This window comes from Caloenas nicobarica, unplaced genomic scaffold (assembly GCF_036013445.1).
Source record: "Caloenas nicobarica isolate bCalNic1 unplaced genomic scaffold, bCalNic1.hap1 Scaffold_83, whole genome shotgun sequence".
Taxonomy (NCBI): Eukaryota; Metazoa; Chordata; class Aves; order Columbiformes; family Columbidae; genus Caloenas; species Caloenas nicobarica.
In genome coordinates this window covers 1,064,543-1,136,011 of record NW_027017717.1, presented here as the reverse complement: position 1 = coordinate 1,136,011, position 71,469 = coordinate 1,064,543, and the positions used below count along the sequence as shown (strand labels likewise).

Sequence of the window (71,469 nt, the reverse complement as noted above, 5' to 3'; positions counted from 1 at the left end):
AGCAGATGTATTGGGGGACGTTGGATGCATCCCACCACAGCTTCTCTTACAGTGTTGCTGATGCTTGAATTGGAAGAGGAGACAAAGAGTATCCAAAGCCAAACGGCTGGTCTCTTCTTCCTTGGATGACAGGAGAAGCAAGAGATGTCCTAGCAGCATCCCGATGATTGGCATCTGCAACTCTCCATAAGAGGCATGTCTGTCCTCATTTAGAGCAGCCTGGGCAAGGGAGGAGGAAGAGCAGAAGGGTTGAAGGCACCTGGGGCCAAAGCTGTGAACGCAAGCATGTGCTCAGGGCTGGACCCAGGTGGGTCTGAGCACTGCAGCGCCCTGCCAGCCCTGTCTCCCAAAACAGCCTTGTGTGGGGAGAGCTGCCAGACTTGGGCTCCCCGTGGGCTCCTTGGGTGTTCCCAGCCAACACAGGACTGGGAGCTAGGAGCCAACACAGGGGTTGGCTCCCGGCAGAGCGGCTGTGCCTGGTCTTTACCTTCAGTGAGGAGTAGTTGGCCAGCAAGAAGCTCAGCACCCTCATCCTGCCCACTGCCCTCTCCTGCACAGATGCCCTCTTAGAGGTGATGAAAGTCAAGAGCATCTGGGAAGAGAGAAGCTACTGGTGAGTCCAGAGAGCAGCCACCGCTCCAGCAGAAGCAGCACTGCTCAAGTTCTGGGCTGTAATCACCCAGTCCATTAAGGCTTCCCCTGGTCTTGAGCAAAGCCTGTAGTGGGATTTCTGTCCTGGGGTCCCTGGCAGGCTTGGGACAAGTGCCCTGGGCCAACCCTGTGGCCAGGCAGGAGGGCCGATGCCACCCTCTGCAACCATTGTGCTCCGGAAGAGCCTGGTGGGTGGCCTCTGGTTACCCAACGGAGGTGGGCACCCTCCTGGCAGTGCGCTCTCTCTGCATGGCACGGGGTGGGATGTCCACTCAAGAGTGGACACCCCATCCCCCCAGGGTGAGGAACAGCCCTTGTGAAGCCCACTCTTTGCACACGTCAGACCTGGAAGATATCCTGCAGCAACATGCTGACTCTGGAGGCAGGAGAGTTGAGCACCAACGCCACTAGCATGGTGTCCATGGCTTTCATGGTCTGCAAGGAAGACAGTGAGTTATGGCAGTGTTTCCTGCCATCCCTCTCACCCCAGGAGACTGATCTGAAACGCCTCCGCAGCAAGGGACGACTCCTGCGCTGCTTCACCATGCTGGTGAGAGACCCAGCGGCAAACAATTTACTGCAGGCAGAGCGGTCTGCAGCACCAGACGTGGCCAGGCCCATGGGAACGGAGTGAAGGGAAGAGCATTGGAAAATAAAGCCTGTCTTGGATCTCTGGTCATATGACACGACAGGGTGGCCAGGGAGCAGCCCAGAGGGACCGGGGGCTCCTGTAGCTCACTTCAGCACTTACCTCATTGTAGAGGTCACGTTCCAGGTCCTGCATTTCTTCTTCTTGAGAAAGGCAGAAGACACTGGAGAAACAGGCTTGAAGGAGGCTTAGCTCTTTGTGCTCAAGCACTGTCTCCACTGAGCTGCAAAGAGAAAGAGGAGGCAGTCTGACACTGGTGCTGGGAGCAGTGCCTGGAAGCCTTGTGCAGGTGGACATGGAGTTCTGAGGCAGAGGTCTCCAGGAGAGATGGACAGGTACCTCATTTCGACGATGGCAAGCATGGAGAACTGCCTCACTGCCGTGCGCAGCTGGTTGCTGGGCTCGTCTTCCAGCAACACCTGCAGAACACAGGCGGGATGGGACCTGGCAGCTGCCAACACCCAGTGCCACCAGGCCCTCACCTGCCCAAGCATTGTCCTCACAGGGTGCTGGGGCCTTGGCCCCTTCCCCAGAGCTGCCGGGTGTCCTCTCACCTTGATATTCTCCACCAGCTCATATCTGTGGCAGAAGGCATCTAGGCCCTGTGACAAGTTGTTGTGTGTCGCGGCTCTGAAGAGCATGGTGATGCTTTTAAGGAACTGCATCTTCTCTTCCTCATCCTGGCAGTCACGGGACAGAGAGACAAACAGGGAGCGTGAGACGGGGGACACCGGCCAGCGGCACTGTAGCACTGGGGGCGCAGTGCTGTGTGGGACAGCTGGGAGAAGCAGCTCTGCCCAGCCAGCACCCCCTAGCAGCCCCGCAGAAGAGCTGCTGTCAGCAGACACTGGCACAGCTGCCTTTGAAATGGCCACGGTTACCTTTTCAGGGCTGCAGCCAAAGGCCCGGATGAAGTCCACGTGTTCTGGCTCCAACTCATACACTGGTAACCAGCTAGCGTCTAATAAAGGAGAAGAGCAGGGAGGGCTGTAGAGAGGGTCCGGTGGCAGGAGAGAGCAGAGGAAGGAGCTCTACCCTGTGTCCAGCCCCGTGCCCGCTGCCCCGGCACAGTCTTCCCATGCGTGTCAGGGCTGGAGGGTGCCCAGCGGACCCCAGCAGGACGGGGAAAGCCTCCAGTGCAGCGGGTGAGGAACTCGCTTCGGATGAGCAGGAAAGGTCCCTGTCCCACAGCATGGCTGCCTCCTGCCCGCCCAGCTGCGTCTCACTGCCCGTGCCCTGGAGCAGGAGCTGGGTCCCCTCTGCCCACAGAGGCTGTGCTGGGACCACATCCACCTCTGAGCAGCCCTGGCATTCAGGCAGCATCATGCCCACCACCCGTGAGATCCCCCCTGCCAGCATGCAGGGAAACGTGATCTTGGCATCGAGCAGGGAGCACTTGCTGGCCCCTGCCCTGCCCAGACAATCAGGGCCCCTCACTCACTGGTCTGCATTGGCTGGGCCATGGAGACCTCAGAGAATTCCACTGGAGACTTGCTCTGCTGGGGAGCCGTGTCGTCCTCCAGGGCCACCCTGGGGGGACTGGGGGATCTCTCTGCCATCCTGCAAGACAGAGGAAAGAGGTAGGTGTGGGGAAGGGGGAAGCTTCATCACCTCCCACAATGCCAGGGCAGTGCTACAAGCCAGAGCACTCTGTCATCAGGGGAGTCTCGGCCACAGCATGGCTGTGGTCAGTGCTGCAGGACGGTTGGGATGGCCTGGGCAGCAGGAGAGGGCTGAACTGGTGCTCCCCGTGGGGCTGGCAGGAGCGTGGTGGTGGGGCTCTGGGCTGCCTTACTCAGCGTTGGCTGCTACAGGACGGACTGAACCCCAGAGCTGGAAAGCGTGGTGTGGTGGACTGTCCTGTTCCTCAGGAGTGTCCTGCAGGATTCCTTGGCTCTGGCAGCCAGACAGTCTCTGGGTCCCTCTCCTCACAGGGAACAAGCCCTCATGGTTTTTGGGCCAGTACCTGTCTCCTGGTGAAGTGATGTTCAGAAGTGTCATGACGACCTCCAAAGGCCACTTTTTAGTCATTAGGAGAAGTAGGGCCTCCACACTCTGCCAGGCTGGTGCTGTGTTGATGTATCCCAGCGTCTTCTGGATGTAGCTCATGATCTTTGGCACCTGGAGGTGACACAGGTGAGGATGGTGCTGCCACTGGAGCGCAGCCATTTCCTCACCTGCCATTTCCATCCTTCTCTGATGCCTTCAGGTGTCTTCAGGTGCCTGAGACACCAGGGTTTGGGAGGAAGAGAGGGATGTAGGCAGGAACAAGGCCTGACAGGGTATCCAGCAACAGGCCACTTACATCCTTCAGCCAGAAATCGGGGTTTCCCATAACAACGTCCAGCATGTTTCTGGCCGCCTCCTTGTCAGAGGTGCTGGAGTCTGTCATTGCTGCGATGAACACCAAGACCACGTCTGTCCTCTCAGAAGACTGGAGGTATTCTTCAAAGAACTATGGGAAAAAGGGAGGCAGCGAAGCCATGTCACACTGAGTGCCCTGATGCTGCTGCATAGCTGGGCAGTGCTGGCAGCCCTGCAGAGATGCCTGGCAGTGCTGGCGGCAGTGCCCGCAGCAAAGCTGGCAGCAGGGGTGGCAGTGACTGCACGAGGTGGATGAGAAGAGAGGCCCCGGGGTGAGGGAGGCAGGTTGGGCTCATAGGCACAGGGTGCTGGCCCTGCCACAAACCAGGGCTTGCTGGTGGTCAGGAGCACTGTGGCTGTTGCTGGAGTGCAGCCTTCACACTGAGGAGTGCAGCTGCACACTGGAGCGCAGCCCTCGCATCGTCCCTGCTCGCGGACAGCAGGAACCCTCTCAGCAGGGACATGGAGGCCACGCCAGCCCCCTAATTGTGGAGGCTTTTGCTCACACAAGTCCCCCACTGATGCCACGGCCAAGAGTGCCGGCAGCGGGGGAGCTCGTTACCTTGGTAACGTGAGTGACACTGGGCGAAGAGCGCAAGGAGGTGGTCTTGGCTTCACAATCAACTTGGAACTGTGTATTCTCCTCTGGCAGTGTCATGCCTAAAGAGCGGGGGAAACACAGAAGAGCTTGTAAGACACAGCAGTTTCCCCAATACCAGAAAGAGCTTTGAACTTAGAATGGCCAAGGAGGGAGGTATTGACCCAGCGTCAGAGAGGAGGCGGTGGAGAGTGGTGCCAAGGAAAGGCTGACCCTCCTCCAGTCTATGTGTGCAAACGCTGCTGGCCTGGGAAACTCCAAAGCCCTAGAGCTCTGCATGCAGCGCCACAGTTCAGTCCCCCATGTTTGGAATAATGGCGACGTGGGGGAACGGCTCGCAGGGCTGGAGTGCTGCGGGAGAGGGATACAGGCTATTCGGGAGAAATGGGAAGATGCAGCATGGGGCTGCCTCCAGCGCTCCTGAGGAGCAGCTCAGCTACATGGGACCATCAACAGTCTGGGACAGACCGTGGGGGTCCGAAGCAGAGGAGGGGCAGTGCTAGTGACATGGCGGTGCCTCCAGCAAGCAGGAGAACAGTCTGTCACAATGCCCAGGAAGAAGAGCAGATGTATTGGGGGACGTTGGATGCATCCCACCACAGCTTCTCTTACAGTGTTGCTGATGCTTGAATTGGAAGAGGAGACAAAGAGTATCCAAAGCCAAACGGCTGGTCTCTTCTTCCTTGGATGACAGGAGAAGCAAGAGATGTCCTAGCAGCATCCCGACGATTGGCATCTGCAACTCTCCATAAGAGGCATGTCTGTCCTCATTTAGAGCAGCCTGGGCAAGGGAGGAGGAAGAGCAGAAGGGTTGAAGGCACCTGGGGCCAAAGCTGTGAACGCAAGCGTGTGCTCAGGGCTGGACCCAGGTGGGTCAGAGCATTGCAGGGCCCTGCCGGCCCTGTCTCCCAAAACAGCCTTGTGTGGGGAGAGCTGCCAGACTTGGGCTCCCCGTGGGCTCCTTGGGTATTCCCAGCCAACACAGGACTGGGAGCTAGGAGCCAACACAGGGGTTGGCTGCCGGCAGAGCGGCTGTGCCTGGTCTTTACCTTCAGTGAGGAGTAGTTGGCCAGCAAGAAGCTCAGCACTCTCATCCTGCCCACTGCCCTCTCCTGCACAGATGCCCTCTTAGAGGTGATGAAAGTCAAGAGCATCTGGGAAGAGAGAAGCTACTGGTGAGTCCGGAGAGCAGCCACCGCTCCAGCAGAAGCAGCACTGCTCAAGTTCTGGGCTGTAATCACCCAGTCCATTAAGGCTTCCCCTGGTCTTGAGCAAAGCCTGTAGTGGGATTTCTGTCCTGGGGTCCCTTGCAGGCTTGGGACAAATGCCCTGGGCCAACCCTGTGGCCAGGCAGGAGGGCCGATGCCACCCTCTGCAACCATTGTGCTCCAGAAGAGCCTGGTGGGTGGCCTCTGGTTACCCAACGGAGGTGGGCACCCTCCTGGCAGTGCGCTCTCTCTGCATGGCACGGGGTGGGATGTCCACTCAAGAGTGGACACCCCATCCCCCCAGGGTGAGGAACAGCCCTTGTGAAGCCCACTCTTTGCACACGTCAGACCTGGAAGATATCCTGCAGCAACATGCTGACTCTGGAGGCAGGAGAGTTGAGCACCAACGCCACTAGCATGGTGTCCATGGCTTTCATGGTCTGTAAGGAAGACAGCGAGTTATGGCAGTTTTCCTGCCATCCCTCTCACCCCAGGAGACTGATCTGAAACCCCTCCACAGCAAGGGACGACTCCTTTGCTGCTTTTCTGTGCATGGGAGAGATCCAGGCGCAAACAATCTGTTGCGGGCAGAACAGACTGCAATACTGGATGTGGCCAGGCCCACAGACAGTTGAGGAAGGCATGAGGCTCAGAAAGAAAACATGAGGCTTGGCCCTGCCCTGGATCTCTGGTCATGCCGCAGCACGGAGTGACCAGGGAGCAGCCTAGATGGACCGGCGGCTGCTATAACTCACCCACCACTTACCATGAAGTAGAGGTAAGGTTTCAGGTCCAACATTGCCTCTTTTGGAGGAAGCAAGAAGACGCTGGAGAAGCAGGTTTGAAGGAGGTTTATCTCTTTGCCCTCCAGCACCGCCTGCACTGAGCTGCAAAGAGAGAGAGGAGCCAATTTAGCCACTGGTGCTGGGAGAAGTGCCTGGAGCCCTCGTGCGGGTAGAAACTGGCCTCTTAGGCAGGGGCCCCCAGGAGGGACGGACAGGTACCTCATTTCGGCAATGGCAAGCATGGCAAAACGCCGCACCACCATGCGCAGTTGGTTGCTGGGCTCCTCTTCCAGCAACACCTGCAGAACACAGGTGGGATGGGACCTGGCAGCTGCCAACACCCAGTGCCACCAGGCCCTCACCTGCCCAAGCGTTGTCCTCACAGGGTGCTGGGGCCTTGGCCCCTTCCCCAGAGCTGCCGGGTGTCCTCTCACCTTGATATTCTCCACCAGCTCACATCTGTGGCAGAAGGCATCTAGGCCCTGTGACAAGTTGTTGTGTGTCGCGGCTCTGAAGAGCGTGGTGATGCTTTTAAGGAACTGCATCTTCTCTTCCTCATCCTGGCAGTCACGGGACAGAGAGACAAACAGGGAGCGTGAGATGGGGGACACACGGCCAGCGGCACTGTAGCACTGGGGGCGCAGTGCCGTGTGGGACAGCTGGGAGAAGCAGCTCTGCCCAGCCAGCACCCCCTAGCAGCCCTGCAGAAGAGCTGCTGTCAGCAGACACTGGCACGGCTGCCTTTGAAATGGCCACGGTTACCTTTTCTGGGCTGCAGCCAAAGGCCCGGATGAAGTCCACGTGTTCTGGCTCCAACTCATACACTGGTAACCAGCTAGCGTCTAATAAAGGAGAAGAGCAGGGAGGGCTGTAGAGAGGGTCCGGTGGCAGGAGAGAGCAGAGGAAGGAGCTCTACCCTGTGTCCAGCCCCGTGCCCGCTGCCCCGGCACAGTCTTCCCATGCGTGTCAGGGCTGGAGGGTGCCCAGCGGACCCCAGCAGGACGGGGAAAGCCTCCAGTGCAGCGGGTGAGGAACTCGCTTCGGATGAGCAGGAAAGGTCCCTGTCCCACAGCATGGCTGCCTCCTGCCCGCCCAGCTGCGTCTCACTGCCCGTGCCCTGGAGCAGGAGCTGGGTCCTCTCTGCCCACAGAGGCTGTGCTGGGACCACATCCACCTCTGAGCAGCCCTGGCATTCAGGCAGCATCATGCCCACCACCCGTGAGATCCCCCCTGCCAGCATGCAGGGAAACGTGACCTTGGCATGGAGCAGGGAGCACTTGCTGGCCCCTGCCCTGCCCAGACAATCAGGGCCCCTCACTCACTGATCTCCAGGGCCATGCTCAGCTCCTGGGGCTCTGCTGGAGAGCTACTCTCCTGGGGGGCCCTGTTCTTCTCCAGGGCCACCCTGGGGGTGCTGAAGTGTTTCTCCGCCATCTTGTGCGTCCAAGGAAAGAAGTAGTGGTGGGGAAGGGGGAAGCTTTGGTGAAACACCGCGAGCCTGCCAGAGGCAGCCAAGAAAGATGTGGGCTGCACTCGGGGACTCTTCACCGCAAGTCTGCCAGGGGCAGCAAGAGTCTGCCAGAGGCAGCTAGAGTTAGGTTATGGTTGGACTTGACGATCTCAAGTGTCGCTTCCAACCAAAATGATTCTATGATTGTATGAAAGATGTGGGCTGCGCTCGGGGGCTACTGGCCGTCTCCGTGCTCCTGCCCTGTCTCGTTACCGTCCTGCCGGACAGTGTGGGCTGGGGCCATCAGCTGTGCTGATCATACACAGTGTAGTGGGGTGTCACAAAGTGAGGTCACAAAGGGCCGCACTGTGACCCACCACCCGGGCAGGGAAGGGCAGGGTGTACCGTTGGGAGGTACAGGGCTAGCTCAGCCCCAGGCATCTAGGTGCTCTCCAGGCCCCCCTTTGCCCTCATGTCCCCTTGGGACCTCCCTGTTGTCCTCTGGTGTGTTCCAGAGCCCTGTGTTCACCTGGTTGGCTGATCTGAACAGCAGCAAAACTGCTCCTTTTGTGGGTTTCTAGAGATTTCTAAGGATTTCAAAGGGCAGGCTGCAGAGACAATAGACTTTTTTAAGGTGTCTACTGTCTCACTGCTTACAGAAGCTCCAGTGGCTTTAGGATAAACTAACCATGTAACCAAGTGACAAGGTGTTGGAGTTGGCAGAGCACGAAAGGAGAAATCCAGCTGGTGTGGGATGAAACTACTAAGACAATGAGGAGGAAAACTACCAGACAAAGGCTATGAAAGCTTTTGGTTTTTAGTTTCAATTTTGTGAATAGGCAGCACCTGGCAGCCCTTGAGAGAGCAGCTGAAGTGGCGTGGGCGTTACCAGTGACGGCGGGAGATTTAAAAACGTTTGAAACCCAGAACTAATATTCAGTCCCCCAGGTCAGTTGATCGGAGCGAGCACAGCCAGAGCCGTCGGCAGATCCTGGAGCACAGGCGTTACCACAGTGGTGGCGATCACAGCCCCACCCCTCGCCTTGAAAAAGCCTCAGGGACGGCAGCGATGCGTCGCTGCCCACCAGGCGCTGGGAGGTGCGACCAGCATTGAGAAGCGAGTGAATACCACCTACACTGTGCTGCAGCCGTGGGTGTCATAGCTTGTGCAGCAGGGTGCAGAGGTTGTCACTCCTTGCTTGTTGGACCATCTCACCTATTGCCAGTGTCCCAGACTGCAGCTGACCATGGTCTCCTCCAGACTGAGAGCTTGTCACAAAAAGACTGTGGCGACCCAGATGGAGGGCCTGCCGCGAACCGTGGCTGTTCAGGTCTCTGGCTGCAGGGAGTGCCAGACCCTGCTGCTGCCAGGGGAGGGAGGCAGCATTCCACCTGCGTGAGGTGTGTGCAGGTGGAGGATCTGCTCAGCACGGTGGTGAAACTTATGGAGGAGGTCGAGAGACTGAGGACCATCAGGGAGTGTGAGAAGGAGACTGACTGGTGGAGTAACTCCCTGGAGTGCCAGTCAGAAGGGCCCCAGGGAGATACACCCCAAAAGGTGATGGGCCCCCACCCTGTTGGGCAGAGGGGGAGACCCAAAACAGTCCCTGCGCTGTCACTGTCAGGCAGAGGCAGGGGGCTAAACACATGAGGAGGGTTGGAAGCGAGTTCCAGTTTGGCGTCACGGCCAACCCCCCTCCCTACCTACTTTGCTTCCCCAGGTACCCTTCTGTAATAGGTTTGAGGCCCTGGATCTTGAAGAAGAGGTAGGTGAGGATAGTGGTGCAAGGCCCACCTACAAGGTCACATACGAAGAGGCAGTTGACTCCACGTCTCAAGACTGCCTCCGATAAGAAAGAAAGAAGGGTAATTGTAGTAGGCGATTCCCTTCTGGGAGGGACAGCCGGCCCAATATGCAGAGTTGACTCTCCTCATAGGGAAGTACGTAGTCTACCTGGAGCCCGAATCAGGGATATCATGAAGGCACTTCCCAACCTGGTGTACCCAACAGACTGCTGCCCGCTGCTGATCTTCCAGACAGGTGGGGAGAAAGCTGCATCCCGTAGTCTGAGGGGAATGAAGAAAGATTTAAAGGCTTTGGGACGGTTGATGAAAGAGTCTGGGGCACAAATTATTCTCTCTTCCCTCCTTCCATTTTTGGGTGACGACATGGGATGGAATAGAAGAATTCAGTCCGTAAATGTTTGGCTACAAGACTGGTGTTACAGGCAGGGCTTTGGATTCTTTGATAATGGCTGGTTTTATAAGACACCAGTCCAGACAGTGATACGTGGGTATCAAAGTTTGATTGCAGGGCAACAATAAACCATGGCAGATGCTTTGCTAACCCCCTCTCCCCCTGCAACCCCTTTAGCCCCCCCCTCCCCACTAAATACAGATGATTGGAAGGCAAAGAAGGACAGAGAGAGTTGGAAAAAAAATAAAAATGTTTTACTAATGTTACTAATAAAATAGAGAAAATAATACAAAATATACAAAACCAATCTTGAAAATCCCGGCAACTGCTCCAGCAGCTGTAGGGCTGGCACCCGGACATCCTGGACTGGACTCCGCAGCAAACTGGAGCTGGATTCAGTCTGTCACTAGGTCTCGGTTCGCAGGGACGACTCACAAGGTCCTCTCCCAATGTCGGCCATGGTCCAAGAGGGCCAGGACCCTCGTGATTCCCACTTTTATATGATGTATCACATGAATGGGATGGAATACTAAGTTGGTCAGTTTTAGTCACCTGTTCAGTTCACTCCTCCTTGCCCCTCTCATGGGACGTGCATCCTTATCAGAGACCTTGCATTCCATTGCTATGTCTACCAAAACATGTATCTAGCTTTCAGAAAAGTGCAGTTAGTAACAAGACTTTAGCTGAAAGGAAAATTCACTAAAACAGAAACTTGTTTTTAACAAAACCAGGACATTCCACCCCTTATTACATACCATTCATGGCATGCTTAGGCCTTATCAATGCAATCTAGTTAATTACAACTACTATATATATGTATACACATACGTACACATATATGTAGGTGTAATTCATCATTCTCTTAGTCCATGGACCATCCTTTGAAAAATTCATTAAGTTCATTTATCACAACAGTCTCCCAGGGCAGGAAAAATAGTACATCTAGTGCATCTCATGTCCACTGTTTGTGGGTTAAAGACATCAACTTTGAAGTTGTCAGGCGCCACTCGAAGAAGTTAGCTCTGGTTTCATCACCACTGTCTTGATGTGAAAGACACTTATGAAACACTGTTAGTATGGCGTATAACATCATGTAGTTCAGTATTGAATATTTTCCCCCAAAAAACAAATCGCCTTGAGGTACACACCAAACTTCTCCAGGTGCTGCCAGGTCCTTGGGCAAAAACAATCCCACAAATGGGCTTGCCTTTGCCTGAGGCAGGAGTAACCCAGACTGCCTTTCCTAACATATTTTTCATGTATACTACAGGGACTTTATCTCCTTCTACAGTACGTAGAATTTCTGATTGGGCAGGCCCGGCTCAATTGGTTCATCCTCTAGTGTTGACCAACCAAGTGGCTTTTGCTAAATGTGAATCCCAGTTTTTAAAGGTTCCACCACCCATTGCCTTTAGTGTAGTTTTTAATAAACCATTGTACCTTTCGATTCTTCCAGAGGCTGGTGCATGATATGGAATGTGATATACCCACTCAGTACCATGTTCTTTGGCCCAATTGTCTATAAGACTGTTTTTGAAAAGAGTACCACTGTCTGATTCAATTCTTTCTGGTGTGCTGTGTCGCCAAAGGACTTGCTTTCCAAGGCCCAAGGTACTATTCTGGGCTGAGGCATGGGATACGGCATATGTTTCCAACCATCCGGTGGTTGCTTCCACCATTGTAAGTACATAGCGCTTACCTTGATAGGTTCGTGGAAGTATGATATAATCAATCTGCAAGCTTCTCCATACTTATATTTTAACCATTGCTCCCCATACCATACAGGCTTTAATCATTTGGCTTGTTTGATTTCGGTGCATGTTTCACATTCATGAATAACCTGTGAAATAGTGTCCATAGTTAAGTCCAGCCCTCAGTCATAAGCCCGTTTATATGTTGCATCTCTGCCTTGATGCCCTGAAGCATCATGGGCGCACCGAGTTAGGAAATGTTCACCTTTATGTTGCCAGTCCAACTCATCTACTTTAATCTTAGCAGCCTGATCCACTTGCTGGTTGTTTTGATGTTCCTCAGTGTCTCAACTTTTAGGCACATGAGCATTTACATGATTAACTTTTACAGGCAGGCTCTCTAGCTGGGCACCAATGTCTTCCAACAGTGTGGCAGCCCAAATGGGTTTACCTCTATGTTGCCCGTTGCTTTTCTTTCATTGGTATAACCACCCGCACAAGGCATTTGCCACCATCCATGAGTCAGTATAGAGATAAAGTACTGGCCACTTCTCTCATTCAGTGATGTCCAAAGCTAGCTGGATGGCTTTCACTTCTGCAAACTGACTTGATTCACCTTGCCCTTCAGTGGCTTCTGTAACTTGTCGTGTGGGGCTCCACGCAGCAGCTTTCCACCTTCAATGTTTACCTACAAGTCGGCAGGATCCATCTGTGAACAGCACATACTGCTTTTCAGTCTCTGAAAGTTTATTATATGGTGGTGCTTCTTCAGCACGTGTTACTTCCTCCTCATCTGGAGACATCCCAAAGTCTTTACTTTCTGGCCAGTCTGTAATCACTTCTAAGATCCCTCAGTGATTGGGACTTCCAATTTGAGCTTGTTGTGTGATAATGCAATCCACTTACTCCACGTAGCATTGGTTGCATGATGCGTAGAGGGAACCTTCCCTTTGAACATCCAGCTCAGCACCGGCAGTCGAGGTGCCAGGAGGAGCTGTGCTTCAGTACCAACCACTTCTGAAGCAGCTCGGACCCCTTCATATGCAGCTAGTATCTCTTTTTCAGTTGGAGTATAGTTGGTCTCTGATCCTTTGTATCCTCGACTCCAAAACCCCGAGGGTTGACCTTGGGTTTCTCCTGATGCTTTCTGCCAGAGACTCCAGGTAGGACCATTTTCTCCGGCTGCAGTGTAGAGCACATTTTTAACATCTAGTCCATTCTGAACTGGTCCAAGGGCCACCACAGGAGTTATCTCATGCTTAATTTGTTCAAAGGCCTGTCGTTGTTCAGGGCCCCACTCAAAATGGTTCTTCTTCCGAGTCACTCGATAGAGAGGGCTCACAATCTGGCTGTAGTCAGGAATATGCATTCTCCAAAAACCTACAATGCCCAAGAAATTCGGTGTCTCCTTCTTATTGGTAGGTGGAGACATAGCTACAATTTTGCTGATCACATCTATTGGGATCTAACGAAGCCCATCTTGCCATTTTATTCCTAAAAACTGGATCTCTCGTGCAGGTCCCTTGACCTTGCTTCATTTTATGTCATCAATATATTGCAAGTGTTCTGGAGCTTTACCTTGTTCCAGTGTGGTTTGGATCTGTCCATGACAGATGGTAGGACTGTGTTTCCACTCCTGGGGCAAGCGATTCGATGTGTACTGGATACCCCTCCAGGTGAAAGCACACTGCGGCCTGCATTCTGCTGCTAAAGGAACAGAGAAAACGCATTAGCAATGTCAATGGTGGCATACCACTTGGCTGCCTTTGACTCCAGTTCAAATTGCAGTTCTAGCATATCAGACACAGCAGCACTCAGTGGTGGCGCAACTTCATTCAGGCCATGACAGTCTACTGTTAGTCTCCACTCGTCACTAGACTTACGCTCTGGCCAAATTGGGCTGTTAAAAGGTGAGTGAGTCTTATTGATCACACCTGGGCTTTCCAGTTGACGAATCAACTTCTGGTTAGGAATCAGAGAGTCTTGTCTGGTGCGACATTGTCGGGGATGCATCGTCGTGGTAGCAATTGGCACCTGCTGATCATCAACCATCAGCAGTCCTACAACAGAAGGGTCGTCTGAGAGACCAGGCAAATCAGACAGCTGTTCAATATTCTCAGTGGCCACAGCTGCTATGCCAAATGCCCATCAATACCCTTTTGGGTCCTTAAAATACTCTCTCCTAAGGTAGTCTATGCCAAGGATGCACGGAGCATCTGGGTTAGCCACAGTGGGATGCTTTTGCCAGTTTTTCCCAGTTAGCCTCATTTCAGTCTCTACTACAGTCAGTTCCAGGCATCCCCCAGTCACTCCAAAGGTATTGGATTGTGTTCCTTTAGAGTTTGAGGGGATTATCATGCACTGAGCACCACTGTCCACCAAAGCTTTGTACTCCTCGGCGTGTGTTGTACCAGGCCATCGTATCTGCACGGTCCAGTAAACTCTGTTGTCCCTTTCCTCTACCTGGCTGGAGGCAGGGCCCCTCTAATTTGTGCCTTGCACAGTCTCTCGGTACATATTAGAGGTTCCTTCAAGAGGATCAGAATCTCTTCTACCCCTTCTGGAAACAGGAGCAGCCATTTTCCTAGGAGTTCTTCCTTTTAACTCATGTACTCGTTCCTAAAGTTCTGAGGTAGGTCTTCCATCCCATCTCCTCATGTTTTCTCCCTGGTCATGTAGGAAGAACCACTGTGTGCCTCTTTTTGTGTACTTCTTCTGTCCTCTCTCTTGAAATTGGAAGCACCTCTTCCTAATAGCTGAAACATAGGTTTGTACAGGTCGTGAATGGAACCTGTCTTCTCTGAGTGCTTTGATTTCTTGCAATGGCTTTTCAAACCGGTTGTCAGATTTTTCACACAGTTTCTCCACAGTCGAGATACAAGCTCATAGAGAGCCAGCAAGGCTGTCCTCAAGGTCCTAAAGCTGCTTAATCACTTCAGCAATGTTTTGCTGAGCTGCAGCTGTCCAGATCATTGATGCCAATCACTTAGCATATGCAGGTGGTGCACTTTGTGCAAACCTGCACCCCATAGGTCGTGTACAAAGGATTCTATCTGGATCTGTCTTGGCTGTTTGGCTCAAAATAGATGATCTCCCTCACAGCTGATTCTCTCAGGAACTGGCTACTTCTTGAAACGGAGAAATAAACTTAACAGCAGAGTCAGTTATACTGTTAAGCAGCATTCTTTATTTTATCAGCGCTGGGGAACACAGGGGATCATGCTCCGTAAGTGCTCCAGCAACTGGATGCTCTTGCATTGCTTACAGTCACGTAGTTATTACATATGCGTTACAATTTTTGAAAATTTTGACATACAATACATCTATACTAAGAAATAATTAATGATGTTAGTTATAACTGTTTAGTTTCTTACTTACAATACATCTATTAATTATTAGTTTAATATAAACTAAGCACTCTGCTTCTAAACAATGTATCACTTAATCTTCTGCCTCCCTCTTGTCGTGCAGAAGGATATAAAACTTGAAAAATATCCCCTCATTTTGCCGGTGGTCAGAAAGCATTTATCATGTCAATTGGTTAAAGATGGGTACGTCTTTTATAACTTAATCACAGTATACATGAATTTGGCAGCTTCTCTTTAATTCCCCCCTTTTCAAAACACTTGGAAATTCTTTTACAATACAGATCTACAAAATATCATCATCTCGTGTTGCAGTGTGGCATAGTCCTCTGTTACCTGATAGCAGTACCAAATAGAACATTGTAGCATAATGCAAGTAAAAATTATTCTCATTAAAATTAGAGTCACAAGATGTATCATTTTTGTGACTTCATGTAATACTTCAGTTTATTCCAAAAGGATTTTCAATTGCTCGTATTTCAGTACTGTGTAAGAGTCTGTAGTTTGTAACAAAACCAAATTCACTATTGTCAAGACCATAATTATCACCAATAATGCCAACAAGGGATATTTTGCAGTTTCAGATTCAACCTGTGCAGACATTTCTTTTAGTTCATTTTGGGCTATAATAGTTTTCACTAAAGATTTGTGTAAAAGCTAACCAGGAGTAAAAGCATTTGTGACTGCAGTTATACTTTTAGAGTCACTAAGATCAATGCTGAGAAAACTGTGAAGCGATAGGTCTGGTTCTGACGTCTGGTTCTTATCTGGTGCTTTCTTCACTCTTGAACAGTGAATCCAGGCAGGTTGCTCTTTAATCTTGATGGCAGTAAAGGCGCCAGCAACACCTGGAATGGTCCATTCCACTTCTCTTCTAAAGGCGGGCCTGAAAAAGCTTTAGCATATACTTGATCTCTTGGCTTGTAAGAAAAGATTTAAGTTTTCCTTGGCTTGAGGCTTCCCTCTAATTCTGAACAGCACTAAAGGTAGTGCTTGATTCCACTTCAAATGAGCTTCTTGACAAAGTTTGTTTAACTGCTGCTTGATTAAATGATTCCTTTTCTTTTCTACCTGTCCACTTGCTTAAGGCTTGTAGAGAGTTTGCAACTGCCAATCAGCCTCTAATGCTTTACTGACTCGCTGCACTACCTGTGCAACAAAATGTGGCCTCTATCAGAGGACATCACAGCGGGTACCTCAAATCAGGGTATGATCTCATTTAACAAAGTTACTTTTCTGACTTTACTAGTTGGGCAGGGGGATGCTTCTGGCCAACCTGAGAAGGGATCTGTTAGTATCAGCAAATATTGATACCCTCCTTTTCTAGAGAGTTCAGAAAAATGTATTTGCCAATATTGTCCTAGTACATTTCCCTTTTCCAATTGTTCTTATTTTTACCCTATTTACAGTATTAAGATTGTTTTCCAGACATATTTCATGTTGCTGGGTCACTTGTTTCTAGATAGTATATAAATTCACTCTTACCTTTTAATCAAATCTTGGTATAGAGCATCAGCTCCCCAATTAGTTTTGTTATTTTCTAATACAATTTCCCATAACATACTGCAAGGAATAGTTTACTGATGTTGGTTCGAGGAGACAGCCATCCGGGATAAGAGACATTACCTTCATATCTGTCTCTGTCTTTTTAGAAGCTTGTCTAGCAGTATAATCCGTAATCTGCCAATTTATTTCCAGTTTCCTGATCAGTGTTTCCCTTTTGATGCTCCTTGAAATGCATGATGGCAACTTTCTAGTAACAGCACAGCTTCCAACAATTGGATTATCATGTTTAATCTGCTTCCCTTGTGCTGTTAATAAACTTTGTTCTTTTCAAATGGCTCCATGGGCATGCACCACTCTAAAAACATCCTTTGAATCAGTCCAAATATTAATCTTCTTCTCTTTGGATAATTTTAAAGCTCATGTGAGCGTGGCTTTCTGGGCAGAAGTCCCAGGAGGCAAAGGGTTAGCTTTTATTACCTTGTGGGCAATTGTCACTGCAAACCCGGCTTTACGTACTCCTGGCTTTACAAAGCTGCTTCCGTTGGCGAACCAGGAGTCTTCAGCGTCCTCCAGTGGCTGGTCCTTTAAATCCCGTCTGCTGGAGTAAAACACTCCCGTTGTTTCTAAGCAATCCTGGACCACAGGCTCTGAAACAGACCCACTGAGGAAAGCAGCTGGACTGACAATGTTAGTAGTGACAATATCCACCTGATCTTGTTCCAACAACACCGCCTGGTACTTCAGGAATCTCAAGGGGGAAAACCGATGGCTACCTTTTTGTTCCAGTACGGTTGTGACTGTATGGGACACTAACACAGTCATTTTCTGTCCCATAGTGAACTTGGAGCTTCCTGTATATTGAGTACAACCGCTGCCACAGCTTGAAGACACCCAGGCCAGCCTTTGCTCACTTCATCTGGTTGCTTAGGGAAGCAGCCACTGCTCGCTTATAGGCTCCTAATTGCTGTGCTAGGACGGCCAGAGCAAGGCCTTGCCTTTCATGTGAGAACAGCCAAAATGGTTTGGTGACATCTGGGGGTCCCAGAGCTGGAGCCTTCATCAGTTCCTTTTCAGTTGTGAGAAAGCCCTCCTGGCTTCTCCCGTCCTATTCAACTTGGAGGTGTTTCAATTGCAAATCCAAAGTCTGCACCAACCTGTCATTCCAAGAAAAGTCCAGAGCCCTTTTACCATTGCAGGGTCTGGTGTCCGGCAAACAGCTTCTTTTTGCTCTGTCCCCAGCTCTCGCTGTCCTCCAGAGATCTCGAATCCCAGATAAGTCACTTGGTGCTGTATCAGCTGGGCCTTCTGTTGGGAAACCTGATACTCGCTTCATCTCAGAAAATTAGTAAACTTACAGTCCACTGCACACAATCTTCTCTGGTTTTCATGGCTATAAGGAGATCACAAAGTCCCATTTCCTGGAAGAGCCTCCCAGGCTTCGAGTTCTTCTCCCTGGGGTAACACTGTCCAGGTTAATTGGGCTTTTCTCCCCGTATTGGGACTCTGTCTAATGCAAAACAGAAAAAGCGTCTTTCAAATCCAACACAGTAAACTATTTCTGATTGTCTCATAATTTGGTTAACAATGTGTAAGGGTTAGCTACTATTGGGTGTAATTTTATTTATTACTCTCAAATCCTGCACCAATTTTATAGCTTTCACCATCTTGTTTCTTTACTCGCATTCCATCAGCAGTCCAAACTGCAGGAAGTTAGTGATTTTTTTTTCCTATCCTATAATTTCAGAGGGTATTGTTTGATTTTGACTGGTCCAGCTCCAGGTTTCAAATTAATTTTCACTGTTTCTGCATTCTTTGATTTACCAGGAACTCCTGAAGCCCATACCCCTGGAAATACTTGATCCAATATTTCCTGAGGTATTTGGCTTTGCTTGTCAGCTTGAATCATTGCCAAATTTTAAATCTCATTTTTTTAACCTTAAATTTCACTTCATTTGAATATTATTATTGCTTTCAATTGTTTTAATAGGTCTCGTCTTGGTAACAGTTTCAGAGACTCAGGCATATAGAAGAACTTATGAATTCCAATTTGTTTTCTCAATTTATATTTGATTGGCTGTAAAAAGAAAAAAAAAAGCTTTCTCTTGTTGGCCAGTAGCTTCCACTACAGCTACAAAATCTTTTACTAAAAGTATCAATTCTTGATTCAAAACTGAATAAGATGCTCCAGAATCAATGAAAAATTCAATTTGTTTTCCCTGTTTTCCTCTTCTCTCTCCGAAGCTTCATCATCTGCCACCTCGGAAGGTGAAGGCACATAATCTTCAATTCTACCCCCACATGGGGGCACATAATCTTCTATCCTATCCTCCCCTCTCATCAGGGGAGTTTTCTGTCTTATTCTACACGCTGAACAACATCGTTTCAGCTGACCCTGCACTTTGTTTGGCGCCTTTTTCAATGTTAAAACAAAAGGATCCTGTGGTGACAAATTAATACCGCATTCTTTCTGCCACTCCGAGTGATTTCGCAAAGGGAAAAAAATATCAACATACATAACTTGTCTCCATTTTCCTTCTCTCTTCAAGAATAGCATTAAAGTGCCATAACTCAAAGTTTCATTAAGAGGCCACTTTTCTTCCTCATCTAATTTACACAATGGCCACTGACCATAATATTTCATCAAGGTTTCTCTATTCCCATTATCACCAGGTGGTTCCTCCATTTCTTTCCTGTGAGCTAAAACATAGCCTAACAAGCTCTTTTTCAGAATATCACTACAGTGCTGTCCTCCCGTTATGCTTAATACAGAACAACACAGCTCATCTTTTAACAAATACAAACTAGAAGTATTAATACATATATCAATGCTCCACAGATCATACTAAAAGCTACCGGTACGCCGTGGCCCTTGGCCCGCCCTCAGCCCCTCAGCCCATCTGGAGTTGAACCCCTTGCTCGGACAGACAAACCGCCGGGAACGGGACCAACGGACCAAGCTGGGAGCGTTAGGGAATCCAATTGTACCTGGAACAGAACTTGTTCTGTGACAGAGGGAGGGACAAGCGCTCCCAGGAGCTGCTTCATGCACTTTACTGCTGGGCCTTGCAGACGGGAACCAAACCCCCCCTGTCTTACCAACACCTCCTGCGAGTCATTCATTCCTTGCCCTCAAGCCCATTTCCACCAGACACATGTAAACAGTGTACTTTTCTGCCTATTGCTAAAAACGGATACTTAAATGTGTTTTCTTTGAAACCTTTCCAGAAAGTACAACAATTTCCTTATTAAATATCTGAATCTTTTACAATTACATTCTGCATTTAGTAGAAAACTTGTTATCAGGGAACATACTCTACATTCTAGGTTTTGACCAGAAATCATTCATATTAATGATATTTTAAAAAATTATTACCACCAAAGAAGAGACCTTAGACGACTGGGTTGCCAGAAATATCTATTACAATATTAATAATTGCAAAGAAGTGAGGTTAATCTGAAAGATCTCTGAGTAGGTACTGCACAATGTTTGTGAAGATCTTAATTTTTCAATATATCTGCTCAGATGAAAAATAAAGCTAAAATGAGGAAAAAATACTAAAAGCTAGGAATGTTTTTTAGGGAATGTAGGATCTCAATTTTCTATATGTAGTTGCCGCACATTTGAAACGCACTATGCCTAACACTAATATAGTAACTATTTTAAATCGTTATTGGCAAGAGGGAATCATGTTTGGCCTTTCGCTAAAACACAAAGAACAAGAACATTGAAAACCAGGCTTTCTTGTGAACATCTTTATTCACAGTCGCGACACAAGACACGGCACTGAGCTGCGCTCGCACACGCACACGCAGCAACCAGGTCAGGTGCAAACGAGGCCGGCGGCTCAGACACATGAGCTGCAAGGCACAGCGCTCCGGAAGGACATCAACTGACATGCCGTGGGCACGTAGGATGTGCATGAGGATGTGGGGAAAAAATGAAGAGAACAGATAATAATGCCCAATATCTGCAATGGGAACACCAGCCTCTGGCCTGTGAACTAGTGAAGTCCTTACAATGCACATCTGCCCTGGTCGGGTTGCCATCATCATAATGAGCACCCTGAAAAGAAAGACAAGGAATGAAGAGATTTATTTGGAACAACTGCCAATGACTCCTTTAACCTGCAGATCCACTAGGATAGAGAACTTCTAGGCAGATAACTCTAAATGCATTTTCCATGAGAACAGGCTCACATCATGATGTTTTTAATGTCTTCTCTTAGGAAGTCATCTACATTTAAAATATCGAAAGTAGCCATAGCAAGCAAAAGCAAAGTTAAACTTTGGTTCATACCCCCGTGGAATACTTGTACCCCATGATAAAATAAAGCCATTCTATAATAGTACCGAGAGGACAATATCCACGTTATTACTAATTGTGCTACATTCCTCAAATTCTGGAACAGTGCTTTACTCTTCCCAGTAAGAAGCAATATTAAACCAACCAACCAACCAAACCACTATTCAAGTAATTACTTAAACCCTCTCCTGTCAAACAGGCCCCAGAAAACATTCTGCCGACACAACTCGAACATCCGGGAAGGAGAAGAACATCCACAGACGTTGAACGACGCTGCGCTGAACTACAAGGACGCTACGCTGAGCTACGGTGTGACAGGGGTGACGGAGCCGCGGAGCCAGGAGCAGGTTTCCCCAGGGCCAGCAGGAACTTCAGCTGCTCACACAAAGGTCACAGGCAGGGTTGGTGCAGATCATCGTTTCTAAGGCCGTCACCAGAACCTGACAACTCTGCCTGTGCTTTGGACACAGGAGAAGTGCTGATGGACCCTCAGCATTCAATGTGAAACTCCTGGTGCACAAACAGATCGTATTTATCTGAGGGAAATGGATTCAGGTTGTGTTGGTGTGTTAGCAAGAAGCAGCTTAAATTCAGGGTCATCTTTGTTCCGCCTTTGCTGCTGTAACACGAGAGGCCCTTTGGTGACAAAGGCCGCGGCTCAGGGACTCCGGCTGTGACTGGTGCAGGTTCCGGACTCTCCCCCCGTGTTCACTGGGATGTGAACCCCAAACGTGTCTTTGTGTGCAGCACGTTGAAACAACCCAACCGGGTCCCGGTTGTGAGGCCAGGAGCAAAACATGCCGTGATGGAGACAATGGGGAAGAGATGGGAACTCTCAAACCATTTCCTCGGTGTGAACTTGGGGCAGAATCCCGGAGAGAAACAGCAGCTGCCTCCCAGCAGCTTCAGGAATTAAACCCAAGTGCCCCAGCGGTGGGAGCTGAAGAGGTCGAGGACGGTGCAAATGGACCCGGGATGGAGAGAGTGACAGGAGAGAAGGGAAGGGGCTGAGGGGAGTAAACCCACAGCTGCAGGAGGGGGGAAATCTAAGAGGAAGAGAGGTGAACGCCAGACACAAGGGAGTGGGAAATCTGACATACGTATTATAGAAACAGGAGATGTTACATCAAGATCCAATACTGAAATGTATTAACTCCAGACACAAATTAGTGGTAGAAGGTTTATCTCTTCATTATAGAAACATTAAATATGATACAAAGCTCAAACATTACACAAAGATAAAATATTAAAATATACTAACTCCAGGCAAGAATTGGTGGAAAAAAGTTTGCATATTTATTATATAAATATTAAATAAAGATGAAATAAAATACAAAAAAATCAAACATTAAAATATATTAACTCCAGACAAAAACTAGTGGAAAAACTTTACATATTTATTATAGAAACATTAAATATAATGTAAAGAGTAAATATCATATAAAGGTCAAATAGTATATAGAGATCAAACATTAAAATATATTAAACTCCAGGCAAAAATTAGTGGCAAAAAGTTATTCTATTTATTATAGAAACATTATATATAAAGAGAAAATATCATATAAAGGTCAAATATTATATAGAGATCAAACATTAAAAATATATTAAACCCCAGAGAAAAATTAGTGGAAAAAAGTTTGCATATTTATTATAGAAACATTAAATAAAGATGAAATATAATCCAAATTAAAACATAAAAATATATTAACTGCAGACAAAAATGGGTGGAAAAATATTTACATATTTATTAGAGAAACATTAAATATAATATAAAGGGTAAATATCATATAAAGATGAAATAGTATATAGAGATCAAACATTAAAATATATTAAACTCCAGGCAAAAATTAGTGGCAAAAAGTTAATCTATTTATTATAGAAACATTAAATATTGTATAAAGATGAAATATCATATAAAGATCAAATATAAAGATCTCTATACAAATTTGTATAGAGATCAAACATCAAAATATACTAACTCCATACAAGAATTGGTGGAAAAAGTTTGCATATTTATTATATAAATCTTAAATATTAAAGATAAAATATAATACAAAATCAAACATTAAAATATATTAACTCCAGACAAAAACAAGTGGAAAAACTTTACGTATTTATTATAGAAACATGAACTATTGTACAAAGATTAAATATCACATTAAGATCAAATAGTATATAGAGATCAAACATTAAAATACATCAAACTCCAGATAAAAATTAGTGGTAAAAAGTTAATCTATGTATTATAGAAACATTAAATATTGTATAAAGATTAAATATCATATAAAGCTGAAACATTAAAATATATTAACTCCAGAAAAAATTAGTGTAAAAAAGTTTATATATTTATTATATATATATAATATAAAGCTCAAGCATTATATAGAGATCAAACAAAATATATTAACTCCAGACAGAAACTGGTGAAATCGAAGTTTATATACTTATTATATAAATATCTATTAAATAGTATACAATGATATTATACATGAGCTAGAGATCAAATATTAAAATACATTAACTCCCGACTAATACAGGTGGAAAAAAGTTTATGTACTTATTATATAAATATGAAATATTAGACAAAGCTCAAATATTATATAAAGATCAACTATTAAAATATATTAATGCCAGACAAAAATTCATGGGGAAAGTCTAGGTACTTATTTAACAAATATTAAATATTATATAAAACTCCAATATTATATAAAGATTAAATACAAAGTTCAAACATTTAAATACATTAACTCCAGACTAAAATTTGTGTGAAAAAGTTTACATACGTCTATATAAATATTATACAAAGCTCAAACATTATATAAAGAACAAATATTGAAATATATTAACTCGAGACAAAAAAGTTTACATACTATATTATACTATACTATACTCTATTATATTATACTATACTCTATTATACTAGACTATATTATACTAGACTACATTATATTATATTACTCAAATATTATATACAGATCAAGTATTAAAATATATTAACTCCTGACAAAAACTGGTGGGAAAAAATTTACATACTCAAAATACTTATAAATAGTAAATACTTAAAAATACTTATAAATAGTAAATAATATACAAGGTCAAATACGATACAAAGATGAAACATCAACATATATTAACGGCAGGCTCCTCCTTTGCTGCAGCTTTCCTCCTCAGGATGAAATCCAAGTTGGCCTGGGTGTTCATGGCGTAGAACACGTTCGCCTTGGGTGGGATCACCAGCTCTGCAAGAGAGGGAGAGGAGCAAGCGTTAATTTGCGCACCACTTAGCGTTAGGGGTTTATTCTCACCGGCAGCTGCGACAACGTGTCGATGGCGTTTCTGACGTCGCTTCACATTTCACTCTTTCCTTCCAGATGCCGCAGAACTTTTCCAGCAGCAGCAGCAGAGCTCTGCTTCCCCACCTTTGGCCTCGGAGATGATCTGTACCAGCTCGTAATCAGCTGAGCCAGACTCCAGGTTGTGCTTCTCCATGGCTCTCTGGATGACAGCAGGAGCCTTCTCTTGGTTCGTTAGCTGCAAAGACAGAGTTGCAATGGGAGCTTCTGCTTTATTCTCTCTTTAATGACTGAATCCTTAGCAAAGGCCTGTCTTTCTGCAGACTATTTGGGCTTGGAAAAGATTTCCAAGAACTGAAAAATTACAACGGGTCAGTAACTGCGTAGCAGATTCAGCCAGATACTAAACCACGCTCTTTGCGACACGTGGTGGTTGATTTAGTTCAAGACGACAGACACTGTTCTAGAAATGCAGCAGTAAATCACAGCCTCTGCTCTCCTGAGCAACCACTTGGAGAGGTGAGACCTTGTTCTCAGCAGCCATCAACTCCACAGCAACCGCTGCCCCAGCTGTTGTTTGCAGACATCCATTGATCTCCTGTGCTAAACACTTTCTGAGGTTTGATCAGTGAACAGGTGTTTCCAAAACTAAAAGCACCATTTAAGTCAGCTGGGGTGACAACATCACCCACGGTAACAGCATTATTGCTGTTCCCACCACTCACCAGGATGCTCTTGTAGATGTTGCCACTTCTGTCATCTTCCAGGCTGGTCCGGATGATGCAGCTGTCTCCCTTCTGCTGGTTGTAAACTGGCTGCACTGGAGGCACTTCTTTTGATGTGGTGGTTGTCATGGAGTCGGGGCACTTCTTGGAGCACTTGGCATGAGATGGTAGCAAGGGAGGGGACGAGATCAATTGAAATCACACTAACAACTGCTCCAGCTCAACAGTTTAAACCAGTGATGGATGCCAGAGTCCAGCACCTCATGCTTCGTTTGGTTTAAGAACGTTTAGTACAATTTCAAAGATCCATCAGCTAAATATGACACTCTTCAGCACAACAGCCTTAACAAGGGCTTCAGCAACCCCGTTAAGGCAGTTTAGGTCAAAAGAGCAGAGTCTGTAGGACCAAGCTCCCTGGGAACGGAACCCAGCCCAGGCAAGGCTTCCTCTGGGCAGCTCCTGGCAGGTCAAACCCACAGGGCTGCTGAGCTCTGACCTCACCTGCTTCTCACTTGCTCAGCTGCTCTGCCTGCCCCACAATTAGGCTGGGCTTATGCACATGAGCCTTCCCCCCAAAAACGCCTTTCCCAGAGCTCAGGTCCCTCCATTCCACTGCGAGCAACGCAGCCTCGCACAGGCTGTGTGTGCTGAAAACAGGGCCCAGGCCCTACCTTGTGCTGAGGCTCCTCTGCAGTGGCGCTGGCAGTGACGATTGTGACGCTGCTGTCCCCAGAGCTCCCACCGGGAGCGGGTTTGGGCTGCGCTGTGACGGGTGTGCTGTGGGCGCTCAGCCCCAAGCCCAGGAACGGCCTAGGAGAGAAAAGAAAGCGCAATGGCCGGTGAGGGAAAGCACAACAGAGCTGGGCTGAGCAAAGCTGTCACTTGCTTCAAAAACCTGACGGAGTGTTGTGTTTTCCTGTCTCCAGTGGCCTATTCTTTGCGTGTGTATATCAAATTAGACTCTATCCTTATTTACTCTCTTTTGCTACTGCAAATTCGAATCGCATTTATAATCCAGCACTAACATTGTTCCTTTGTCTGACACCTTAAGGTTACTTCTAGTGTCTTTAGTCGATAATCCTCACGGCTACTTGCACCACTAGAAAGGGACAACGTCAGACAGAAATACGTATTTCTAGCTGGTGGTGTCTCCTTACAGTACTGCAGTGCTCTGGGTCCCCAGCCAGGTTTGTCAGCTGGTGTTTGATTTATTGCGGTTCATAGTCAGCCACCAAACCCCCCTCTCCCCGTTGTACTCACAGGCTGAATCTCTTCCCCACGCTCTTCTGAGTTGTGGCCGATGTGACGCTCTTCTCAGCAGCTGCTTCAATTTCACGGGAAAGGCGGAAACTGCAGAACAGGCAATACAATTAGTTATATATCTCCAAGTGGCAGTATCTAAGAAATCAGAGAAACCCTGGGTTCTTCCCACTTCACAGAGGGTTGCATCCCCACAAGGAGGGACGCAGCTCTGCCCGTGTGTATTTCCACTCTCCGGGAGCAGCAGCGTGCGGCAGCTCCTGGCAGCGCAGAGCTCAAGGCTGAGAGAACCTGCCTGCGGGGGAAGAAAAGCTGCTTCGCCAGCTGGGCTGAGACCCTACCTCTCCTCATCACTTAAATGCTGCTGCCTCCTAAACCACTTCAGGAATTTTTCATCTGGTGGCATGCAATAGCTGTTACACGCAGACTGCAAGAGCTTAATTTGGGCGATTACTTCAAATTCCTAAGAAAACAAATCATAAAATAGGAATTCTAATTAGAAAAATAAAGCCAGACTCATTCAGATACTAAACACACGCAGCAACAGATGCAGGACAAACTGAGTTTGACCCCAAGTTCCGTTTCAGTTGAAGAAGTGACTCTTTCAAGAACCAGTTTCTCAAACAATGCAATTCTGCAGCTCACCCTTCCCGCTCACCCTGCGTGGCCAGAGCAGCGCCGAGAGAGGAATCACGCCTGTACGGAGGTGGTTCTCAGGCACTGAGCAAGGGAAAGAACTAGAGGTGCCTGTGACGAAAGCAGAGCCTGATCCTCCCCGGCTCTGCACGTCGTGCACTCACACTTGCACCAGAGGAACACAAAACGCTGTCCCCAACGTGTGACTGGAACGTGCTGCTCTTCCCCAACTCCGCTTGCACACACGCTTGGCCAAAATAATTCTTATAACCCGTCATGTTGGAGCAGGTTCTAGACTCAGAGCTGAGCACTCAGCGCGGTTCAGCTTTGCTGCTGCTTTGTGTGAAGCTGGACCCATGAGCACGGAGCAGCTCGTGTATCTCATGAGTACCCTGGCCCGTGCGGTTCTGCACACACGGCAAGTCCGAGCGGTGGTTTGTGGAGCCGGAAGCAGCTGAGGGAAGGAAACGGCTCCATCACAGCCAAACCACGGCTGCTTTCAGAGCCCAGAGCCGAGATCTGGCACGACTTCCCTCACACAGAGGAAACCCCGGCGCCTTTGCTGCTACTGATCTCTGACCAACGAGGCTCAGGCTGGAAGGAAACGCTGAGCCTTGGTTTCTCAGGCCCAGGTACCTGGGTCACTCTCTGCACCTTTCACCCACCAGGATTTACTGCAGCACAAGGAAGATGGTTACAAACTGTATCTCGTGGCAAGCAAAGGTCTCACGCCAGCAGGTCTGATTCACTCCCAGCACACAGAACACACACGTGTAACGTGTTCCCGTGAACACCAAACGGGGGGAATGTGCGCGCCCCAGACGTAAATCCCGTGGCAGCGAGTGCCCTGCAGCTCCTCCTCCCCTGCTGCCCGCATCGAAAAGGAATTTCTCTTCCCGCGCCGCCCCTCGCAGCCCGGCAGAGGTTCACAGCGGGCCAGGGATTGTTCCTTCCTCACAAACTGCATTAACATTAGCGGCTGTCGGATACGCCTGAGCAAAGACAACAGGCTCGCCAAGAGAACGCTCTAGCAGAGAGCATCAGGAACTAAAGATCACGGAATAGTCAACGTTCCACTTACCCTTCACCTCTTCTCAAAATTGATCAGCCCGCCCTGTTGGAAGGAAAGAGAAGGGATCAGAGGAGAAGAGCACAGGCTCGGTTGGATTTCATCACAAACAGGATGAAGTAGCGACACCAAGGAAGGGAAAGGCCAGACCTGCCCTGAGCAAAGGCTTCTACAAATACCTGTTTCCAGCTCTAGGAGAAACCCCAGCACTTGTGTACCTGAGTCTATTTTTTAAATAGATTCCTCCATGTTGAAGAACTGCACTAGAACCCAGTGGAAGACAGAGGAGCAGACACATGGCCGGGAAGGGAGGGAGGATGTTTAGGATTCCAAAAATTGCCCCAAATTACCTCGAGATAGTCCTGAAGGGCTGTGTCCAGCATCACCAGATCTGTGAGGAAGGTACCAAGGTAAGGTACCGTGCCCTGCATGACTCCCTGCAAACCATCAGAGCAATGCTGGATTAACTGACCCGGAAAAAAAAAAAAAAAAAAAAAAATATATATATATTATTATTATTATTATTATTATTATTATTAGAAGAAGAAGAAGAAGAAGAAAAATTAGAATAATAATAAGAAGAAGAATTATTAGAATGCTAGAATACTCCTGTGTAAGCAAACAAAATACAACTCGTCTGCTTCAGCAAACAGTGCTCTTGTAAATGATGCTTTCTTTCATGACACCATCCTTAGTATCTTAGCCAGCGGTTCATGTCTGTACAGAGCGGTAGAAAGCCAACGTGCTCATTCGTAACTCATCTGCGTCAAACTGCGCTGTGCGGCACCTCTCGCCCCAGCAGAAAAGCCCGGGATTTACAGACCTGTCTTCCCCAAAGCACCGCACACGGGAGTTCCGTTGGTTAGGAAAAGGGCCGAGCTCGGCTTTGATTGCGATCACAAGCCTTGCAACTCAAACTCATTCCCACCTTCATCAGCAGCTCCCTGCTTGTCGAAAAGTTGTCGCACTCAGAGAAGATGTCGGACAGCTCTTCAAACATCAGCATTATGTCCCTGTACAGGAAAAGATTAAATCATTCCAGTTATCTGTAAGCACTCTAAATCAGATCGGGTTCCTATTTTTTTCTCATGAATCGTTAACAGTTGGGCACATCAAAGATAACGGCACCAAAACACATCCAGTGACACGCTGCACATCTACCAGGAACCTTCCTGGGATCTTCTGGTGCTCCCAGGCCCTGTTTGACACAAAGAAATGCCGCAGGGACGCTGACCCTGCTGAGGGTTCTCAATCACAGCGCAGGTAGGAGATTCTTGTAAGAAGGCGGATAAACGGGTACAAAGAAAGAGCACGGAGCTTTTTGCCTTTGTCTGGGGCAGCCTTACTTTGGAACACAGGCCCAGGTCTTCTTCAGGCGATAGATGGAGGTGGACTGCAGTGCTGAAACGATGGCCTTGGAGGAGGAGAAGTTGTTGAGGATCCTGCATTCCTGTGAAAGGAGCGGTTAGAAACCCAGGAGCATTAAACGTCAGCATCACCAACAGGTCAGTGCTCTTCTGTCTGCCCCGTGTCCTGCTTGCTGCACATTCTCCCTGCTAAGCGGGCAGCTCTACAAATATTGAGCATCAAAAATATCACTGCCCCCTCCGGCCACCAAACACTTGATGGGCTTTGGCATTTACACCTTGTCTTCCTCACTTTCATCTCTTTGTGCTGATGCTGCCCAAAGAGAGGAAGAGCAACACTGCGTGTGCTGTGACAGGGACAGTCGGCCAAAACCAGAAAGAACGAGAGCTCAGCTGCTCCCTGGCCTGGGCCCAACACGTACAACCCCCCTCTCCCCTCCCAGCCCCACGGCACCCGCACAAGGAACATTAAACAGTCGCCAATAAATGCATTACACGTGCGATGCGAATCCACTTCTCCAAGATCTTGGCTCTTTGCTGTGTTTTCAGGTCTTTGCTCCTCAGAACAGTGCTGAGCACGCAGTTGGCGACGGCGTTGAACTGCGAGATGGTGGCTCTGATGCTCCGGGCCAGGTGCTTGTTCTCTGTCTTCTCCCTTCGGGACCAGATGCAGCCCAGACAGTGCTGGGGCACAACTTTCTTGAAGAGTGTCTAGACGGAAACAGAGGTGCCCAAGTCAGCCTGGATCTCTGTTGCGCACAGGAAGAAATGCACGTTTACAGTACAACTTGGACCTAAATCTAATATGGTATTAAAAGGGAAATATTTGTTTTCTCTTAGTTTAAAATACACACTTTGGCATAACCCTTTAGGCTTGATGCCCTAAAAGAACTGTCAGCTAAACAGTCCTGGCAAAATAAGAGATACCTTTGTATCACTTGCATAACCAAGGAGAAAAATTTCTATATAATGATACTTTTGAAAGAGATTGATACAAACAAACCAAATCAGAGCACTACAGTTAAAAGTACTTATACACGTCTAGGCGAGGTAGCCTAAAATATAGTAAAACCACGCTATTTCTGAGGGGTCAAATATTAAACTTTGCCAAAAAGGCTACGCAGTCTACATTCAAACTTCAAAAAGAAGACAAACACCACCTTCAGAATAACCGAAGGAAAAGCCCAACGAACAAAGCAAGTCTGGATAACCCAGCAGAGCTGCGCTCTGTGTCCCAGCAACAGAGCTGTTCTGGAACACTAGACTTACATTGACATAACTTAAAAAATAATTTGGAAGCCCAGTACTACTGCCCCGAGCATTTCAAGTAATAGGTATGATCTACATACCGCGTCCATGTATGTCAGCTGTTCTGCCACAAGGTCTTCTTGGAAGAAAGAGAATTCTTCTGGACTGCTGATCTCCAGTTCCTCTTCATTGTCCAGGTTATGGGGAGAAAGGCTGTGGAACCCGTCTGTCCGGCGTGGAAAACATGAGTTAGTAAATCTATACAGCAAACACTGAATCAAAGCAGATATTTCAAAAATCACTACATGCAATAGCACAACATGCAAAGGGTCCTGCCTGGTGTAACGGCCTCACCGTGCTGCCTATTTTAGTGAGAGAAGTAAGCACCAGAAGGTTAAATTGGCAAAGAGAAGGTGGAAGAAAAAGAAACAGAAAGAATTGAGCTGTTCAGGGTCTCTTCGCTGAGAAGTGCCCTAACCCATTCACTAACCATTCTTTGGAAGCAAAAAAACCCACCAACCCCCCAACAGTAATTCCTTATTAACACTGCAGAATGTTGATAATCTACTTGTCAGTATTTATACATTCTACAGCCTGAAATAAAGCTGAACTGCAAAGAGACAAGACTGCAATTATACCCCCAAAATATTGCCTCGAGAATGCTCTTATGTCCAGATTTTAAGAGAAGAGGAGGAGAAGGGAGAGAGACCAGTTGGAAAGTTAAAACATGCTTTGCTAGTAATACTCATGAGGAGAGAAAGTAATGCAAAATATACGAAACCAATCGTGGCTCCAGCAGCTGCAGGACAGGCACCCCGACGCCCTGGGCTGGACTCGGCAGTAAACCAGAGCTGGATTCAGGGCTGCAGGGCCTGTCTAAAGTGTAAGCCTGGGCCTTTCTGCACACCAGTCCTACCGTTATCCACTCCAGAGCCAACGGGGTCTGAAAAACACGCAGCCAACTTGAGAAAAATGCACGTACAAGAACTCAGCAGAAAGGAAGATTCGCTCAAAGACATTTGGTCTTGCTTAACCAAAACCAGGACGCTTGGAGAGCACAGGCTTGACACTGGGAGAACACACAGGCAGCAGAGAAAGGTACTTTACCATCATTCTCCAGTTCTTCTTTCTGGAACTGCTCCAATAGGTTCTGCGCTCTCTTCTCCAGGTCAGAGCCGGGCATGTGTCTCTTCAGATAATCCAGCACCTCCATCAGACACACGTAGTCCGGCGGCTCTTGGAAATCCTCGGCGCACTGATCGAGCCAGGCTTGTAAAATCGATGCGATCGCACTGTGAGCAAATTCAGAGAGAACACGTGGGTTCTATACAGCAGGTATTGATGCAATCGCCTGGATCTGTATCTAACAGAACAACACTGAGACATTCATCCCCCACGTGAAGGCAGGCTGGACACTTCTGCGAGCACAGAATTTAATTTGTTCTTTTTATGCAAGAAATATTATTAAGATATTACTTCATAGGAAACTAAAGGCTGCTTCTTCACTTACACCTTGAGAAACCAGCGCACTCATTAACAAAAACACTAAGATTTTCTCTGGGTCGCATTATTGGATGTGTTATGAGACAGTTGATACTCGGCCTTTACACAAGCTCCGTGAAGCAAACAGGGCTGTGAAGTGTCCAAGGAAACAACAGCTCTGCTGCCCACATCCTCCTCCAACACCCAACCCTGCCTGGGGCTCGCTGGGCGGCGCAAAACCAAACTTACGTCCTGAGCGCTGTGGTGGATTCGGGGGAATTCTGGCTTTCAGCTTCTTCACAGCTTGAGACCTCCAGGTTTCCATATCTGAAAAATGAGAAGGGGGTTTAGAGGAACCTCTACTGAGTAAAAGCAAAATCCCAAATAGCGTAATTCATATACAATTAGCATAAACAACTACAAAGTGTTTCTAGCTCAAACTGCAAATGTGGAATCTAAGAGTCGGGCAAAGTTAAGGAGCTTGAAGAGGAAAAAAATCCTGAAGAAACAGCCAGTATCTTCCAAGCTAGTTTGTTCATTCCTAGGAAGCAGCCTGCACAGAGGAGGAATCAACTAAAACAGTTTCTCTGCTCACAGCTCCAAGACCCTTTCTGCCCATTTTCCCTCCAGCACACAAGGAGGCTGGAACACAACCACTTTCTGCAACGCAGCTTCTGTTTCTCCAGTATTTCCCATTCCTCCCCACTCCCAGGGTGATTTCACACCAAGTTTTCCCGGTGGCACGTGCCCACTTGTGCCCAAACTACTGGCACAGCTGTCACCAGTGGGCATGGCCATGGGGCTGTGAAAACACCACCGGGAAAGAGGAAACCAGGGGCACAACCCCAACAGCAAAGCAGAATCTCTTGCCTACCCAGGCAAGGCCTGTGCCTTGCAGGCAGGATTATTCTGCCCTGCCACGGCTCACACCCTCAGCACCGCCCAAGGCTTTAAAACAGGAAGTAAAGCTTCGACAATCTTATAACAAGGGCTTCATGTTGGACAATTCCACCAGGGCTGAGGAAGCTGAGGCAGAGATGAAGGGTTTGCACATATCCCCGTGCACTGCAAAGCAAACCCAGACTAAATCAGGCAAACCCGTGGTCCCTCTGACAACAGCGGCGCAGCCACAGCCACAGGGAGCTCAGCTGGGGACACTGAGCCTGGAGAGACCTGCGGGGAGAGCCCTGGCATCAGCTGGAACAGCTCCTTGCAAACCACACCTTGCACCTCCTTAAATACGGGGTAGGAGGACGTCAGGATACATCTGAGCATGCACATTTCAATGGAAAAGCTGTATTGATTTTCTGGTGTCGGTCCCAGTTTGGTTCCTCAGCAGCCAGACCCCGCACACTTTCCCCACCTGGTGCCTGAGCTTTCATGAGAGTTGGGATGTGGGCAGCATGCATTTACACATTTATGTGTGTTTATGCTGAAATCCTGAATTTTGCACGGTTCTTGACCTCTGTCCATCAGGTTATTAAGTCCATGTCCACTAAAAGTAGTAGAAGAAATTCTTGCCAACATCCCCTGTCATGTGTAATCAATGATGGCTCCATTTCCATTCTGTCCCGGTTCTTTCCTGTCCAGGAGCAGTTCCAGGACTGTGCTGGTGGAAGCAAAGGCCCTGTATGTGGAGAGGAAGATGCTGATGTATGTAAAATCATTCTCCTCAAAGGCCATCAGAAGGGTCTCCACAAGCATTTCCAAAGTGCCAGCTTTCAGGGTCCTGCTTTTGCACATCTCGGCCTGGCTGACAGCGTGTTCTGCAGGTAACTGGTCCCCTTCAGCCTACAAAGTGAAACAAAAACAAAGCACAAAGCTCAAACAGAAGCCAGATCCCTGACAGCTTGCACAGCGAAACACAGATTCAGTTCCGTCTTTTCACAGGAATAGTCCATCTCTAGTTACTAAACAATTTTGTCAGTTTTGGCTCTCAAAATACCAAATGCTTTTCACCTGAAAAGCCTCCAAATCCCTCTACAAATGCAGCATCACTTAGAGCTCTTCCCTTGAGAACATGACCAAGACCTGGCAAACTCCTTCTACGTACAAGGAACAACACCCCCGAAACGCGAAAAAATTCTACTTTTCTAAAGTATCTTTATGGGACACAGACATGCTCAAAATGCTCTCCACCTCTTACACAAAACCAGCAGCTGGGAAATGTACAGGAGGTCAAAAATACTTTCTCATGTTTCTCCTGGTAATAACAGGAGGCAGAGGTGGGAAATCTGCTACTCAAAGTCTCTATACTACCAACCTGGACACAACGGTGCAGGCAGCAGCACCTGCCAAACTGAGTGCCTGTGCATTTCAGCTCATTGCGCTTACCCCTAAAGCTTTCATGCTTGGAAATACCTTCGAAAAACAGTACAGAGCTGTAATTCTTGCAGAAAGGCAGACAATTAATTAAGCTGAGAAAGCAATATGAAAATAAGACCCAAACCTATATTCACTTATGTTTTGAGGAATTTTCCAGTGACTTTTCAGAGACCTTCTTTAGTCAAAAGACTGAGACTATTTGTTTGGGAGACCTGAGACAGGTTCCTAACAGCAGAAATGAGCCACAGCCAGTCCAAAATAATTGACAAATGTTCAACTTCTCAGGCCATGAGCTAGACCCTTATTTCTGCACTAAGTACCATCTGACCCACCGCCACCACCGGTCAAATCTGTTTTACACATCAAGAAAACAAGAAGAGCCAACACAAGAAGACAGGCATTTCAGATGATCCAGACACACAACTTCAGTGTTTTCTTGGTTTGGGTTTTTTTTTTTTAATAGTGGGAGCAGTCAGTGCTAAAAGTTAATATCATAATGATCCGTGTGGAATTCAGCTCCCTGGAGCAGGCTCCAAAGTCCATGAGCAGCCATCCAAAATGCCACCGCGCCAGCTTTACTTACCCCGAGCCATCTTGCTCCTTCATCCTCAGTCTGCTGGATCTGCACTCTTTTCAGGGTGTCACAGTCAACAGCTGCTTCTTCTACTTCTTCACCTCCATCCTCAGTTGTGCTCTGCCAGGAAAAGGGCAAAGAAAACAAGTAAGAGAGAAAGGAACATGGTCCCTGCACAAGCACCAGCTGCAGACACCAGCATGCCAAGACGAGGAGCTCAAACCGCCTCAAAAACACTCACTTAAGTTGCCACTTTTTAGCTGCCTTTAGTTACCTGGGGTAACTTTTGGACTTCTAAATGAAAGCAGAGAGGAGCTGAGTGCACAAATTACTGTACAAGCCAAGGAAAGAGGTAAGAATTGAACCAGAGAGTCCAGATCTCCTGAACCCCAGCACTAACAGCCACTGCATTAACATGCTGATACATGTTGAGGAGCAAAGAACAAGAGAATTGAAAATAGATGTAACAATTAACTTTAGAAATACATATACTGGTCCCTCTGCAACCGCATAATGTTCTGACATCATACATGCAATTGAACAATTAAAATTTCAGGGCTTTACTAACCACCACAGCCTTAAGCACAGCAACAACTAAATTAGAAAGGATTTCTTCTGAGTGCAGTGCAACAAAATCCTGGTTGGGGAGGCTGGGGTTTGGGGTTTTTTGAGTTGCTTTTCTGTTTGTTTTTACCTCCTTTACCTCTAAAATATCCCCTAGTCAGATAGAACCGCCTGTACACCAGTGACTTGCCTCTTGAACGCTCTGTGGAACCTCCACATCTTCCCCAGGCTGGTTCCTCACACTGTCTTCCGGGCTCTGTGGAGTCTCCGCATCTTCTTCAGTTGGCTTGTCCTCAGTGTCCTCAATGTGCTCTGGAGTCTCTGCGTCTTCCTCTGTTATCTTGCTTGGACCAGCCTCGATGTGCTCTGGAGTCTCCTCAATATGCTCTGGAGTCTCTGCGTCTTCCTCTCTTATCTCGCTTGGACTGTCCTCAGTGTGCTCTGGAGTTTCCACATCTCCCTCTCTAATCTTGCTTGGACTCTCCTCAATGCGCTCTGGAGTCTCCTCAATGCGCTCTGGACTCTCCTCAATGCGCTCTGCTGTCTGCACACCTTCCTCCGTTGGCTTGGTCAGACTCTCCTCAAGGCTGTGCAGAGACTCCACGTCTTCCTCGCGTGTCTTCCTCCGGGGTGTCCTCCTCCTTTGTCTCCTCCAACATCTCCAGAGAGACAGGTTCCGAAAGGAGAAATTCCGAGCCTGTTGGAAAACAACAGAAAGGCAGTTCTGAATTGCAGAGAGCAACACATTTACTTTTAATGTTCTTGCAAAAGTACCAGGACAAAATCATAGGAACCCTGACCTTTAGGCACTATTACAATGCAAAAAATAGATTGTACGAGAGAATCATAGAATCACTTTGGTTGAAGAACACCTTGAATGTCATTGAGTGCAGCCCTTAACCCACCCCTGGCATGTCCCTGAGAACCTATAATCACTGTAACACTTGACTGGAAATCACCTCAAGGCACGGGATTCTATTACATCTCAGACAAAACTTGTTCCTTGTTCAAAAGTCCTTTCTGCTTCGAAACGTTTTGTTGTTATTGCTTTTGTTTTTAAATATATAAGCAGTTGATCACTGAAAAGATTTCAGCATTGTCTGTTGCTTACAGGCCCAGAGAACACTTCACTGGAAAGAAGAGCTTTGTCACCAGAACAGGATACTTTTTGCCCATTTCCCCCCTTCTCTAACTCACATGAACGACTATGTTAACTCTTAGGCTTAATCCGTTGATGCCGGCCTGAGAACCTGTGCTGAGAACCTGAGAACACGGCCCTGAGAACCCACAGCCCTGTCCCCCAGAACCTCCTCCGCGTCCGTTCAGCCCCTCCAGGGCTGGGGACTCCCCCGCTGCCCTGGGCAGCCTGTTCCCACGGTTAATAACCCCTGCTGGCAGCAAACGCTCCCAACGCCCAACCTGAAGCTCCCCCGGCACAGCTGGAGGCCGTTTCCTCCCGTCCCGTCCCTCGGCACTCGGGACCAGCCACCAACACCCTTCTCTCGGCACTCGGTGCTGCCGCCCCCCGGCCCCGTGGCCCCCGCAGGCCCGGGGGAGGGCGGGCGGCGGGGCCCGGCCTTGCTCATACCCGTCCGCAGCAGGGCCCGCAGCTGATCCCGCACATGGCGCTGCGTCCCGGCCGTGGCCGCAGGCAGAGCTGCTGCCGGCTCCGCCAGCCCCGCACTCCCGCTCTCTCTCTCTCGCCCCGACCGCTCGCCCCGACGGCTCCGCCGGCAACGGCCGCGGCGTCACCACGGCCACCGGACGCGGCCTCGCGGGCCGCCCGCAGCCGGCCAATCGCAGCTCGCCGCCGCTCCCTCGCGCGCCCCTTGCCCCGCCCTCAGCCCGGCCGGAGTGGAAGCCCTTGCTCAGCCGGACAGAGCGCCGGGAGCGGGCCCGACGGGCGGGACTGCAGCTGTGCGGGGAGCAGAGCTTGTTCTGCGGCAGCGTGAGGGACGGGCGCTCCCGGGAGCTGCTTCGTGCACACGCACCACACGCTTTCGTGTGACTGCTGGGCCTTGCAGGCGGGAACCGAACCCCGCTGTCTTACCAACGCCTCCTGCAAGTCGTTCCGTCGGCGCCCTCAAGCCGGTTTCTACCAGACACACGCGAGCAGTCCACAGGCTACAAGCACCACTGCAGCCGGGTTGTGGCTTCCCAGCTGAGGCAGCTCTGCTGGAACACAGGGCAGAGCCCACATTCCTCCTCCAGCAAGAAGGTGGTTCTGCAGGAAACATGGGGCACGAATAAGGTTTTCACACCAGCCGCTTCCTTAACAACATAGGGCTTTGGGCACACGTAGGTGTGTGTGCCTGTGTCTTTTATTCTCCGGGGCTCCTGCCTTCCGTGAAGAGGAACCTCACAAAGCTGTGTAATGTTCTGATTAGGAAGAAATATCAAAGAGGAGAACATAGATAATGCAAAACTACACAGTCCCAGCAGAAGTGGTGTGATAGATAAACTTACTCCACACAGACAGAGTCTATGCTCAAGAGAAGTTTATTGTAGTGGAGATAAGCAAAGCAGCGCTGGGTGCGTGGGAATCTGCGTTCCACCTACATGCACACCTGACAAAGTTTTTAGTGGTCATTATATACCCCCCTTTGTTATTACAATTCTCTATTTTGGGGAATTATCCCACCCACTAATACATATTCATACTAATAGATACGCATGCTCTGTCTTGGTGTTAGGGTCTTCTCTCCCCATCTGGTGGTCGTCAGGATGAAGGCTCTCATCTTCCTCAGTTTGTCCTTTATCTGAACTCGGGGGTCCTTGTAGAAAAAAATCACTGTCCTTCTGGCTTTGGCTGACGTTTCTATTATCTCCCCCATTTGGTCATCTTCTTGTCCTTCAGTCCACGATTTGTCTGTTCCTGTTCCTGTGTTTCGGTACATCTGGTTTCCTCAAAATAGACTCATATAATCCTTATCAATAACATGAGCCATCTGCCATCTCATTTAACTAGCAACAGGAATCACTAGGTCGCTCTAACATTTACTACAAGTGGGAAAGGAAAAATGAAGTTCTTGTCATTTAGAGCAATGTTTTCACTTTGTGATTCAATAGATTCCTTATTCTACTAAAGGTTTTAAAGAATAGGCAACTGAAATCAAGAACGCGTTGTTCCCCAGCAAAGGGGGGTTCCTTCCCCAGAAATGTGAGTTGTAGTTAAACACACTGGCTCATTTTGTGGAAGTCAGTGTTTCTGCTCTCTTTTGTTCCTTTGTCTCTGGTCAGAGCAATTATGTACCTGAGTGAAAAGATGAGGCTGCTTCCCCGTGGGACCTTGAACACCCTCCACTTCAGCAGAGGTGACCCCACTTGTTCAAACCTTTTCTAACCTCAAACATTTTTCTCAGTGTCTTATGACTCTAAGAGAGGCAGAAACGTGCTGGAATCCACCAGATCCCTTGTAAGAACGATTGATCCAAACTGGCAGAAAACAGCAGCGATCTGAACAAAAGGCCTCGCGAGCTTTTGTAAAACAACAAAACCAAGCCAGCCTTGAATGACGTCTTTCCACAGTTCCTTGTGTAGAATTCTGTATTTATAGAGATTGATATAGAGAGGTGTACAAGCGTTCATACCTTTCTGGATAGCTGTAACTAGGCTGCTGTGTAGCCGTTACTCCTCGTAGGTTCGTAGGCTTTTTCTAACCCTGTTCACTGAGAGAAACTGCGGGTGAGTGTTTGGGTATTTGGGTTTGTTTTTTCAAAGGGAATCAAAATGGTTTCCAAAACCATTCAGCTCAGTGGAGCAGCGCTCCTCTGTAGGGTCATCTCCTTCATCGCACGGCAACAGAAAACTGTCGCTGGCTTCCCCTCCACAAACCTCCAAACTTGCCAGATCTAAACGGGCCTCCCAGTCCAGAGCTGCCGTCTTGGCGTGTCTGAAATCCTGGGACGTGGCAGCAAAAGTGGAGGTTGCAAAAGGGAGGAGTTAGTCCGGGTCATGTCCTGCTTCACTCCCTGTGCCTCCATTTCTTCCTTCAGGAAAACAAAGCCTGACAGCCTGTTTGCAGGCCTGTTTAATTAGGCCCTAAAACCAAGTGTCAGGACTTCTAGGAACTTTAAATTTAAAGGGTTTGGTTACAAACTGCTTGACATTATCCTTATCAAACCAAAGCCACCTACAGAGATGTTGGTGTTGTCAACTGTGCTGTTCTCGACAGCCCCAATAGAATTATTGCACGTGACAAGATGGAAAGGCAACTTGTCTGGATATTTTTATACGTGAGGAGCAAACTTGTCTCTTGTTTTGGATGAGTTCGGCTCTGCCGCTGTTATAGGGAATTAACAATTAAAGGGTTAACCACGTAGCAAGGGCCTCGAGTTTTGTGAATTATGTTCAGAAACAGAGCCTCATTAAATGCAAAGATAAGAAGTTTTACAGCATCCAGCTGTATCCTTGAGGAGACGAAATAACGAAGATTTTCAGCAAAGGGATGATACTTTAACTGACTCAGCAGTGGGATCCCAGCCAATTCAGCATTCTAAGCCGAAGATGAAAAGTTCATGATCACCAGGTAGCACTGCGCAGGTGCAACAGGGAGGGGCCAAGGTCCTGGAACTCATTTTAATAAGAGCCACCTTCTTGGGGAAAGGTTATGAATAGGTATAGGCGTTCCTGGGGTTATCATGAATATGTAACAACTTGTTGTATTTAAAAACATCTTCTATTGTTAGAAGGCGCACGCAAGATTAAAGGATTGATCCTTCATGCGCCCGACGTCTAACAAACATACCTGCTTTATAACCTTGCGAGTTGTAAAGTTTTATGACTTTATAGGTTGTAAAGTTGTTGCCGCATGTCATTTTGGCGGCTGCAGCAGGACGAACTCTGCCCGGCTGCGCGGACCGCCTGAGAGAAACGGACCTCCTAGACGCGTCCCGAACCTTTTGTTTCGGAGGGGCTCCACTCCGGCTGGTCACCGCGAGGGCAGACAGCGACCATTTGCATTAAGCAGATCAGGCATGTTTTTTTACTGTAACATGGAGGCCCACTAACTCATAGGAGACGTCCACGCGTGGCCAGATTCCTCATATTGGTGTTTGGTTTGGTGTAAATGGGTACCTAAGGGGGTTACTGACTTGACTCGACCAAAAGGGGGTCAGCCGCTAGCAATCTTGGGGGTAGATCGAGTAACCTTGAGACTTCTGTTGTGTCCCGGTTTCGGGAGCCAGGATGGAGCCGCTAATGACTGTATGGAAGCGGGAGAAGGGTAAACAGAGTCTCCAGTCGTGGGTTCAAGTCTCACTACAGTCGTCAGGGCTTCGAGTCCCAGCGGCGATTGAAACAATCATCGGGGGTTCAAGTCCCGTGGCGATTGTAACTTTATAACATCTTAACCCATGGGAATTGAAGTTTATATTGATGTAACTGTAATTGGAATACTTATGGGGACGGTTACATGTTGTATGATTAAGAAGTTTTTGTGCCGGGTACCGTGCTTTGTGTGAATGAGTGCTCGAGACGCAGTCTGACTGCAAAGTGAGTGCGGAGTCCTGATCCGCGGTTCCGCGTCCTCCGCGAGGAGGCCGGCCGTAGATGGACGAAGCGAATGATAAGTGTTTGTTGAACTAATAGCTAGCTTGGTAATTATGTGTGTTATCTTTATAAGTGCCTGGGTATTCCATGTCTATTGTAATAATCTGTAGAGTACAACCATCTGTACGATGAGCAGTTTAGCTCTTGACTGTGTGCATGTAAGGTTTTTTGTGTGGTAGGCTGTGCCTCATCTCGGTGTACTAAATTTAGCTTTTTGTGTGCACACCAGGCAAGAAACCCTGTTTGGGGATAACAGTTCTAATACCCTAGATGAGACTCTAATAAAAGCCTTGCCCAGTCCAGCTTGCTGAAGGCAGCGGGGGGTCAGGTGCTGATTGGGCTCCAGCGCGCACTGACCTATTTTGTCAGGGAGACCCAGTGGTACCTCTGCCTGGCTGAGCGGTAAGCTGTCCAAAGGTGCAATGCTAAAATCGAGATATTGTTTTGATTAATTGTAATTGTGATCTGTTTGCATATTTGAACTTGGTATTTGGTTTGCGTGTCTGAGCTCAGTATTTTAGTTTGCATATTTATATTTGGTACCAAAAGAATTTTGTTTGGGGAGATAGTTATAAAATGAGAACCGGTTCCATTACTAAAGTACCACCTTGCTCCCTCTTAAGATGCATCTTTACACATGAGAGTAAATTAGTGGAGGGAAGTGATTTGAATGTGAAATTCTGATGATGAGATGAGGGACAAATGCTACAATATGTGGATGACATTTTGATCACTACCAGAAGAGAGGAGACGTGTCTAACCTGGACTGTAAGTTTATTGAACTTTTGGGGCTCCAAGGATACCGGGTATCACAGGAGAAAGCCCAAATGTGAGTAAACCATTTTTCTATTCTCTCACGAGAAGCAGGGAATAGCCTTGGGTATACTGGCACAGGACCTTGGCCCATATCGACAAGCTGTGGCCTACTTCTCCTAACAATTAGACACAACTGCAAAAGGGTGGCCTGGATGCCTGCGGGCAGTTGCTGCAGTGGTACTGAATATACAGGAGGCTCGGAGACTTACCATGGGTCAGAAAATGACTGTGCTAGTATCCCACACGGTGTCTGACAAGATGATGTAGAAATTATCGTCACTAACATTGTCAATCCAGCTTCTTTCCTCAGCTGTAACGTTGGAGAACCAGTTCATCATGACTGCCTGGAGACCATCGAAGCAACATAATCCAATCAACCAGATCTAAAAGACATTCCTATGGAAAACACTGAAAACTGGTTTATGGACGGAAGCAGCTGTATCCTGAGCAGCGAAAGGCATGCTGGTTATGCCATAACTACTAGCCGTGAAGTGATCTGGACCTTTGCCTAAAAATACTTTCACACAAAAGGCAGAAATAATTGCCCTTACTCGTGCTCTGGAACTAGCTCAAGGTAAAACTGTTAACATCTATACCAACTCCAAGTATGCTTTTGGGGTTGTGCATGCACGTGGAGCAATTTGGAAGGAAAGGAGACTTTTGAACTCTCAAGGCAAACATTATCAAGCATGCAGAGGAGATATTGAAACTATTGGAAGCAGTTCAACTTCCTAAGAAGGTGGCAATCATGCATATTAAGGCACACCAGAAAGTGAGTTTGGAATTGGAGAAAGGAAACAAACTGGCAGACAGAGAGGCAAAACAAGTGGCCAAGCAAAAGGTAAAAATAGAAAGTGCCTTAGTCCCTGACGGGCAGGTCTCTTTAGAAGGTAAGCCAGAGTATACTAAAGAGGATCGGAAACTCATCGTAGATTTAGAGGGATCATATAATAAGGAAGGGTGGGTTCACACCCCACCGGGAAAAGGAGCAGAAGCACTATGCAAACATTTGATCAGGGAAATAAGAGCTAGAAATTTGTATACCACTGTAAAACAGGTGATACAACAGTGTGATCTTTGCCTCCAGACTAATCCCAAAAATATGCCCAAGCTAGAAATGGGTTGAATTGGGAAAGGGAATGGGCCTGGACAACAATGGCAAATTGATTTTTCGGAACTCCCAAGAAAAGGGGGGTACCGATATTTGTTGGTATTAACTAATACTTTTTCAGGTTGTGTCCGCACGTCACCACGGACATGCCCCTGCACCCCCGCAACCCATCGGACCCCCCCAGCCAACCTGGACTGAGAGACTGGGAGCTTCCAGAAATTCATCATTGCACTCCCCAACCCCCCCCCCACCATTGCAACCCCCCGTACTGCCCCCACTGCACCCCCATGACACCCCCCGCTGCCCCGCACTCCCTGGACCCACCCCCAGCCACCCCTTGCACCCCCCGGGGTCCCAGCTGCCCCCAGGGGTGCTTTGCTCCCAAAAACTCTTTGATCATCATTGCAGCCCCCGATACCCCCACCTATCCCACCCTCTCCCCCTACTTCACCCCTATGACACCCCCAGCCACCCCCGGAACAGCCCCAGCCACCCCTTATGCCCCCCAAGTCCCAACTGCGCCCAGGGTGCTGAGCTCCCAAAACCTGTTGTTCATCATCGAACCCTCCCTGACCCCCCCAATTCACCCCCAAGACCCCCCCCCCACTGGTCCCTCCCCCAGAAGCCCCCCTCTCCACCCATCGTGCCCCTCCCAGCATTCCCTTGCGACCCCGAGGTCTCAGCTGCGCCCAGGGGTGCTGAGCTCCCCAAACCTTTTGTTCATCATTGCACCCCCCCTGACTCCCCCCACCCAGCCCCTGCACCCCCTGACCCCACATGCACCCAGCAACTGGGTGCTCCCAGAAACTCTGGTTCGTCGTCGCACCCCCTGGACCCCCAAATTCACTGCCCCCCTCCCCCCATTGCAGCCCTCTGAGCCCCCCCACCCCCAGCCCCTCCCACCTGCGCCCAGGGGGTGCTGATTTCCCGGAAACTGTCGTTCATGAGCCGCAGCAGCTCCAGGAACTCGCTGTCGCGATAGTCTAAATGGTTCCCGGACACGATCGAGCAGATGATGTTGGACGTGGCGCAGCTCAGCAGGTACGCGGGGTCAAACGGCTTCTCTGGGGGAAAGGGGGATCTTTTGGGGGAGGCGGTCAGCACCCAAGGGTGACACCCCCGCCCGCCCAGACCTCCCCAAACCCCCTCACCCCCCCACTCCGTAACCTGGGTGCAGCTCAGCAGGTAAAGGGGAGTCAAAGGGGGGGCAGGAGGATTTTTTGGGGATGTCAGCACCCAGGGGTGCCCCTCCACCCTGGTCCCCTCTCCCGACCTCCCCCCAGTCCCCCTGACACCTCCCCCCCGTACCCCTGGTGCAGACCAGCAGGTATGTGAGAGTCAAAGCACTTCTCTGGGGCGGCGGGGGTATTTTTGGGGGGTGTCAGCACCCAGGGGTGCGTGTCCCCCACCCTGTCCCCCCCATACCCTGGGTGTCCCACAGCTCCTTCAGCAGCGCTTGCGCCTCCTGCTGGATGCGGCTCTCGATGCTTTTCCAGCCCACCCCGAAGTCGCGCAGCACCGAGAGTGAGAAGCGGCGCAGCTGCTGCCAGCGCTCCCCGTTGGCGAAAACCACCCCTGGGGGGCACAGGTGGTCAGCAGCCATGGGGGTGCAGCACCCATGGCGGGGGCAGGACCCCGGAGGGGGGACATGGTGGGGTGAGCAACCATAGGGGGTGGGAGGGGGTGGGTAGCATCCATGGGGGGTTCAGCACCCTGCGCAGGGTGGGCACATCACTGGGGTCCAACGGCTGTCAGTGTGCCACCACTGGGCTCCCACCACTTCTGGGGTCCCACTTCTGGTGTCCCCCCCGGTGTCCCCGCGCACCGTGGCCGTGGAAGGTGCTCTCCAGGGTGGGCATGCGCCCACGCCCAGCGAAGGCCTCGGCGTTGTTCACCAGCGCCTCGCGCACCGCAGCGTGTCCACAGAGCACCAGCACCCACCGCGTCCCCAGCCACACCGTGAACACCGGCCCGTACTTCTCACTGAGCTGGGGACACCAGGGAACACTCATGTCACCTGCCCACCCGCCGTGTCCCCACCCATGCCAGGAACGTCTGGCTGACCTGAGGGGACACCGGGTGACACCCAAAGCCCCCGCTTCCCCCACCTTGAGCAGTGCCTGCAGGAACCCCCTGTGTCCCCCCTGTGTCTCCACGTCCCCACCTATGTTCCCACCTTGAGCAGCCCCTGCAGGATCCATGTTAGGGACATCTGCAGCAGGTCCCCATATCCCCGCCATGTCCCCACCTTGAACAACTCCTGCAGGGTCCATGTTAGGGACAGCCGCAGCAGGTCCTCATGTCGCCCCCATGTCCCCCCATGTCCCCACCTTGAGCAGCCCCTCCAAGGTCCTGGTTGGGAATAGCTGCAGCAGGTTCCCCAGCAGTGGCAGCACGGGGGGACCAGCGGGTCCACCCCAACCTGTACTGGTGCCTGGAGTTATTCCTCCCCAGGTGCAGGACCCTGCACTTGCCCTTGTTGAACTACTCAGTCATTTGTCCCAGCCAGCACAGGTTCATGAGGGGAAAGACCTGCTTAACAAACTTAATTTCGTTCCAGGAGAAGGTTACCCACCTAGTTGACCAAGGGAAGCCTGTTGATGCGATCTGTTTGGATTTCAGTAAAGCCTTTGATAGCGTGTCTCACAGGATCCTCCTGGACAAGATGTCCAGTGCACAGCTGGGTAAACACACAGTGCAGTGGGTGAGCAATTGGCTGATGGGCTGGGCTCAAAGGGTTCCAGAAAATGGGGTCATGTCGGGCTGGCAACCAGTTAGTAGCGGGTTCCGCAGGGATCCATCTTAGGGCCAGCGCTCAGTGCCTTTCCCACTCATGCCAAGGATGTCCCAGCTCTGGGAACGGCCCAAGGCTTCCAGCCAAAGGCACTTGCAGCCCCAGCTGCAGCCCGAGTGGCTCCCAGTGCACACCCCCCGACCCCCCCAGTTCTGTGGGTCCTGCAGCCCTTTGTGCTCCCCCAAACCTTCTACCCGCCAGGTAGGGACCGAGCCCAATATCTGCAGCCCGGGACACTCCTGGGGGCAAGAGCAGAGGTGACCGCTGGCCATGGCTCCTGTCCTTCTTGCAGGCTCAGCCCCCCTGTGCCCACCACCCGGGCAGGAGCAGCCCATCCCCGCAGCCTGGGCACCCCTGGCAGGGGGACAGCCCCGGCCCCCCAAGCCCCACCAGCAGGGACGACACCCCTGTCTGCTCGGACACCCCGGCACCTTCGGCACCTTTGCCATCTCCTACCCGGGCACTCCCAGCACCCACCACCCCAGTCCCCCGGCAGATATGGCACGGGGGTTCAGCCAGCCTGGCCGAGCGGCCCTGCCCTGGCCTGACTGATGCATGCCTAGTAAATCCAGTTTCCAGAGAATTTCCCCAGTACCTGGGGCCATCTGTCACGTCTCCCCTCCCAGAAGCGAGTCTCCTCCCGCTTTGCGGCCCTGTTCCCCACACAGCAGCTCACCCCGCAGGGTTGCTCCAGCCACCAGCTCCCCACGTGCCTGTGCAGAGCTGGGAGTTGTTGGCAATGGGGCCTGGCTTGGGGGGTGCCCATGGAGGGTCCCCCCCGCCCAGGACGGCTCCCACTCCCCCACACAGGGTTGCAGAGGGCTCCGTGTGGCTGCTGCTTTGGCTCCTGCGAGTTCCACATCCAGTGGACGAGCCCCTATGTCCACCAGGGCACAGTGGTGGCCCCAGCCCCTCCAGTGCTGCCGATCCCCATCCCCAGCTACCGGCATGTCCAGGGGCAATGGGCACAGCCCTGCAGCTTTGGCATGGCCACCACCGCAGGGGCGCCTCGGAGCAGGAACATCCCTCCCAGGCCCCTCTGCTGCTCCCCACAAACAAGCCCCAGAGGATCCCACTGATGATGTTGAAGTGTCTGAGGAGGTGCTTCTCCAAGAGGCCCATCAGCTCTTTGGTGTCTCTCTGGACATGGTGCGGGTTGCCAAGGACGGTCCCAGAAGCAGCCCCACACCTGGGAACACTGGTGGCACCAATTTGGAGGGGAATGTGGTGGCCACAGCCCCTGTGGTGTTGCCAACAGCCATGCCTGGCCACCAGCAAAAGGGCCAGCTGTCCTTGCACCTCAACACCTCTGGCACGGCCCCCGTCATGGGGACACCCCTGGGCAGTGATGTCCCATCCAGCCCCTCTGCTGCCGACCAAGCCTCTGGAGACCTGGCAGCCGAACTGGCCATACCTGATGATGTGCTGTTCCAAGAGGCCCTGCAGCTCCTCATTTGCTTCTTGGATGCGGTCGAGTCCAGCCAGGATGGCCTGGAGTGAACTCTGGGGCGTTTCTCCAGAGCAGCGGGACTTACCAAGGTGTTCTCGACTAGACTCAGGGAAATGTGTTTTGTCACTCCTCACCACTATGTACCAAGTTTGAAAGATGTTGTTGCCCGTAGTTGTCGTTGCCCCGTCCCTCCTGCCAGTGCTGCCTCTGGCCAGAAAGAGCTCAGAGAGCCCTTCCAGAGCCACGGGCAGCTCTGCCGGCCGGCCCACCTGCCCACAGGCCCTCGAGGAACAGCTGCAACCTGCGTCCCAAGGCTGGGATCACTTCTCAGAAACACTCACTGGGCACCAGCGGGCAGAAAAGCCAAAGCCACAATTACAAACCAACTCTTGTTGGCCTTGCGTGTGTCATTTACGGGGTGTTTGCTTCTCTGTGGGGTTTGGGGCAATTGGTGAAATCCCCATTCTGAGAAGTCTCTGTGAGGGGGTGTCGTGGTTTGATTGCAGGGTGACAGTAAAACCGTGGCAGATGTATTGTTAACCTCCTCTACCCCCACTTTCCCCTTCAGCCCCTCCTCTCCCCACTTCCCACTAAGGACAGGCGATTGGGAGGGAAAAGAAGGACAGAGAGAAGAGAGTTGGAAAAATTAAAAATGTTTTACTAATGCTACTAACAGAAATAGAGAAAATAATACAAAATATACAAAACCAATCGTGAAAGTCCTGGCAACTGCTCCGGCAGGTGTAGGGCCGGCACCCGAAGTCCTGGACTGGACTCTCCAGCCAACCGGAGCTGGATTCAGTCTGTCACTAGGCCTCAGTTCGCAGGGACAACTCGCAAGGTCCTCTCCCAATGTCGGCCATAAGGAAAAGGGATGAGATCCTCGTGACCTCCCACTTTTATTTGAAGTATGACGGTGAATGGGATGGAATACTTTAGTCGGTCAATTTTTCAGTTCACCTCCTGCCTGCCCATCTCGCGGGATGCATCATTATCAATGACCTTGCATTCCATTGCTATGTCTACCAAAACATGTACCTAACTTTCAGGAAAACTGCAGTTAGTAAGAAGACTTTAGCTGACAGAGAAATTCACTACAAGAGAAACTTGTTTTGAAGAAAACCAGGACAGGGGGTTTTGAGAGCTGTGTGCTGCGTGGGCCCATCTTGCAGCCTCTTCTGGTTCTATGTGGAGGTCGAGTCACTGGGTCTGAACTGGGCTGGATGAGCCAACAGCGAGTGAGACCGAGTTGGGCCGACTGGCCGGGCCCAGAGGCTGCTGCTCCGCGCCACCAAGTCTGTCCTGGATGCTCCGAATCCTTCTGGTTGGAAAAGACCTTTGAGATCACCAGGTCCAACTGTGACCCAGCACTGCCAAGGTCACACTGAGCCATGTCCCTCAGCCCCACATCTGCCCATGGTTTAAACCCTCCAGGGACGGTGACTCCACCACTGCCCGGGGCGGCCTGTGCCAAGGCCTCACCAGGCCGGGCCGGGGACGCTGTGGCCATGGCTCAGAGAGCTGGAGGGAGCGCCCCAGCCCATGCTGGGAGCTGTAGTCCTGGGCACGGGGCTGCCAGGTGCCATTTGCTCTTGGAACACACAGTTTCTGCTCCAGCCTCAGCCCGGGTGAGGTGGGCACTGGGGCACCCGTGAGGCCACAGGCACCAGCACCCCGACTCCCAGAGCCCCCCACCACCTGGGCAGACCCACCACAGTTCCCCAGCCCTGCCTGTGTGCGGCCGGCCAGGACACGGCCAGCTGCTCAGGCCAGGCGAGACCACGATCCCGCCACCTCTTCCTGCCCTGAACTCCTCCACTCTTGAGGAGCTTGCCCACATTGAGCATGCCCTGCCATCTCCACGTTCCTCCATTGCAGGTTGCCCAGCTGCTGCACATGGTGGTGTCTTCACACGGTAGCTGTTGCTTCCCTGACTCCCACTGGCCGTGTCATCGTCTGTCCCCAGTGAGCACGTCGGCAGCTTTGGCCTCTGGCTGAGCAGCCGCTCAGCTGCACTTTGGCGGCTTTTGCTCCATGTGACCACGAGTGTCCTGCTGCAGGGACAATGAGCAGTGATTCTCATTTGTATCTGGCCTGTGGCCATTCCTGTGAGCAGAACTGATGGGTCAGATGGAGGATTTCAGGCAACACTTTCTTTCCCATGTCACCAGGACTCCTTCCTCAGTGACCCCATCTCCCAGGACAGTCCTTGGGGATGGGGCACAGTCGACTTGGGAACACAATGGCCTTTACGAGTGTGCTAAACTCTGCCTGTGAGCAGGTGATCCCAGCAAGCGGGAGGGCTGGTGGTGCCCTGGGTCATGCTGGTGTCATCTCTTTCTATCCAGGTTTGAACTGGAGTTGGTGGAGAAACCACTGCCCAGGGACCCTCTGAAGGTCTTGACAAATGTCCCTGGTGAGGGCAAGTGGAAGAAAAAAGAAAAAAGAGGGTTTGCCACCTCTCAGGCAAGGCATGGAAGGGAAAGCAACTCCCAGCTCATTTCCATAGCGTGGGCAACCAGCTTATGCAGTCTGATGGAAAAATCCCTGGCCATGATGGTCAAAAGGCTCTGACTTGCACCAAAGCTTCATGCCAGCTTGGCACAGCCTGTTCTCCTAAGCTTGACTTCACAAGAACCAAGCCCTGGGCTGGGCTGGGCAAGCCCATCCCTGGCTACAGCAGAAGGGTGAGGATTCAAGGGCCTGTCCTCACTTTGGGAATTACCTCTCCAAGAGAGTCTGTTCACATCCTGGCATCACCCAGCCCCTCTTTCCAGAACCTGGCGCCACTGACGCGTTCGCAGAGGAGCCCGGAGGTGCCGCTGTTGGGGAGGGTGCGAGGCCTCTGGAGACGGCGCTGTCAGGGGAGCAGAACGGCCCTCTCGCATGTTTTGGGAAGAGGCCTGAGTACCGCTGCGTGTCACCCGGGCTGGCAGAATCAGTGATGCTCTTCTGACAAGGCGTCTCCTCCTGTTTCCAGAGAGATTTGCTCAGCTGCCCTTGCCAGCCCATTCCAGCTTGGCTAAGAAGGAACACGAACAGCTCTGGGGTAAGAAGGCGATGGAGATGAGGAACAGCTCTGGGGTCAGGTGAGTCTGGGGGCTCAGGACTGGTGTCTGCACGAGGTCATTTTCTGTCCCAGCAGGAGCCCATTCCCCAGCCCCAAACACTTGCCGTTCGTTGCTGCTGAACAGTGGTGAAGGCAGCGCCTGGAGGGCTGGGATGGGGCTGCCAGGAGCCCCCACTTCACAGGGCTGGTTCCTTTCCACTCCTTCAGGAGAGCGCCGAGTGTGGCCTCCTGAGCTGTGCATGGGGACAGCCGTGTGCCACCGAGGGGCCTGGCTCAGGGATTTCCTCTCCTGAGCTCAGCGCAGCCATCGGCTGAGCTGCTGGTGGCTGCGCAAACAGGCACGTGGCTCGTGGGGGCAGGATGGGGCCCCAAACCCATTGTGTCCTCAAGCCGTCCCCTCCTGTCGTGTCATTTCAGGCGTCTGCCAGCCATCCCCGGGGACTCCTCTGGAAAAAGCAGCTGATGAGTGGCCAAGCCAAGGGCAAATCTGAGCTCAAAGGCCAAGCACCAAAGCAGAGCCCAGCGCAGGCCGTGAACCCTCAGAGGTGCAGAGCAGGACAAGGCGAAAAGAAAGTTCCCATGGGAAGCAAATTACCACCTATGAGTTCTGAGGCCAGGCTGCCCGAGGAGCCCACCTACAAGGTCTGCATTCCACAGCCACCAAGACCGGAGACAGCACAATTACTGACATCAAGGCCTGAGATGTTCTGGTCGGTGCTGACAGAACCGCAGAAGACCGTCTCAGCGGGATACAGCTTGGAGCCCTCCCCTTTGGTGCCACCCATGTCCCAGGGGTCCGTGTCTATGCAATGCCACCCACTGAAGGCCAGATCAGTGGTGCCCAGGATGGAGTGGCCTTGGCTGGAGGTCCAGAGCAGAAGGAGCACCACCTGAGGTGGCCAAACAGATACGTGATTTGAATCTGTGTCATTCTTGAGTGCTGTTTCTTTGTAGAAATGCAGTTAGAGGGACAGTGGGGACTCTTCAAGGAGCCCTTAGCTGGGATTGATGTTCCCATGTTGGGCTCAGGCATCACCAGGGGCAGGGGACTCATTTTCCAGTGGTGTCCCCTCTTCTGTAGCCTCAGGAGACACACAAGGCCATGTTCTTTGGCCATGTTTGGAAGGCCCAAGTGACCGCAAGGCTGCTCTGAGGCAGAGAGGGGACCATTTCTTCCCATCTCGTTGCTCCTTTAGATCCTCAGGGGGAAGAGAAAGGCTTTTTGGGTGGCTCTGGCACAGCTTGGGAGCAAAGTGCTGCTGCTGGAGAGGTGGCCGAGAAGGGGTCAGTGGAGGGAGAGAACCAGCTGCCCTCCCCTCCATGTCCTGAAGCCATCGCAGGGCTCTGCATGTGGGCAGAGAGCTCCCAAATCCTGCAGGATTGTTTTAGAAGAGTCTCTCCTTTTTTGGCAGTGACAGGAGGGACACCAGGCAGTGACAGGAGGGACAGCAGGCAGTGACAGGAGGGACACCAGGCAGTGACAGGCCCGGGGCTGACAGGCTCCCCCTCCCCTAGGGGGCGCTGGGCTGCCACACCCAGGTGACATAGAACCTGTGTCACAATGCCCGGTACCGTGGTGAGGATTCTGTGACACTGCAGGTGACAGGGACACTGCAGGAGGTAGTTGCAGCCCAGCGATTTCTCAGTTGCCTGAAGAAGGTGAATGCTGCAAATCGCTGGGTTTGCTGTTGGAAAGATGCCATCAGGTGGGTGTTTTGGAGTAATACACTGAAAACCAGAGCAGAAATGGTGAAATATTCCCATGTTATGCATGATCCCTGCACCAAACCACCACCACAGAGCCTAAGTAGATCTGCAGCATTTTTTTCTTTTATCTTTTTAACTTTTTTTTTTTTTTTTTTAATTCTTAAAACTGCCAGCAGGTCCCAGGGAACAGCTGCTGATGGAGCTTGAAAAGATTTAGACATATCCAGATTGTGAAAGTACAGTATAAAAACCATCCTCATGGAGGGATCTTTGCATTTTAGGCTTAGTCTAAGTGTCTCAGGTAGCTGGGGTTTTTGTTTGGGCTTAATCTAAAAGTTCTGATGGCTTTCCTCCTCATCTAAAGATGAATGTGGTGTAAAATATAAATAGAAAAACTGTCACCATGGAGGGATCTTTGTATTTTAGGCTTAGTCTAAGTGTCTCAGGTAGCTGGGGTTTTTGTTTGGGCCTAATCTAAAAGGACTGAAGGCTTTCCTCCTTGTCTAAAGACGAATGTGGTGTAAAATATAAATAGAAAAACTGTCCTCGTGGAGGGATCTCGGTGTTTTAGGCTCAGTCTAAGTTTCCCAAGTAGTTGGGGTATTTTTGCTATTCTGTGAGAAATATTTTGCTCCTTGTGCATTCTCAAAATGTCCCGTTCACACATGGAGACGATAGAAGTGTGATGTTACGTATAAAATTTTGCTTTTGTATCTGTAAAGGGATTCTCATATTAATATACACTCATGAATTGACTAATTTATTTTTCTTTTCTGTATTTATGTTGTTTTCAGAAGACACAGATGACAATGCTCCAGTCCCTAAGATCTCATCAAAAATTGTTGGAAGAATCGCGGCTGGAGCACACATTTTGTAAGTATTCATAGAGCTTTGTATTCTTTGTGAGGCGTTTCAGTGTGTTTTAACCTTTTTTATGGATATTAGTTTATAGAGGCATTCAGATTGTATCTTGCTTATTAAAGCGGCTGTTAATTTTTCTTGTGATGCCGTAGTTTTGAATGGACCTGACCCTATGTTTTTATGCCTGCATTTTTAGGCTTACATTTTATAAGCCTACATTTTTAGGCCTACTTTTTCCAGCCTACATTTTTAGGAGGTGAGGTTCGAACTCCAACAGCGGTGACTCTTCAGATGATTTAACTGGGTTTGTTCTCGGGGTTGGTTGTTCTGAGACCCACGTTGTAGATCCCATTTCCTGGACACAGAGGGATTCCTTGGTTTATGTGTTTGCTTTTATAGTAAAGATGTTGCAGCATAAACTTTGAATTTATTCCCATCTGGGAAGAGTCTCATTCTCAGTGTTTGACTATTTCTTCCATTTGGGTGAGGAGGGGGGAGATAGCAGGTATTCATAGGCCCCAAATCCGATTTTTTTGCACACTAAAGATCAAATAAATATGAAAGAACAAAGTGACAGATCAATGAGTATATGGAATCTCAGCAAGTTTTCAAGCATCATAAATATTTCCTAAAATATTGCATTGTGCAGTGCTTTCAAGATTACCTTAGAACACTTTCTGGCAATTAAGACTTTTTTTTTTTTTTGGTGTCTGTTGCAGGGCTCCGAAATAACACAAACCCCTTGTAACTGCTTTCAAATGACATTTCTACTGCTATTTTTAGTCAATATAGCATATGTTTTACGACATATTTAGTATTTTGGCGCTTTTGTGGCTACACATGGCAGACACCTGATCACAGTGCTTGGGCTTCCACAAAGAAACACTCTTCTAAAGAGATTTTTGTTGTGTCTCTGTCAGATGACTGAGTAGAGTGATTTGTCACAAAGTAGGAATGTAATTTTGGTTTGTATTTTTTCAGTTGCACTGAATGCACCAAGAAAGAAGAGTTTATGTATAAGAATAAATTTCCACATTCCTTAGGCGATCAGAACATCAAGTTTTGATGTTTGGGTTTTAGAATCTGGTTGCACTGCTTTTTGTTGGGTCGGAATGCTTTATTTAAGTTCTGATCACCTTTATTTCTCCTTCTAGAAGTCAAAAGGAGCCAGTGAGCGGAACATCAAAAGCAGTATGTAAAAACATAATCTCACCCTTTTTCCTACACACCACGGTGAATTTTAACCAACGCAGCCTTGTATGAATTTTCCAAGCATTAACATAATGTATTTTCCAATCAATGTAGAAAAATATTGGACTCAGCAAGGTAAAAAGTGAGTCACGTCGTTGTTGTGAGGACAGTTCCGTGCAGCTCCGTGATTCCTTGTCGTGTCCTTAAATACTTGGGGATTTGTTCCTAAAACTGTGTAATTGAAGTGATTTAGTTGGGGCCCCTCTGAGTACAAAAATGTCTTTAATAGATTGCCATGAATTTAAATATTGTTGCTACACAGCTATGAATTTACGTTTGGGAAAGGAGTGGTGTTCTTTTCAGGTTTGCAAACACTGTCATTCCGCTGCTAAAATATTCTATAAATGAGAAACACAAGGAAATACTTGACTGGTAAATGGTCTGGATCTGGATTTGCCACTTAGATTGAATACTATGTGTCTCTTCTGTGTTTTTTATATTTTGTCTTTATTGTAATGTAAATTGCATTTATTGTATTCCAAATAATTCAGATGGGTTTTTATTTCTTGAAAACAGTTATTTTTCTCTTTTTTTACTGGCATGTGTATCAACACAAACTCTGTGTTCATAAAGACAGTTTATTTGGCTTTTTTCCCATGTTTCTGTATGTATTTCAAAGCAGAACTTAGTGTGGTAGGAATAAATCGCTGGAAAGTTCACACGTGATTGTGGAACAGTAAGGTGGCAACATTTGAATTCGTTACAGCTTTTTTTGTGCTGCTGTCCCACTGTTACTACGCTCTGTCTTGAATGTACAATTGAATATGCGTTTAATTTTTTGTGAACAGATCGATGACTCTCCTGCACCTCTTTCTCTGGCACAGCTTATTAAGGTATTACTATATAATATAAGGTATATATTCTTGTCAAATACTTTTTAAAAAAGTGGTTTCTTCCTATTTTTAAATCTTATATGGCGACCTATAGCTGCACAAGTCTTGTAATGTGAACAATACCTTAATGTTTGATAATTTAAGGTCTTCATTTTACCTTTAAAATGTGTGTATATTTTGACACTATCCTGTGATCTCTCAGCCCCAACGTCACATTGCAGAATCGCTCATCTTCAAGATGCAAAGAAGCAGCACTTCAGAAGCTGTTTTGACTGTTTTTCATATGTTTCGTTACTTTTGCGCCAGAAGCTAACACAATTTTCACGGAATAATTTAATTATGGACATTTCAGGGGTGTTTGCAACAGCCAAAACAGAAGTGTTTCTGTAACATGGACGATTGCACAGTGATGTCTGAATTTCTAGGCTGGAGTTCATTTCCAAGAAATCTCTTCCCACTGGGAACTTCTTCCCTCTCTCACTGCAGAAATTAAATCGTGTACATTCTGGGAAAAAAATAGATTGGAAGGTAGCCACCAAAGGAAATTGAAATCTAAATTCTAAATGTGTCCTTGATTCTGCAATCTCATGTGGAATTTTATGCTAAAATGTGAAAAACTGTCCAAGCATGTGTCAGACATCTCAGCTTTTGAAGAAATTTAAGTGTTTCAGAAAAATGCAGGAAAATAATGTAAAGTTGAGAGCAGACTGGCTCAGCATGGAGGCAATGTGTTGTAAAAAGTTTTCTGCTTTATTATTTTGATGAATTAAATGCCATATTTGAATTACAGTCTATTCCTAGTCATGTTTTGTGGGGTTTGGATGTGTTTTGTAACTGTTTGGGTTCAAATTAGTCAAGTATCTGTCAAGTTTTCCGTAAATGTTACTGGAAATGATTTCATAGTTGTTGATCTGGATTGCATCAGCGTTGAGAAAAATAATGTATATATGAAAGAACCATTTAATACAAAGTTGAACGTAGATGGTTGATTTGTGGATGAAAGCGTATAAATGCATACAAAAACAAAACCAGGAGTGGTTGATCTGAACGATTGATGCTGGAAGGTCCAAATAATTTCTATCTTTCTCAATTAAATGGACAGTGGAGATCTTCTCCTTCAAATTATCTAGAGCTTACAAATCCTGGATAATACAGATTTTTCTACACGTAGCTGGGAAGAAAATGGGATTAGTTACAAAGGTACAAACAGAGCTGAAAGTTTTGAGTTCCAAACACGTAACATGTGTGTCGCACCGTTAATTCCCCGTTGAACAGACGGCCAACCTGGCTGAAGCCAAAGCTTCTGAAGAAGATAAAATAAAAGCCATGATGATTCAGTCCTGCTGGGAATACAATCCAGCCACGTGAGTGTTGGTCATGTCAGATCTCCTCTCTGAAGACGATGGAAAACTTGTTGAGGCATTTGCTTTCACAAGAATGACACACTTTTCTTTTTTTTCCCCCAAAAAACTTCTAGTTACGTGAAGAAATCTCCACCATCGTACACCTGTTTCCGTTGTGGAAAACCCGGCCACTATATAAAGAACTGCCCGACAAAAGGGGTAAGACTGGGGGGGACTTCTGGTGATGCTTTTAAAAAAATCTTTTAGTTTTCAATTTTAATATTATCGTATGAAGAAGTGTTTCTCTTGGGGTGAAATGCAGAGATTGTCCAGCAATGTTGCAAAGCTGTTCGAAATACAAGGCAACCTGGAATTCTAAATGTAAAGTTTTCCTTTTTCTAGGTCATAGACAATAGATATTGCTGTAGATCATCCTCTGTGATCCTTCATGCCTGTTTATCTATTTCAGTATTATTGGAAATTTTTCTGTTTTAAACTCTTTTTAATGACGTTTTGCAGTTTTGAGGATTCCGTACAAAAGCGAGATGTTTCTGTTGACCCCACCTGTTGGATATTTGTGTGTTTTAGTTACACAAGTCTTTTGTTGAATCTTCATGCAACCCTTATGCTGAGCAAAAGGAGAGGATGAAAAGCTTTTGCTAGTTAAAGTAGTCATCGAAATGTCATTTGAAGTGTGGGTCTTCAGATGAGATATGTCTGCATTTCTGTTCATAACAGGACAAAACTTTTGAGCCTGTTCCCAGGGTTAAAAAGAGCACAGGAATTCCCAGGGGTTTCCTGATGGAGGTGGAAGATCCCAGTACGAGGGGTGCGATGCTGACAAGCACCGGAAAATACGCAATACCGATTATTAATGCGTAAGTACAGAATTAATTGGACTAACCCGAAAGGCAACGAGAGAAACCACGTGTGAGTGTGTGAGCGGCAATGCCAGCAAGTTGCACAGCACCTGTAGTTACGGGGAAAGAAGCGTTGTCACTGTCTGGTAACCTGCAAATTCCGTCTATTATCTCCCTTTGATGAAATCCAAAGCTTGGAAAAGCTTTCCTTTGCCCATCTTCAACTTTTTGATTTTCCATCCCCCCCTCCAGGGAAGCTTATGCGAGAGGGAAGAAGGAAAAACCTCCATTTTTACCAGCGGAACCGCCCTCCTCCTCCTCAAACAACGACCCTGTTCCGGAGGAGTTGTTATGTCTCATTTGTAAAAACATTACGACCGATGCCGTCATTATTCCCTGTTGTGGAAACAGTTATTGTGATGAATGTAAGGGTTTGTTAATGCCAAGCATCACACCTGCTCTTCTGAAAGTAGAAATATAAGAAAGAAATATCATTTAAAAGATCAGAAAAGAAATATAAGAAATAAATATAATTTAATCCGCGTTCTTCTCCCTGAGAGAGTTGGTTCAAAGCTCCAGAACTCAAACCTGCCTACTCATGGTTTTTGAGACATGTTTTATTCGTTAACCTTGAGGTTGGTGGCTTCTCACTGGATGAGAAGGTGGAAAAAAGACCAGTCGAAACATCCAGACACAGCCTCATCTAATGAGACTAATTAGAACACCAGGACACAGCCCAGTCTACATCTTCAAATGTTCCAAGAGCAAAATATCAAAACTCCATAGTTATTTGCTGCATACGAGAATCTTTTTATACTATTGAACATTTATAGCTTCATGCCCTTAATTCCAGACCATATTTAACCATTAATCATCTAAGTGTTTTTATAATTGATCAGAACCCACAAAATGTCCTTAGTTTGGCTAAAAATAGTTTGATGTCTCTAATTCTTCACAGGTATCAGGACAGCGTTACTGGAATCCGAGGAACATAAATGCCCAACATGTCACCGGACGGATGTTTCTCCTGATGCTTTAGTTGCCAACAAGTTCCTACGCCAGGTAACGCGATCACTTTTACACGAGCTGTTTGTAAGAAAAGTCCATTTGTAAAAAATATTGATTTACATCTCCTTAAGCAAGGTTAAATTGCTTAAGGCTGAATTTCCTTTGCAAACACATTATCTGTTGTTCCAGAAGGTCACAATTCTAAATTTAGAGACAATCTGGCTGATTCAGGTCACAGTTTTGTTTAGCGTGATTGCCTCACATTCAAATTCGGTGTTAACACTGAAGGACTTCAAATACCAAAGCATTAAATAAAGGATTAAATACCAATCCTTAACATCCATGTTTAATGTGACATGTTTCTATCTCTGTATGTTGACTTATTTTAGCTTTGATGGCATTTGCAGGAATGCACAAGTAATTTTACTTCGCAGAGGCTTTTGTGTGTAGATCTGCTGAAGTTTCTGGAATATGTTCTGTAATGTTATCTTTCTGTAAATGGTTCTTCTGCCTCTAGATTGTGAACAACTTCAGAAACGGAACTGGCTACACAAGAAGGGTCCATAAGCAGCTTGGGCAGCAGCCGCCACCACTCGTGACACCCCCTGCTGCTCTGGTGACAAACGCGGAACTTTCAAGGTCTTCCTCTCTGTCCATCAGCACTTTGTCAGAAGAGAAGGCAAGTTTTACTTCAAGATATACCATGATTTTTGGATTTCAGGAGGGCTTCTTTTCCATGCGTTTGCGTTTATTCACCAGGAGTGTCAGGTTCCTGCTCCAAGACAAGCAGCTTTACCACATCTCCTGGGCCCCCAAGGACAATCAATCCCCACAACCGGTAACTATAACCTCAGAATTTCTTTGAAAAACTTCTCTTCAGATAAACTGAATGGGATTTTTTTCTTTCTCCTCTCCCCACTCCAAAAGGTCAGCCAATGAGAGCCAGGGCAATTTGCTCAGCAGGTGACGAACCAGCCTGGAAACTGTGAGTATTGTACGGAAATTTTGAGCCTTGAGGCGATTCCGGTGCCCCTGGGGCCACCGTTTTGAGCCCTGAGGTGATCTTGGTGCAGCCCTTTTGAGCCCTGGGGTGTGGGGCCCAAAACTGACACCAGGATTCAAGGTGTGGCCTCTTCTTATATTGACCATGTTTTGGTTTTTTGGTGTCTCTTCGTAGTAAAGTTCAAACTGTAATTGTAATAAAGGTCAAACTTAAGGTTCCTAGTCAGAGCTCAAGATATGTGCAAGATTTTGCTGGGACATCTGGCTGGAAGTGTTGATTAAATAGTATGGAGGATTAAATAATACGTAGGATTAAGTAGTATGTAGGATTGCAGTACAAGGGCTTTGCATCCTCTACAAATTGCCAAATAAGCAGTGAAGTTAAATAGACTAGACTGGCATTTTAAAATCGAGCGTGACTGTCTTCAGGCTAAATCATGTTTTCTTGCTATTTGATACTGCACTGTAGCCCTTAGAACTTGCTCTCTGCAAGAGAAAAAAACCCAACCAACCCAAATCTGAGAGGAAAAAAAACGGGGAGAGTGACTGCTTTGAAATAATGTAGTTATTTTTCTGTGTTGTGCTTTTTAAAGGTCCAAGTCTCCCTATGGTGCTTTGTCTTACCCTAGAAGTTCGTATACCCACTGCAAGTCACGATCAGGCTCTTCCTGCACTCGCTCCGACTCTCGATCACGGAGTCGTTCTCGTTCCTACTCGCCATTGCTGCCGTCTCCAAGAAGAGGCAAAGGGAAGAGTCATAACTATCGCTCTAGGTCAAGGTCACGTGGTCATTACCGCTCTAGGTCAAGGTCTCCAGTATTTAGAGGCCAGGCTCGCACTCAAAGGATGACACCTCAAGGGGAAGGAGAAAGGGAGTATTTTAACAGACACACAGCAGTTCCACTATATGGTATGAAAGCTGCCTATGGCAGATCTGTTGAATTTCAGGATCCATTTGAAAAGCAAAGATACAGAGAATGGGAAAGGAACTATGGAGAATGGTCTGGAAAGTTTGACAGGGGCTGTGCTGCTGGTGCTCAGCCTGGACCTCCAGTGAACAGAGAGACCTTTTCTCCAGAGAGGTTCGATCTACCTGAGACCAGACGAGAGATTTTGCCATATACTTGGGGATGTAGGGAGGATTATCCTGGTGGGCAGCGCCATGAAAATAGTCGTATAGCTGGAGATGGCCCTGAAAAAGCTTCTGGAAGAGAGCACCATGGCATGAAAAATCCAACAAACTCAAAAGAGAAAGAGGTGAAAAACCCACTGGGAGATGACAGAGCAAGTAAACAGAGATTCCAAGGGAAGAGAAGAAAAGAGGATGAGAATGAAGGATTTCCCAATGCTCAGCTGTTTGAAGGTGCAAAAAAACCCAAGAGCGACAGTTAGAGCGGATGATGTTCAAATGAAAATTGGGAAGTCAGAAGTTTTGATTCTGTATTATTGTGATGGTTTGGTTGTAGTCCATCACTATTTGTTAATTCTGATTTGAGGATTTGCTCTAATTAAACAGTACTTTGACACTGGTGTTTAATTCAAGTTTGACTGAGTTTATAATGGCTTTAATGTTATCAATACAAGTCACTTTTTCTTCTTTACACTTAATGAAAATATTAAGATCTTTTTCAAACAATAAACTACCTATGATAGAAAGAAACCTGGTTTGGTATGTTTGTAATTAGATGTGTTGTGTATTAAAAGCCACGTCGGGTCATTGGAAATGAACAGTACAGCAGACAGTTCCCTTTGACAGTTGTTTTCTTTCTCATCTTGTATGCATCAAAAAGCACAAGAAAGTAAAGATAAAAACAATCTGGGAAGGTAAAAGTAAAGAGCGGCAATAGTTGTTAAAGATATAAATGTGCAAAAATATGCAACAGCCAAGTAACAGGAACATCCCATATTGGTGTGTTTGACTAAGAAATAGCAGAAGGTGGCTGACAAACTCAGAGGGCAGCAAATCTATTCCCTCTCCATGTTTTAAGGACTCTGAGTCTTTGAAATGAGACCTGAGAGTCCCCTACGTATTTTCCCCCCTCCAGCTCCCAAGTAAACTGTTTATCACTTCATCATCACGTAGCTGCCATCCAGCTTTGAAGAATGAAGGATTAAGAGTGAACAGTGAATGAGTATTTTTTGGGGAGGGGGTGGAGGGCGGATGTTGGAGGGAAGATATTTTTACCTTCTGTAGCACTCTTAGTGGACGTTGGCATGTGATATCGTGTCATCAACTTCTTTACAGGTGGTTATTCAAGCAAACATAAACCCAGCCTAAGAGTTGAGCACATGATGTGGAGATGTGGGCCTTTTGGCGTGCTGACACCACAGCCGCAAAAATGACTTTTTGAGAGAAACACATCTAGAGCTCAGCAGTTTTCCTGAGCTGGATTCAGTTCTTGCTAATGCTGGTTTTAAGGCTGCAGTGTCAGAGGATGCGATCAAAGCAAAACCAGCCCAGGTGCTCTCAGGAACAGCAGGCGTGTGCATTGCAGAGCGTCTCCATCCCACGCTGAACAAGGATGGGGTGAGACAGGCGCCCCCTCTGGGAAATGCACTCAAATCCTGGTGAAAATGCTGAATTCAAGGCCCCACTGAATTGCCTACTGGCCTCTCTGTCATGGGGGAGTAATTTAGGGCTCTGCTTACTGCAGAACAATGTTTAGAGTTCTTAGAGAGAAGTGCGACTTACAAGAGTTTCGTGGTGGGATCACTGTATTATTTACTGCATGGGGGAAATATGCCAAGCCAAATGTTGCTGACCTTCTCTCCAGGTGCCTGTATCCGTTCACAAAGCAAACTGTCAGCGTCTTCCCTCCCTGATAACCGTTTGCTCCAGGGGCTGTGTCTTGGAGCTCCGGAGGCAAACTCTCAGGCGAGGCCCGTACCCGTCGTGGTGCAAACTGTCAGGATTCTTCTCTCTCTGATAACTGTTCATTTCGGAGTCTGTATTTAGAGCTCTGAAGGCAAACTTTCAGGGGACTTTTTTGTCATATTGCTCGTGTAAGTGCGCTGTAAAATCTTCTCCCCACTTTTCCCACTCGTGCTGCAAGCAGCCCTGTGCTTCTTCCCCACCCTCCCTCTTCTCATGGTTTTTTACTTACGAGATGGGGTCGGAAATGACTGATTTCAGTTGTGTTCCTAAGAAATCGGTATTGGGAGGTGTTTTAGAACACAGGAAAGCACTTGGAAAGATGAGGAAAGAGGATCTTGTGAAATATTGAAATCAGTGGTGGCTGCTATATAACTTAAATGATCGGGAAAACTGGCCGGAGAATAGAACATTTAAGTATCTTTAAGTATAACACAGCAATCATAGATGTCTTCCTTGTTGGCCTGTTTTCTTTGTGGGTATCTGTTTAAGCATGTTGCAGTTTTAGTAGGTCTTTGTCTGTTGTGTGGTACGGTGAGTTCGCAGACTGGTAAATAATGAGAATCCATGGACTCAAAATGTGTGTTTTGTGATAATACAGAAGATCATGAGTAATTTAGGTTTTTACTGCGTGGATGTGATGATAAAATTTTGTGTGTAATAGCCGTTACTTTTCTTTCTAGCATGCTAGCTTTATTCCAGCATTCAGACTTGTGCAACTCTGTGATAGGCTGTCTCTCGTCTTGGTGTACTAAATTTGGCTCTTTTGTATGCACACCAAGTAAAGAATCCTGGTTTGGGGATAACAGTTGTAGCACGCCAGATGAGACACTAATAAAAGCCTTGCCCAGTCCAGCTTGCCAGGGCAGCGGGGGGGCAGGTGCCGATTGGGCTCCAGCGCGCACTGACCTGTTTTGTCAGGGAGACCCAGCATCACCTCTACCTGGCTGAACAGTAAGCAGCCCAAAGGTGCAATGCAAAAATCAAGATATTGTCTTGAATAAGTGTAACTGTGATCCATCTGCATATATGAACTTGGTATTTGGTTTTCATATCTGAGCTCAGTATTTCAGTTTGCATATATATATATCTATTTGGTACCAAAAGAATTTTGTTAGGGGAGATAATTACAAAATGGGAACCGGTTCTGCTACTAAAATACCACCTTGCTCCCCCTTAGGATGCATCCTTACACATTAGAGTAACTTTTGGGAAAATATTCTGATAAAAGAAAACTTGAAACAATATTGTACTTGAATGTGGCTTAAATGTGGAATTCTGGGGTTTAGTGCTGTATTGAACTTGATGTGGTTCTGCAGAAGTTTGGAAAAAATGGGATGAAGTACAGTACTGTAAGTTAATTTGCTCTTATTGTTATCTAATAGTTTTGAGACCAGAAAAGAATTTAAATTGTTAAACTCTGATCGGTATTGTAAAAACAACAAAAACAACCAACCAAACAAACCAACCTAAATGCTATGATGTGAACTTGGTATTGTATGAGGTTGTATTTAAAAGTTTCTAGAATATGGACTGATTTGGATCTAGGAAAACAGAATAACGGATTGATGTTTAATATGCTGGTTTTTGACATCTGTAAATTGTAAAAGGTAAATGAAGCTAAGGAATGTAGCTATTGCTGAGCTAATTGGAATTGCATATAAAGTGTATTATGTTTGGAATGAAATGGGAACACAAAAATCAAAATATCCCAGGCCTGTGCTGTACAGCTTGAACATAAATTTCAGGCCTGTGCCAAGCTGCAAGAGAAACTCAGCTCATTGTCACCCAGCAGTCCGGCAACTCCTCCTTAGCACCAGCGATTGCACCACCTGCGTGGCCTTGGTTATATCTAAACTGCAGCAAGAAGAGAAAAAAAAAAAAAATGGAAAAACCTCATTGCCCGCTGCTAAGTGGAGAAATGGGGGCTTTATTTCCCCCTCCCCTGTCTTTTTTTCCTAGAGTGTTGTCATCCATCCTTGTTGTGGCACTACGTTGCTTCTCAGCTCTGAATCAGGGGTTGTCAGTGTTGTTTCTTTTTGCTTCCATCTCGTCTCAGGTTCCAGCACATCTGGGGAAGGAGCTCATCATTTTGCCTCCTTGCTGAAGTCGGTCTTTTCACACCGGTTAGCTTTGGGGGGTCAGAGTGCTGAGTGCTTCTCTGGGTCAGACTGGTGCTGGTTTGGGTGTGGAGTGGAACCAAGCTGGTCTGATGTGGAGTTTGGACTGATTTGTTTTCACGCTGGGCTGGAGCTCTTACCATCTCAGATGGGGGCGAGAGGGAGGCTTTATTCCCCCCGTACCCCCCCAGCAATGTTACTGCTAGAGAACTGTAATACTGCATGAAGGAGTCTGAGGGTGAAATTTAAAGGCATTGCCAGTGGATCCATAGTTCTATGGAAGCTGGGAAATTAAACCAAAAAAAGTTTTAATAGACTTATTCTGTGGTAACCAGTTGTACGAGACTTCTTAGTAAATTCACCGTGCTAGTTTATGAGATCATGGGAAAGGACGAAAGGAAGGCCATTTTTTGAAACCAATGGAATGCCAAATTTGGAACAAAGTTTTACCACCTGAATTCTCGTATTTGCCAGAAAGCCCTACACCTCTCTTAGGTCTAGATTTGTTAAGTAAATTGTAAGCTCAAATAACGTTTTCTGAGAATTCTGTTTAGCTGCATGTCCTACAAGAAGCTGCTTGGAAGGTGCAGATCTGCTTGCTACAAGTGAGAAATCTCGAAGGAAATTTTGAATGCTGTATATTCCTCAGTATAGACAGCCAAAGTATCGGTAAAGCCAACACTACATTGATAGAACTGAAACGGGACTTCGATCTGGTAAGGGAAAACAATATCCAATAAATATGACAGCCAAAATGGAGTTAGAGACTTTGATGAATAACTTTATGACAACCTTACAGGCTGACTGCATTCGACTGACCTTGCAGATTTGTCTGTTCATAGCTACAACATAGACACAACCTGTGGCTATTGTGGGACAGTATGACGAGAATGCTAACAGACTGATATACTGGTTGGTACTCTGATCAAGAAATGCAGGGAATTAATTTAAGTCTTAATAGGCCATGATCCTTTTGTCATATAGGTACCATCTGTGAAATCTAATTTTGATTTTTTTTATTTGCAGTCTATGTCCTTGTAAATTGCAGCAGTGGATTTTCTTGACAGTATAGCTCTTGGCATGCCTGAATGTAAATTGCTGCAGAACCTGCAAGTCTTTCACATCAGGTCACAGGCTATACTTGTATTTGGTCTGAGCCCACACGCTTGCACAGTTTTTGTTGATGGTTCAGGGAAGTCTCATAAAGTTGTAGTGGTCTGGCATGAAGATAACAACTGGCATCATTCTGTAAAAAGTTATTGAAGGTTCAACCCAATGAGTAGAACTTGGCGCAGCTTTATGTTACTTAAAGCTTTTTAAGGAGGAACCTCTAAATTTGATTTGTGATTCTGAGTATGTAGGCAAGGTCCAACGCATGCATCTGATTCTGAAAATTTTTTTTTAGAGCAAACGGGGGAGAAGCAGGGGAAACACCACAAAATTGATTGTCAAAAGCATTGTATGTGATGAATCACTTATATCTAAGTGGTGCAGCCCAAATTCCCCCTATGATGAAACACTTTGCAAGTATGACCCAAAACCATGCTAAATCAGAAAGAACCTACATTAGTTATGATCAAATCACTACTTAATGGTCAATGGGAAGGGCCACATCCATTGATAACCTGGGGGAGAGGCTATGCTTGTGTCTTTACAGATCAAGGGCCACAATGGTTGCCGGCGCAAAATGCGAAACCTGTGTTATCTTCCTGACGATGATTGCTGCAGCTGCTGCGTTTTGGATGCCTGCACAGACAGACTAACATGTGGATTACTTTAGCCAACACGACTGGCCAGGACTCCATATGCCTAGCTATGGCATCTCCGAAAAACCCGTTCCACACATGCTTTGTTGGCATCTCCCTTGATGACTACAGCAGCATCACACAACTGTTTCAAAATAGTGGTCGGTGCAGAGGCATTGCAACGAACTGTAATAGTACCGACATGGCACTTTGGATTAATTGCCTCCCGGAAGCAGATATTGAACCACAGGAACTGGAATTGCTGGGATCTATGCCCAGGGACGCTTGTATCCAATATACAAGAGCATGAATGGACAAAACTGCAAAATGTTAATGCTGCCCTTGGTGACTATAGAAATGAAACTCGATGGTGTAATGCTTCGCAGAAGAATCCAAGGGGTGCTGTTGGTAATGTGGGACAGCGACCTCGAAAACTCCTGTATGGTGTATTCTTGATCTGCGGAGATAGAGCCTCGCCAGGAATTCCTTCTCATGCTGTTGGAGGACCGTGTAGTTTGGGACGATTAACTCTCTTAATGCCCAGTGCATCCATGATAGTGGATCACAGAAGAGCAACACGGGAAAAACGTTTTTTGCATAGATATAAGTCAAAGTGTGATGATAATGTAGATCTTTGGGCATCGGGACTAAGGGGTTTAGGATCTCTGGTACCTGGTGTTGGCCCAGCTCAAGCTTTAAATACTTTAGAAAAATTAGGATGCTGGCTAGCTAAGCAAACTAACAGAACTTCCAAGGCTTTAAGTGGACTTTTGTTAGATGTAGATTCTGTAAGACATGCTGCACTGCAGAATAGAGCCGCAATAGACTTTTTCTTGTTAGCTCAAGGACATGGGTGTGAAGATTTTGATGGTATATACAATAAATTGCTTAGTGGTTGAGGGCTTTCAGGGTGGTTGTTATCAGTAGTGAAAACAGGACTGGTTGTTTCGATGATTGCTGTGGTTGTGTTACTAATGTTGCCATGCATGATTTCTCTGCTGCAAAGGGCCCTGCAGCGGACAATGAAGGCAATGTTTTTAGCATAAAAACAAAAAAGGGGAATTGTGGAGGACTACGGTGGGTCTGTGGATTCCCTGACGGAGAGCATGGGAACAGAGATCAGCCTGGAAGATATTAAGGCCTACCCATGAGAAAGATGGGAGTAAAGGAGTATCCAGAGATACCAAGGTGTACCCCTGAGAGAGAAGGGAGTAGAAGAGTAACACTGATGATAGCAACATTAGCCAATGAGATGTTACTGCTGTTAACTTGTAACCAATAGTGAAGAGACACATGAATTGGTAAAACTGTATAAAAATGCACTTGTGGCAATAAACGGCATCTACTACTTTCATCCTGGAGGAACTTGGTCTATGTCGTTTGTCCGTCTCAACCACGACAGCTGAATGGCAGCACAGCCTCTGCTGTATCAACCACTCCTCCCCTAACGCGGGCCAAATGCAGAATTTAGTATGAGCAGGAGCAGATTGGGCTCAGCTACCTAATGGCTTCTCTGCCTCTGTCTTCACCAGCAAGGTCTCCCGGGCCTTTGTTCCTGACGGCAGGAGTTTGGAGAACAACCAGGTGTGGATGGATCAAGTCAGGGGTTACTTGAGCAAACTGAGACACCATTTCAGAAATTGAGGCGGGTCATTTGACCAGCTCCCTCAACACAAGAACCGGTCTGCTGTGGCACCTGAGATTCCGAGGAACACGCACCTTTTAGTCCCCAGGATTTTAATTCCTCTTGCGGTGTCCCGGTCTATCTTCTGACCCATGTTGTGCTGTAGGCTGTAAATTGAATCAAAAGAATGCCACCGCCTGGGGTAATCTCACTTTCAGTGCTGAAATTTGGGGCAAATGGAGGGAGCTCAGAGCTTCCAGGCTCCCTGCTGCACAATTAGGACTTCAGAGACTGGAAAAGTAGATAAAGGTCTTGTATCATAAAAAATGTTGTGCATCAAAATTTGTCCTCCTTTTGCTTTTCACCACTCTGGGACCCGTCCCTTGGCATTTTTTGGCAAAAAAATCACTATTCACACACACACATTGGTAATAAAGATAAAATATAGAGAATGGAAATTATTTAGCGGAAATACTCTCTGAGAGGTGTTAAATGGTAACAGTTACCAATTAAAGAAAAAGCACTATTCTAAAACCTTCATGCCAGAGATGACACACCATGAACTCACAGGTATCTTGTCAAGTAAGACAATGACAGGAACCAAACTAAAGAAATTAAGCTTATCAACATCAAGAAGAAGTAAGTGGTTTAGAGCGTGTTGCTGTTTTTACTGACAGTAGAAATAAGTCCATAATGTGGTGGGTTGACCCAGCTGGTCGCTGGGCCCCCACCCAACCGCTCACTCACTCCCCTCTCCTGGGGAATGGGGAAGAGAACTGGAAGGGCAGAGTGATAAAAACTCACATGCAAGATAAAAGACAATTTGATAACGAAGCAAAGTAATATCATGATTTAATTCACTTCAGGATTCCGGTTTACTGTGGAGTCCAGCCCAGGACTCCCGGCTACCTGCCTTGCAGCCGCTGGAGCCGCCAGCTGCACCCACCGCTCCCAAGGCTGTGCTACCCCGGGAAATGCATGGTTTGGGGATAACAGTTGTAGCACGCCAGATGAGACACTAATAAAAGCCTTGCCCAGTCCAGCTTGCTAGGGCAGTGGGGGGCAGGTGCCGATTGGGCTCCAGCGCGCACTGACCTGTTTTGTCAGGGAGACCCAGCATCACCTCTACCTGGCTGAACAGTAAGCAGCCCAAAGGTGCAATGCAAAAATCAAGATATTGTCTTGAATAAGTGTAACTGTGATCCATCTGCATATTTGTACTTGGTATTTGGTTTTCATATCTGAGCTCAGTATTTCAGTTTGCATATATATATATATATATTTGGTACCAAAAGAATTTTGTTAGGGGAGATAATTCCAAAATGGCAATGTTTTAGAAACCCCAACTCAACTGGAGAGCATCTTGGGAGGGGTCGAGCTGCACTTACCCAGAGAGGACATCGCCAATGGCAGCAGCTGGAGGAAAGCCAGGAGAGATCGGTGTCGAGACGACAAGAGCAAGGAGGCTGCAAAAGGGAGAGAAAAGAAATCACTGATGTGGCCACCGCCCGATGGAGTCCTGTCCCTTGTGGCTGCCTTTACAGAGGGCAGCCCCTCCACAACGTCACAGATTCACACAGGTCGTGGTTCCTTTTTGTACTGCTGTGGCACAGAAAGCCGAGATGGATCACAGAGAAAAATTTAAAACAATTTCACGAGCTAGTGAGGCCACACAGGGGAAAAAAATCTACAAAAAGTGTCCCTGAATTTATCATTCAGCTACATGTGACACGTGTTTGACAAGATTATTTCTTCTGTCAGAAGCGATTTGCTGATCACCAAGTGATAGGTATCAGCAGCGGGAAATGATCTCTTGAAACTTAAAGAAAGGGGGCTGCAAGAGAAAGGAATCTTTGGGGTTTCTGGCCAGCTTGAGGTGGCTTGTTGCTGGGATTGGAGATGAGAGGGCCTGGGAAGCTGTGGTGGGGCAGCCTTGGCTGGCAGACCAGCCCCACATACCCCTCAGTAGGATGGGAATAAAGAATATGATGAGCAAAAGTAACATAATTCATGGGCTGAGATAAGAAATAGTAAGATAAGTAATGGAAAGAGGAAGAGAGAAAAAAACGGAACACGTGATGCAAAGACTCACAGGTTGCCCCAAGCACAGTGAGATCCAGCAGACCCTGAGTGATGGCTGCCTCTCCAACTTCCCTCCCCTCCCTTTTTATTGATGAGCATGATGTTATGGGGCATGGAATATCTCTTGGGACAGTCAGGGTCCAGTATCAGTACCAGTGCACGTTGGGCGTTGAGCTGCTGGAAAGCAGCTCTGCGGAGAAGGACTTAGGAGTTCTGGTTGACAACACGTTGGCCACGAGTCACCAATGTGCCCTTGTGGCCAAGAGACCAATGGCACCTTGGGGGGCATTAAGAAGAGTGTGACCAGCAGGTCGCGGGAGGTGATTTGTCCCCCTCTGCTCTGCCCTGGTGAGGCTGCATCTGCAGAACTGGGTCCAGTTCTGGGCTCCCAGTTTGAGAAGGACAAGGAATTACTGGAGAGAGTCCAGTAGAGGGACACAAAGATGCTGAGGGGTCTGGAGCATCCTTCTGATGAGGAGAGACTGAGAGAGCTGGGGCTGTTCAGCTGGAGAAGCTGAGAGGGATCTGATCAATGTTTATAAATATCTCAGGGTGGGTGTCAAGAGGATGCACCAGGCTCCTTTCAGTGGTGCCCAACAACATCCTGAGGGGCAACAGGCACAGACTGAAGTACAGGAGTTTCCACCTAAACACAAGGAAAAATTTCTTTACTCTGAGGGTGCCAGAGCTTGGACCAGGCTGCCCAGAGCGGGTGTGCAGTCTCCTTCTCTGGAGACATTCAAACCAGCGTGGACTGACCTGTGCGATCCGCTCTGGTGACCCTGCTCTAGATGTACCTGCATTAGCAGGTGGGTTGGAGTAGATGATCTCCACAGGTCCCTTCCAACCCCAACCATTCTGTGATTCTGTGAGAAGAGGAGACTCTGGGGAGACCTTATTGCAGCCTAAAAGGGGCCTCTAAACAAGATGAGGACAGACTTTAGAGCACGGCCTGTTGTGATAGGACAAGTGTGATGGTTAGAACTAAAAGAGAGGAGATTAAGACAAGATATAAAGAAGAAACTGTTGCCCCTGAGAGTGGTGAGAGCCTGGCCCAGGTTGGCCAGAGAAGTGGCGGATGAACCATCCCTGGAGACATCCCAGGCCAGGCTGGACGGGGCTCTGAGCAACCTGAGCTGGTGCAGATGTCCCTGCTCATGGCAGGGGTTAGACTGGATGAGGTGCGAAGGTCCCATCCAACCTGAACTGTGACTCTACGTAGGAACCCAGGATGAGGTCTCAGCTGGACCCGAGAGGCGACAGATGCTGTTGGGTGACGTGGGTTGTGCTGTTCCAAGTGTGAGGCAGCAGATCCCATCAGTGGTTTTGTGCCAGCAAGTGCCCCTCCCACATTGAGCATTTGAACGTCGGATCCTTGGGAATGGGGTGGGATGAACACGGGACGAGGACATGTGCAGATGCATGTCCCTTCTGTGCAGCCCCCACTGATAAAGCTGAAAAATCAGAGGCGAGATGGAGGCGGACCTGAATGTTTAAAGTCCTGGAGTGCAGTTTTGACCTGATATGGATCTTCCTTAGGTCATAAACTTGTTTCACCCCCTGTCTGTGATGAACTGGCCCTAGTCTGGCTCTCAAGGCAAGAACCAGTGTGAAAAAGGAAACAGAATGACCAATCAGAGCTGATCTACACTAGAAAGAAAACGGTGGAAGTGATATTTAACAGCCAGAGCCATTTGTCACACTCAAGATCACGTGGTGAGAACGTCTCCAGGACCACCACGGCAACGAGTTTTCAGCCAAATGTTCTTCATATCCTGAGAATATTGATTTGCAGCTGACGGGACAGAACTAAGTGCATCAGCTCAGCCAAGAAATATGTGAATTATATGAATATACAGAATTCTAGGTGAATATATAGAATATACGAATATGAATTGTATTACGAATATATATTAATTATATATGGAGGAGAAGAGAGGAGAAGAGAGGAGAGGAGAGGAACAGGTTTCTAGAGAGGACGATGAAGAGAGGAGGGAGATGGGATCAAAAAGCAGGAAGGAGGGAGGAAGAAAGAAGAGATGACGGCAGCAAAAGAGAGG

At 47.9% G+C, this 71,469-nt stretch overlaps 2 protein-coding genes across 2 annotated transcripts; one reads left to right on the top strand and one right to left on the bottom strand.

The window, feature by feature from the left end:
• Window positions 1-23,887: 23,887 nt before the first annotated feature.
• On the bottom strand, window positions 23,888-45,027 carry LOC136002940 (ral guanine nucleotide dissociation stimulator-like 1). The gene is given in 24 exon segments (XM_065658176.1): window positions 23,888-24,006; window positions 24,187-24,298; window positions 24,786-24,977; window positions 25,457-25,595; window positions 26,046-26,135; window positions 26,387-26,508; window positions 27,763-27,795; window positions 28,101-28,217; window positions 28,631-28,763; window positions 29,097-29,200; window positions 29,613-29,828; window positions 30,467-30,591; window positions 31,473-31,657; window positions 32,097-32,177; window positions 33,433-33,638; window positions 34,756-34,866; window positions 35,441-35,463; window positions 35,554-36,007; window positions 36,730-37,327; window positions 41,920-42,020; window positions 43,691-43,851; window positions 44,213-44,362; window positions 44,613-44,775; window positions 44,896-45,027. Coding segments are annotated over 24 exon segments (3,867 nt in total).
• A 5,064-nt stretch (window positions 45,028-50,091) lies between these two features.
• Window positions 50,092-60,358, top strand: LOC136002939 (E3 ubiquitin-protein ligase RBBP6-like). Its single transcript, XM_065658175.1, is given in 11 exon segments — window positions 50,092-50,120; window positions 53,824-53,860; window positions 54,709-54,753; window positions 56,029-56,117; window positions 56,231-56,315; window positions 56,835-56,974; window positions 57,209-57,381; window positions 57,915-58,018; window positions 58,482-58,643; window positions 58,724-58,802; window positions 59,532-60,358. Coding segments are annotated over 11 exon segments (1,770 nt in total).
• The last annotated feature ends 11,111 nt before the right edge of the window (window positions 60,359-71,469 follow it).